The 72089-nt window shown below is 45.7% G+C and overlaps 1 protein-coding gene across 1 annotated transcript; it reads right to left on the bottom strand.

The window, feature by feature from the left end:
- Window positions 1–24643: 24643 nt before the first annotated feature.
- LOC124618883 (vegetative cell wall protein gp1-like) lies at window positions 24644–59604 on the bottom strand. Its single transcript, XM_047145386.1, has 4 exons — window positions 59532–59604; window positions 56000–56413; window positions 29385–29800; window positions 24644–24658 (listed from the first exon to the last, which is right to left on the bottom strand). The coding sequence occupies exons 1-4, from the start codon at window positions 59602–59604 to the stop codon at window positions 24644–24646; spliced, it is 918 nt and encodes a 305-aa protein (XP_047001342.1).
- Window positions 59605–72089: the final 12485 nt, after the last annotated feature.

The following is a 72089-nucleotide window of genomic DNA, read 5'->3' as shown; positions in this document are numbered from 1 at the left end:
AATATAAATTCTTTTGACGATGACCGTTTACAGTCAGACGATGCTGTGCTGAGTATATTTATATGTTTTGACGATGCCATTACGGCCTTATCACTTTAGGGCGTGGTTTAGAAAAGATCTGAGGGCGGTAATTACAGACTGAAACCGGTCATCGTCAAACGAATTGATATTTTCATCAAAGACTGGAATAAAAAGCATTTGTGTTACATGTAAATGGTAGTCGCCGTCGTCACGGAGCTAACATGTGGTGTGGAATAAACTTGTTGATCCTTATAGTTTGGGAAGGATTTTGGATGGACAAATGTATGCGCACATTCTGGAAGACGAATTATCATTGCTATTTGAATATTTTGTTATTCGAAAGCGTGGAATATTAAGGTTCCAGCATGATGGTTGTCCAGTTCATTACTTATGAAAAGAATATAATTATATTACAGTTACAATTTTCGCTGGAACGAAAGAAGTGGCAAAATAGGCTAATTTGCTACAGTATAGCGCTCCGAAGAGAGCGGTGTTCATTTTACTGTTATTTTGTTCGGTGGGCGTATGACTTTTCGCGAAGGAACGAGTCTGAAAATCATCGATTCGAAAATAAAAGGAAAAATATTCATCACAATGCTATAGACTTTTCCTCGTAGAACGCGAACATGAAGTAAAAAATAGTGTGTCCGATTTAAATAAGGGAGTTCTCATTTGGTTAATCAACAACTGCGCCGTTAAGTGGCCAGCTGGTGCTTCCGTCTTGTTCTGTCAGTTGTTCATCCGCATTTGGCCTTCATTGTTTACTCGTAGGCGTCATTGTTTTGAAGACACGTTTGTGTTTCAACTTAAATGACTCATCCTGTGCAGGATCGAACATATATTTCGATTTTCTATTTATTCATTCGCAATGTGGTACATGCTCCTTTTTCCGATGGTTTGTTCAGTGTTGTAAGACAACTGATGCATTTGCTTTTCAGTATCTTGCTTAGACCTCGTCGAAGGTATTGAGCCGGCCGGAGTGGCCGAGCGGTTATAGGCGCTACAGTCTGGAACCGCGCGACCGTTGCGGTCGCAGGTTCTAATCCTGCCTCGGGCGTGGATGTGTGTGATGTCCTTAGTTAGGTTTAAGTAGTTCTAAGTTCTAGGGGACTGAGTTGAGTCCCATAGTGCTCAGAGCCATTTGGACCATTTTGAAGGTATTGAAATTTTAATCACGTAAGTCACAAAATGACAAAACGTGGTCATAAGATGCTTTTAAGTTTTAAACAACACTTGCGATACTTATCTCAGAGGTACTCGCATCAGCTCATTTGTCAAGTATGCACAGAACACAACCCCACCACTCACGTAACGCACATCACATGGAACATCTTGCTGAATATGTCTACAGAAAAAATATTGTCGATAAGGGTATGGTAGTGATACGAATATAATGCGTAAGCTATGAATGCTAAACAGATCGACAGGGTTGGTTCTTCCGCAGAAATTCTCACCGCCACTCGCTTTGCTATTCTGCATACAAGAGTAGCCAGTCTGCGAACGTCTCTGTTATGGTTCTCCAGGCGACTATAAAACGTTTCCCCGCAATGTCTTACGACGCAAGAAATTCGAGTCAGCCAGCTTTCATACAAGACTTCTGGAACTGCGAATAAACAGTGCAGAAACTTCCATTTCCCAAACTATCTCCTGTGTTTTCTTTATAACTCTTTCAGTCGCCCAGTCTGTTGTTTATTTTGAAATTTAATATTTCGCTCTTCATTTCCCCATCATGTTAAAATGGCGGTGGTTTGTTTAAGTGAAAGCTGCAAGACTATGTAATAATAAGAGAAAAAAAACTATATTCCGTTTGGAAAAGCTCGGAGTTTAGTCTGAGGAAGGTCGTTTTTGTCGGTTAGAATGTGAAGCAGGCAAGCACTGACGATAACTGTGTTTATAAATTTAAGCAAGGCAAAATTTCACTGCAGAATATTAGGCCCATTCCTAGCCAAGTGCACCTCCCAAGGCTGACAATGTCCATCTCCAGTATTTCACACTGTATGTGGTTTCTAAACAATTTGTGTCTCTGCTTTGGCCCTGAAACAGCTACATTAGGCAAAATCCTTGCTACTCACTTTTATGAGTGTCTATGTTGTTTGCAGTGTACTCGTCCGCTTACCGACGTCTGATAAACGTCGGGCGCCCTTAAGACTGGTACCACGTTACTCAGTTGCTTGAAGATAATGGAACATTAATTATACTCATATCGACGGTGCTCTCAATTTACTGCTATGGACTTACCGGCCAATGGCTCAAGATTATAGCGGCTGTTATATCTCCTACTTATTAAAAATAGCCAATTTGATAGAACAAAGACGGAATAAATGTTGTACAAGTTGATAGGCTATGTTAACATTCATCTGTTCAGTATCGCTAAATATATCTTTTCTAAATGTCATGCTGGTACAAAGTGCTTTGGCATCTGAAGTTTGGAACCTTAGGGCAGACTATCACGTTGAGTTGTGGAGTGGAGATTACTGAAACACTATGGGTAGAAAAGCGAATACGCTGTATTGACTTGCTGCCACGCGGACCTTATCAGAGAACTGAAATGTAGGACGCCGCTACCTTGTCTAAAGACTACCCACTAACAACACAATTCATCCTCCATGCATCTAGGTCAGGTTCACATTCTTTTCTTTACAGTATTTATATGTCTGCATGTCCAAAATGTTCTGGTTGTTGAGGTGTTCAGCATTATTTCATTCCTTTTAATGCATGTACCTTTGAAACATTTTTCAGAACCAGTTATCCAGTGAGATGATTATTAAAATACACTGCCTCGAAAAAAGTGAAGCACCCAGAAAGCATAGTCGTATGTCAACGTAAATTCGTACACACAGATACCATCGGTGGGTATGTAAACAAAAAATGGTTCAAATGGCTCTATGCACTAATGGTTCAAATGGCACTAAGCACTATGGGACTTAACATCTGAGGTCATCAGTCCCCTAGACTTAGAACTACGTAAACCTAACTAACCTAAGGACATCACACACCTCTATGCCCGAGGCAAGATTCGATTCTGCGACCGTAGCAGCCGCGTGGTTCCGGACTGAAACGCCTAGAACCGCTCGGTCACAGCGGCCGGCCTGGTGGGTATGTAAATAATTAGAGCTGCAATTCTCCATGGTATGTAGAGCAGTCACCAGGACGCATTAGTAAATGGTTCAAATGGCTCTGAGCTCTATGGGACTTAACATCTGAGGTAATCAGTCCCCTAGAATTTAAAACTACTTAAACCTAACTAACCTAAGGACATCATACACATCCATACCCGAGTCAGGATTCGAACCTGTGACCGTAGCGGCAGCGCGGTTCCGGACTGAAGCGCCTAGAACAGCTCGGCCACAGCGGCCGGCAAGCATTAGCTTTGTTCGTATTTAGTGTTGCTATAAAATCTGGTAAGCTATGTATAGGGTGCGTTGTCACTGTGGAGGACAGAGTTGCCGCATACTCGTGTGAGACAGCGTTATCAACTCCTGGCACTGTGTGACAGGGGCCTCATTGTGGGTCGCCATTTGGCCAGCACCTGGTTTGAAAAGGATGAAAGTTGGCCTGCAGCATAGTGGAGGCAGCATTATTTAAAAGGGATTTTGTAATAACATATTAGACGAAAAATTTTGAGGAAATGAGATGATACGAATGCAAGAACGACAAAAGACAATTTTTAAGGTAATCCAGTCTTGTCTACTACATGGACTTGTCTACTAGTTGAAACAAGTGTCAAGAAAAGCAGTGTATACAACAGGGTTATTAAGGAATATTTTTGATAATTTGTCTATGTATGAAAACTTTGTGATCCCGGCGGGGTCAGGGATTTTCTCTGCCTCGTGATGACTGGGTGTTGTGTGCTGTCCTTAGGTTAGTTAGGTTTAAGTAGTTCTAAGTTCTAGGGGACTGATGACCATAGATGTTAAGTCCCATAGTGCTCAGAGCCATTTTTTTGAAAACTTTGTGAAAAGGTGTATTGCTGTTATGGCTTAATGCAGTATAGTTATAATTGGAGTTTTTGTTCTCATTTATCAGTGGTTGAGTTTAGTTCTTCACTTTTAATGCTTTATTTACTTTCGTGACTGTGTTTGCATAGTCGCATTGCAAATAGCGAGTTGTGTACTGAGAAGCATTTTATGAAAAGCGGTAAGATAGCGTCTTGCATTACACATCGCAAGCTCGGTCAGACGAAACTTGATTTTTCACAGTCTCAGTATATTCCTAATAGTGACAGGCGGCAGAGAGGATGGGCGTTCAATGCGCACAGGTAGACCAATAACTTTAATTACTATCAAGGTTCATGTCCACTGTAAGCCACAGTGACTGTCAGAGTGTACTTGTGAAAATAATATCATATCGGTTCAGAGGCTTAATATTAGTAAAAGAAAGTGCTATCTTGTGACTTTTCAAGCAGTTTTATCAGAAAGTCAGATGCGTTAATTTATTTGTTCATTTGGTCTGTAATTACAGTAACAGATTTGGTATGACTAAGACGAAGATAAAAATATTCAGGAACAACATTTTAATAGCAGTCATTTCTTTTGGAGTCGGATGGTACATATAAATTTCGTTGAAAATGGATTGCTTTCTCGCAGGCCAATTGTTTGATTTACTAGCTAGTTGGCTTGCGCATCGTCTAGCGTGAGCTCCATATATTTACGCTCAAATTTTAATTTGCACATACTTCTGTTGCTGGGGACTAAGATTTATGTGTTTCGATAACAAAATCAATTTTATACATTTCTCAGGTGCCAACGAAACACTTACAAACACGACTTTAAATACATACATCGAAAAAGGTTTTGCATCACCCCGGTTGCCAGAACTCCTGAAGATAGACGTTGACTGTGGATATATCACAGACGCAGTTCCTTTGGCTGTTCAGAGATGTCACCAAACCCGCTCAAAGACGTAAACAACCATGCATGAGCAGCGCCTTTTAGTAAGAGGGGGTGCGACAGCCGATCAGTTCCAGTCATCTACCAGGAAGGAGGTACACTACTCGTGTTGTCTGTAGTACAACCATGCCTAGACGGTCAATACCGCGGTTCGATAGCGTCCGCAATGTTACTTTGTGCCAGCAAGTGAAGTATACAGGCGTCTCGGAGTGAACCAAAGCGATGTTGTTGGGACATGGAGGAGATACAGAGAGACAGGAACCGTCGATGGCATGACTCACTCAGGCCGCCCAAGGCCTACTACTGCAGTGGATGACCGCTACCTACGGATTATGGCTCGGAGAAACTATGACAGCGACGCCACCATGTTGAATAATGCTTTTCGTGCAGACACAGGACGTCGTGTTACGATGCATACTGTGCGCAATAGACTGCATGATGCGCAACTTCACTCCCGACGTCCATGGTGAGGTCCATCTTTGCAAGCACGACATCATGCAGCGCGATACAGATGGGCCCAACAACTCGCCGAATGGACCGCTCAGGATTGGCATCACGTTCTCTTCTCTGATAATAACCGTCGGAGACGTGTTTGGAGGCAACCCGGTCAGGCTGAACGCCTTAGAAACACTGTCCAGCGAGTGCAGCAAGGTGGAGCTTCCCTGCAGTTTTGGTGTGGCATTATGTGGGGCCTAGGTACGCCGCTGGTGGTCATTGGAGGCGCTATAACGGCTTTTCGATACGTGAATGCCATCCTCCGACCGATAGTACAACCATATCGGCAGCATGTTGGCGAGGCATTCGTTTTTATGGACGACAATTTCCGCCCCCACCGTGCACACCTTGTGAATGACTACCTTCAAGATAACGACATCGCTCGACTGGAGCGGACAGCATGTTCTCCAGACACGAACCCTATCGAACATGACTGGGAATCATTGAAAAAGTCTGTTTATGGACGACATGACCCACCAATCACTCTGAGGGATCTACGCCGAATCGCCGTTGAGGAGTGGGACAATCTGGATCAACAGTGCCTTGAAGAACTTGTGGATAGTATGCCACGACGAATACAGGCATGCATCAATGCAAGAGGACGTGCTACTGGGTATTAGAGGTACCGGTGTGCAGCAATGTGGAACACTATCTCTGAAGGTCTCGCTGTAACATGGTACAACATGTAATGTGCGGCTTTCATGAGCAATATAAAGGGCGTAAATGTTGTTTATGTTTATCTCTATTTCAATTTTCTGTACAGGTTCCGGAACTCTCAGAACCAAGATGATGCAAAACTCTTTATGGTGTGTGTATTATACATTACTTTCAACTAAAGGGCTTTAAGCGCACAACGGTACGACAAAGACATTCTGTGCCCCAACGTATTACATCTCATGCAGTAATACCGTAGTGCGATTTTTCATCAAGACAATGCTCATCCGCAGATGAACAATATGTGTGATGTTAACCCTTTCATGGATAAAATTCATTTTTTACATATTTTTTAAAATATTAAGGTGATAATGTTTTCTTTTCAGTCCCATTATTATATTTTCACCACCAAAATATTTTTTAAGTTCTCCATTTTTTCACAACAGGAAGTGGGACACATATGTCCCATGAACCAACGCGAGATACCTTTACTGCTGACCGACTGATTTTGTAATTTTATTTTTTTTAGCCATAAACAGGATTTTGTGGAGAATAAAATAACTACAAATTATACATGCATGTAATCTTTTTATTTGTGTAGAGCCAGTGTAAAAAATATTCATTACATTTCAGTTTTCATGATACATGACCAATACTTACAAAACTTTACATTCCATGAAACTTGGAAAAACATGGTGTGGCAGAAAGTGGTGCACCACAAGCAGTGCAAACAACTTTTGTTCTCAGAATGAGATTTTCACTCTGCAGCGGAGTGTGCGCTGATATGAAGCTTCCGGGCAGATTAAACCTGTGTGCCGGACCGAGACTCGAACTCGGGACCTTTGCCCTTCGCGCGCAAGTGCTCTACCAACTGAGCTACCCAAACGCGACTCACGCTCCATCCCCACTGCGTTACTTCTGCCAGTATCTCGTCTCCTACCTTCCAAACTTTACAGGAGCTCTTCTGCGAACCTTGCAGAACTAGCACTCCTGCCTTTCCAATGCAGTCCCGATTTTTTCTCAGGTTCAGTACAGTCGTCCCTAGATGGCAGCACCGTGCAGAGCTGGGTAACATATATCCCGACACTCGAACTGGCGCTCAAAGTTAGTGGGACATATATGACCCATCAACCATGAAAGGGTTAAGGTACCCCGTGACCAGCAACGTCTCTTGATCCGTTCCTGACAGAACATGTTTGAGACCAGCTCAGGCATCAGCTCCGACACGGTTCCAGTATCCAACGCGCAGTTACACCAGTTGCGGGCGATCAAGCTTCAGCAGAGGGTACAACGGCACTATGACACTTACGACACTATTCCCAACCAAATCAGTGCATGTGTCCAGGCCAGAGGGGATTCAGCATCATACTGAAAAGTGGGCTCGTGCTGCCAAATTCTGCGTAAATTTGATTCGATTTTGTAATTTTTGTATCCCGCCTGGGAGGCGGCGCGTGGGTAAGGAACAGGAACAGGAATAGGTACTAATATCGCGGTACTGCAGATACAGTTTAAATCACCTTTACTAGTGTATAAACATATGCTAACATATTACGTAACTTGCAAGGTGGTGAAATGAAATGAAATGTCGTGTGACGAGGGCCTCCCGTCGGGTAGACCATTCGCCGCGTGCAAGTCTTTCGATTTGACGCCACTTCGGCGACTTGCGCGTCGATGGGCATGAAATGATGATGATTAGGACAACACAACACCCAGTCCCTAAGCGGAGAAAATCTCCGACCCAGCCGGGAATCGAACCCGGGCCCTTTGGATTGACAGTCTGTCGCGCTGACCAATTTTTTTTGTTTTTTTTCTTAAATAACAAAATGCGTGTGTAACACAGATGGGCATTTTTTTAATAGCCAGCTATCCTAGCCACTTTTTTTAACAAAAATGAAAAAAAAGGAAAAAGGATTTTGGAAGGTTTGTTTTTCTGCTTTTTTTTATTTTTATTTTATTTTATTTTTATACAAATGGATAAAAGGAAGGCCGTTCCTCTTCGGCTACATAAACAGAATAATAGGAAGTCGTGCCGTTACGACAAAGGATGCTCCATACAATAGCCCGCTGCGAATTTTTCGATGACTGTCTTCTCGTTGCTGTGTTGTTTCCGTTGTTTGTTCAATCTCATAAAAAAAGGAACTGGGAAGAGGTGCTGTGGTTATCTTCTCATGTCATCGGTAATCCAGCTGCGAGGCGGATTATGGAATGCGCTCCAAAGAAAATTAGAAAAATATTGCCTATATTTAGGGTTCCTGACGACCGCACAATGTCGTTCGTTGAGGTAATACCAAAAATCGGGTACTGTCTTTTCGCCATTACCGAAGAGGTAGTGAACAGCGTGGCCGCTGATCCACGTCACAGAGTTAGTTTTTCCTCTTGGGAAATAAATGTGATCGGGGAAAAGAAGTGATCGGGTAGTTATCCTGTCGGGAGTCGTGCGTGTGAGAAAAGCCAAAATCTGTTTTTTTTTTTTTTGTTCGCTTTTGTTCGTTGGAAGGGGGCGGGGCGGACGACGTAAGGCATCCGTGAAAGTTCGTTGCTCATCCATTAACTCAGTTTTTTTATTACAGAGGGCAGCTAACCCTCTGACCAAACACGCTGAGCTACCGTGCTGGCTGGCTGCACCTGAAGAAATGGGACCGAATCTGTAGCGGAGCTCGTAGAGCTGCACAGCACCAGCTAGAGGGCGCTGCCGTCGGTGTCTCGTGGTAGTGCCAACCTTCGGAACTATGTAGCATCGCTACTATCGATACCACAGTAACCACTGAATTAACATCATATACTCTTTCAGCCCCATTTCGTTTCCTCCTCCCGTTCCAGCTGTTTTTTTTCTTTTTTTTTCAGGCAGTGTACTACAAACACATATAAATTACACTGAAGCGCCAAAGAAATTAGTATAGGCATGCGTATTCAAATACAGAGATATGTAAACAGCCAGAATACGGCACTGCGGGTGGCAAAGCCTATATAAGACAAGGAGTGTCTGGTGCACTTGTTAGATCGGTTACTGCTGCTACAATGGCAAGTTATCAAGATTTAAGTGAGTCTGAACGTGGTGTTGAAGTCGGGGCACGAGCGATGAGACACAGCATCTCCGAGGTAGCGGGATTTCCCTTTACGCCCATTTCACGAGTGTATCGTGAATATAAGAAATCCGGTAAAACATCAAATCTCCGACATCACTGCAGCTGGAAAAAGATTCTGCAAGTACGGGATCAACGACAGTTGAAGAGAATCGTTCAGTATGACGGAAGACGAACTCTTCCACAAATTGGTACAGATTTCAATAATGGGCCATCAACAGGTGTCAGCGTGCGAAACATTTCACGGAAATTCATCGACATGGGCCTTTGCAGCCGAAGGCTCACTCGTGTAACCTCGATGACTGCAAGACACAAAGCTTTACTCCTTGCCTGGGCCTGTCAACATCAACATTGGACTGTTGATGACTGGAACCATGTTGCCTGATAGGACGAGTCTTTTTTCAAATGATATCGAGCGGATGGACATGTAGGGGTATGGAGACAACTTCATGAATCCATGGACCCTGCATGTCAGCATAGGACTGTTCAGGTTGATGGAGGGTCTTTAATGTGTGCAGTTGGAGTGATGTGGGACACCTGATACTTCTAGATACGATTCACAGGTGACACATACGTAAGCATCCTTTCTCATCACCTGCATCCATTCATGTCCATTGTGCATGCCGACGGACTTGGACAATTCCACACCCCAAACGTCTAGAATGTCTTGCAATGTGCTGTTTAGAAGAGATCTCCACCCCCTCGCACTCTTACGGATTTATGGACAGCCCTGCAGGATTCGTGGTGTCAATTCCCTCCGGCACTGCTTCAGACAATAGTTGTGTTGTGCCACTTCAGCGTGCTCGCGGGGGCCCTACACGGCATTAAGAAGGTGTACTAGTTTCTTTGGCTCTTCGGTGTAAAGTATAATAGCCTTGTAGAAAACAGAAGCCGTGCTGGTACAGGAATAGTTTACGAGAACCAGAACATGCTCGAAGTCCAGCATAGTTGCTAAGTTTATACTTACATAGGACAAGATAGGAGCCGTACGTAGCTGATTATAAATAGCTTATGGTAACGATAAAAATTTCTTATGTGCATTCGTACTGAAGTGTAAGTTCGTAGTGAAATTGTCTTATCTTGAAGGAGCTATCAATGTGTCCATATTGTGCTTCCATGATGTTAATCAACATTTCAGCGATGGTGGAGAAGTCGAGTATTGTAAGCGAAAATGATAAAATTTCCCATTTTTTTGTTAAGCTGCTGATGATAAAAATTCAGAGACATTTTTGAAATGACTGTGGTGTTTTCCGCTCGCTTATTTAGATTACCATGAATGTGAAATTGGATGCCTATTTCAATATTCACAGGTGGAAGGTCCCAGTCTCAGACACTTTTCATGAAATATTAAAACAATTGAAGCCCTCAGTCCCGAAAATGAAGTCTTTATGACCTAGGTTTCGGCGACTTCTACGATGCCTTCATCAGAAACAAAACATTTGAAACTGGCATGTCACGCATAACGCTTTAGTCACAAAATATTAAAATAGAGCATGTGTGACCAAAGAATCAATATAGCTTTTTTTTGTCTTTGTTGTAGAAGTATGGAAACATTCGTTGAACCTTAAACTTTCAAAGCTGGCTCGTGGCGTGACTGAAATGAAGACAACCATTAAACTGCTCTTTTCAAAAGTTTGTCTTGCGACTGGATCTGTCACACCAACGCACGAAGTGCGGAATTTTCCAATGAATTCATTTTCGAATTTTTGTTCCCTTAAATGGTAGGCGGCTGGGGAATGGATGCTGGTATTTTTAGTATCCACCGCATTGGGAGAAGCGTATGGCCCCGCGGAATTGTTCTTTGTGATGACTGAATGGCAGCCAACCCCACTCTTGGAGACTGCACCGGAACACAGCGTTTAGGTTGTATAAGAAAGTTTTTAGAACAGTACGTCGCGGTCTGACCGTGTGATGAGTAACACATAATGCTCTCGAGTGCACTTAGGATAAAACAGTTTGGTTGGGAATCCAGTTAGTCGTTTCGTTTCGTAAAGCAGGTAATTCTTCGAGTAATTACATTCAGTTAGCAAGGGAGTTACGTAATTTTGTCGCATTTCAACTTAGTTCTTGGATGGGCGACTTTGCTTTTAATTTGGCATCCTCATTAGAATTTATTCATTGTGCTTTACAGATTTTCTTGAGCAGCATGGATGGTCACAAGCTAGGTTTAACAGCAACCACACGCAGTTCGTAGGAATTATTGCTCAACTTATCTTCTAGCGTTTTCATTCCATTGCTTTAGCGAGTGCTTCAGCAGCTAGTGTGTTCATAGGAGCAACAATGTCCCATCTTTCCTATGGCATGACCCTTTTCTAACGGAATAATACCCATAGAATTTGTTAAGAAATCAAGTTTCATAACCATAATATTCCTCTCTTCTCCACCTTCAGTTTACATAACATGTATCACAGCTGCGGATTCCGCGTAGTGTGAGTTCTTTCGGACAAGTTCTAAAGGAGAAATACCACGCATTCATGTAAATAATAGATTATGACGCGGCTGTTTGCTGCAGGACCAGTTGCAGAATGCTACGTACACACAATGGTCACAGGAGACCAGAAGCCCGGGTGATCAAAAAGCCAGTATAAATTTGAAAACTGAATAAATCACAGAATAATGTAGACAGAGAGGTACAAATTGACACACATGCTTGGAATGACATGAGGTTTTATTAGAACCAAAAAAAAAAAATACAAAAGTTTAAAAAACGTCCGACAGATGGCGCTTCATCTGATCAGGATAACAATAATTAGCATAACAAAGTAAGACAAAGCAAAGATGATGTTCTTTACAGGAAATGCTCAATATGTCCACCATCATTCCTCAACAATAGCTGTAATCGAGGAATAATGTTGTGAACAGCACTGTAAAGCATGTCCGGAGTTATGGTGAGGCATTGGCGTCGGATGTTGTCTTTCAGCATCCCTAGAGATGTCAGTCGATCACGATACTCTTGCGACTTCAGGCAACCCCAAAGCCAATAATAGCACGGACTGAGGTCTAGGGACCTGGGAGGCCAAGCATGACGAAAGTGGCGGCTGAGCACGCGACCATCACCAAACGACGCGCGCAAGAGATCTTTCACGCGTCTAGCAATATTGGGTGGAGCGCCATCCTGCATAAACATCGTACGTTCCAGCAGGTGTTTATCAGCCAGGCTGGGGATGATGCGATTCTGTAACATATCGGCGTACCCCTCACTCGTCACGGTAGCAGTTACAAAACCAGAATCACTCACTTTCCTCGAAAAAAAAAAAGGCCCGATAACGGTAGATGTGGTAAATCCAACCCATACCGTGACTTTCTCGTCGTGCAGTGGAGTTTCCACGACAGTTCGATGATTTTCGGCAGCCCAAATTCTGCAGTTGTGGGCGTTGACAGACCCTCGCAGCGTGATATGAGCTTCGTCGGTCCACAACACGTTACTCAACCAATCGTCATCTTTCGACATCTTTCGAAACGCCCACACCGCAAATGCCCTCCGTTTCACTAAATCGCCAGGTAACAGTTCATGATGCCGATGGATTTTATACGGATAGCATCGGAGGGTACGCCTAAGTGCCAACCAAAGAGTAGTGTATGGAATGCTGGTGCGACGTGCGACTGCACGAGCGCTAACTTCCCCGTGCATGGACGAACGCGCTACAGTCTCCATTTCTTCCTGAACTGTCTCAGCAGCATTGCGCCTTGTGCTCGGTCGGCCACTACGGGGTCTATCGTCTAAACAACCCGTGGCTTCGAACTTCGAAATCATTCCCGCCACGGCTGCATTTGTCAACAGACCTTTTTCCGTTCGAATCCCCTTGCTATGGCGATAGGATCGTAACGCTGAACTAGCACATTCCCCATTCTGATAATACAGCTTCACTAAAAGCGCCTTTTCAGGTAACGTCAACATGCTGCTACTGCTGGCGCATCTGATTCTCTCTCTCATTACAGCTCCTTTTATACACGAATGTCATGCGCAGTCACTGACGTTCTGCTGTCCAGCGCCATCTGTCGGACATTTTGTGAACTTGGTTTTTTTTGTTCTAATAAAACCCCATGTCATTCCAAGCATGTGTGTCAATTTCTACCTCTCTATCTACATTAGCCCGTGGCTTATTAAGTTTTCAAGTTTATACTGACTTTTTGATCACCCGGTATGTAGGAGAAGAAATTCTTTACATTTGCTTAAAGTAGCTGAACACGATACTGAACCATTACTTGTGAAGTATGTCAATCAGCAGGAGATAGAATAACCAGTTGGAAGATTCCGTGGGAGAATGCCGTAGCTGGTAACGGAGAGGAGCGCGAAAATTGCACATTGGTAAGGTAGCAGCCGTTGACAAATGTGTCTCATCTGCATATGCATAATTACTAACAAGGTGCGGTCAGTAGGATATCTCGGGTCCCAAATTACCTGGCAATCACTTTAGGTGATTAATCGCCGACTGACGTCATGTAACAGTAACAGTAGAGCACGTAATGCTAGCGGAAATACCCCAAGTTAATTTCCAATAAATAACAACACTCATTAAGATCAAATCCATAACTGAGACAGATGGTTTGCTCTGTGACTTTGTATTACATTATCTATGTGTGATTTTCTGAACAAACAGTGTGTAAACATTTGATCATAGTCATAGTTAACATTCTTGAAAAAGAATCAACGGGAATTCTACATACAAAGTTTCAGACATTGTCCACAGGTATCTGTTAAGTAATTCTTCTTGCTGTACCTCATCCATTCGAAACAAATATTCCAAGCCAATCCCTCACTGCTTAACTGCAATCATACTGAATTCCTGCCTCCTGAATTCGGTCTTTTAAACCTTCCCAACATTAATCCCAGATCCTGTATCAATCAGTCTCCAGTTCCATCTGCATGGCCTAGAAAGTGAGACCAGAATTGCATCGTTCTGTCACTGCTACAGGTTTCAAGATTACACATGTGGCCAACACCCCATCAATCTTAAGATCACTGCTTTTATTCCTAACAGCGAATTCAATAAATATGGAGATCAGTAACGTTCTCGACATCTGATATTAGAAGCAGGATGAAACATATCGCCTAGCTAAAATGTGGGAGAGGTGGAAACGAAATGAAACTTCATGGGTTGAAAGGGTGTGTAATGTTATATCAGTGATCACAAAACGGAGTCAAGTTTACAAAGAACTTGGCGGTATGAACCCACTTATCGTATGACGCTGCATCCCCTAAGGCCTGGATGTGTGCACTGATTCGGTTGGGAAGGGTGTCGTGAAGCCTTTATACTAAGTGTGACTGATGTGAAAAAAAAAGTTGCTTACCGTTTTAGTCAAGTTTAGTGTTGTCTCCTTCAAAGTAGTTCCATTCTGATTGCACACACTTTTTCCAGCGCTTCTGCCATTGATGGTAACATTTCTGGAACTCATCTTCTGTAATATCCTCCATCCTCCAAGACCTTCGTCACAGCTCTTTGGACATCTTGTGTTGTTTCAAAATGGTCTCCCGTGACCGCCGTTTTGACTCTTGGAAATAGAAAAAAGTCGCACGGACCGATATCTGGTGAATAAGGTGGCTGTGGTAGTACTGAAATTTGTTTTGAGGTTAAAAATTGCTGTACTGACAGAGCAGTATGGGATGGCGCATTATCGTGATGCAGAACCCAATTATCAGCAATGTTGGCAGGGACATGAACTCTTTTACGAAGTCTTTCTAAAATTTCTTTGTAGTAATATTGGTTAACTGTTTGTCCAGGAGGCACCCACTCTTTATGAACAATTCCCTTGGAATCAAAGAGGCAAACAAGCATGCATTTCACTTTTGACTGACATGCGAGCTCCTTCTGGTCTGGGTGATCTCTTTGAGCACCATTGCGAACTTTGGCGTTTTGTCTCTGGATCGTACTGGAAAAACCAACTTTCGTCACCAGTGATAACACGGCTCAATAATTCTGGACTGATTTTCGTTTGCTCTAACAGATCGGCTGCCACATTTTTCTGTGTTTCTCGCTGTTGTGGTGGTGTGAGATTTTTGAGGACCATTTTTTGCACAAATCTTTCTCATACCAAGATCTTTATTTATTATTAGATGAACCGTTTCTCGATGGATGTTCAGTTCTTCTGCAATCATTTTCACCGATAATCTTCGATCAGATCCTACGAGTTGACGCACCCTGGCGAAGTTGACATCCGTAAGTGAGGTTGATGGTCGTCCACTGCGGTCTTCATCTTCAACATTCGTTCTGCCTTTACTAAACATTTTATGCCAACGAAAAACTTGAGCTCTTGACATAACCTCCTCTCCAAAAGCCTTCTGAAGCTTACTGTAAGTTGTCGCTTTTTCACCCAATTTAACGCAAAAAGAAATGTCATACCGTTGCGCAATATTATGCGGTTCCATTTCTGTGATGAGAGACACAAATATGTGTTCACTTATTACAGCACAACTCACAACTGAGGAGCTGCATCGATGTGCCGCTTGGACTAGAAGCAGCTTATAGAACAAGGTCAAAGATATTGTGCCTACGCAAGCCTGCAGGGTTGCCACATCTTGCAAAGAAAATCAGTGCCATTACTTTATTGTCGCACCTCATACACCCCTCCTGAGGCAAGATGGGGCACAAGTTATTGTATACTGGTCCCTGATATCCTGGATACTGGTACTGGGACGAGGGCTGACGTCAGAGCTGGTCCCACACATGTTCTACATTTACATCTATAGAGAGACTCCGCAAGTGTGACGGAGAGTATCTTGTACTACTATTAGTCACTTCCTTTCCTGTCGCACTCGCAGACAGAGCAAGGAAAAACGACTGTCTATTGGGGATAGAGCTGGGGATCTTGCTGGCCACGGGGTTACCTCAACATCATGCAGGCAGCGCACAGAGACATATGCCATGTGCAGACAAGCATTGTCCTTTTGACGAATGGCACCATAACACTGTTGCATGAGTGGTGACACATGAGGACGCTGCATGTCCGTGATGTACCATTATGCCGAGTTCCCTCAATCATTATCAGCCACGACCTTGAGTTATACACGATGGCTGGCCACATCATGACGTCAGGACAAAAATCACTGTGCCTTTACAAAACATTGTAAGAATTGGAATATCTCCCCAGGTCGCCGCCTTCCACGTCGACGATGATCATTCGGGATAGTGCAGAATCACGATTTATCACTAGGCGCTATACGACGCCATTCACAGGTTCCAGGTCACGAAACCTATCCAAAGGCAGCAGTCTGGGCTGTGGTGTTAGCGCCAGTTTGCACTTCGGACGGTAATTCCCTACTCCAGCTGCTGCTAGCCACAGACCGATGATGCGGTAGGACACAGCATGTTACATAGTATTCATTACTTGTGCTCGCATGACTGGCGCAAATGCGTAGGGGCTGCGATGTGCTTGGTGCACAATATCTACATCTACATTTATTCTCCGCAAGCCACCCAACGGTGTGTGGCGGAGGGCACTTTACGTGCCACTGTCATTACCTCCCTTTCCTGTTCCAGTCGCGTATGGTTCGCGGGAAGAACGACTGTCTGAAAGCCTCCGTGCGCGCTCGAATGTCTCTGATTTTACATTCGTGATCTCCTCGGGAGGTATAAGTAGGGGGAAGCAATATATTCGATACCTCATCCAGAAACGCACACTCTCGAAACCTGGCGAGCAAGCTACACCGCGATGCAGAGCGCCTCTCTTGCGGAGTCTGCCAATTGAGTTTGTTAAACATCTCCGTAACGCTATCACGGTTACCAAATAACCCTGTGACGAAACGCGCCGCTCTTCTTTGGATCTTCTCTATCTCCTCCGTCAACCCGATCTGGTACGGATCCCACACTGATGAGCAACACTCAAGTATAGGTCGAACGAGTGTTTTGTAAGCCACCTCCTTTGTTGATGGACTACATTTTCTAAGGACTCTCCCAATGAATCTTAACCTGGTACCCGCCTTACCAACAATTAATTTTATATGATCATTCCACTTCAAATCATTCCGCACGCATACTCCCAGATATTTTACAGAAGTAACTGCTACCAGTGTTTGTTCCGCTATCATATAATCATACAATAAACGATCCTTCTTTCTATGTATTCGCAATACATTACATTTGTCTATGTTAAGGGTCAGTTGCCACTCCCTGCACCAAGTGCCTATCCGCTGCAGATCTTCCTGCATTTCGCTACAATTTTCTAATGCTGCAACTTCTCTGTATACTACAGCATCATCCGCGACAAGCCGCATGGAACTTCCGACACTATCTACTAGGTCATTTATAGATATTGTGAAAAGCAATGGTCCCATAACACTACCCTGTGGCACGCCAGAGGTTACTTTAACGTCTGTAGACGTCTCTCCATTGACAACAACATGCTGTGTTCTGTTTGCTAAAAACTCTTCAATCCAGCCACACAGCTGGTCTGATATTCCGTAGGCTCTTACTTTGTTTATCAGGCGACAGTGCGGAACTGTGTCGAACGCCCTCCGGAAGTCAAGAAAAACAGCATCTACCTGGGAGCCTGTATCTAATATTTTCTAGGTCTCATGAACAAACAAAGCGAGCTGGGTCTCACACGATCGCTGTTTCCGGAATCCATGTTGATTCCCACATAGTAGATTCTGGGTTTCCAAAAACGACATGATACTCGAGCAAAAAACATGTTCTAAAATTCTACACCAGATCGACGTCAGAGATATAGGCCTATAGTTTTGCGCATCTGCTCGACGACCCTTCTTGAAGACTGGGACTACCTGTGCTCTTTTCCAATCATTTGGAACCTTCCGTTCCTCTAGAGACTTGCGGTACATGGCTGTTAGAAGGGGGGCAAGTTCTTTCGCGTACTCTGTGTAGAATCGAATTGGTATCCCGTCAGGTCCAGTGGACTTTCCTCTGTTGAGTGATTCCAGGTGCTTTTCTATTCCTTGGACACTTACTTCGATGTCAGCCATTTTTTCGTTTGTGCGAGGATTTAGAGAAGGAACTGCAGTGCGGTCTTGCTCTGTGAAACAGCTTTGGAAAAAGGTGTTTAGTATTCAGCTTTACGCGTGTCATCCTCTGTTTCAATGCCATCATCATCCCGGAGTGTCTGGATATGCTGTTTCGAGCCACTTACTGATTTAACGTAAGACCAGAACTTCCTAGGATTTCCTGTCAAGTCGGTACATAGAATTTTACTTTCGAATTCACTGAACGCTTCTCGCATAGCCCTCCTTACGCTAACTTTGACATCGTTTAGCTTCTGTTTGTCTGAGAGGTTTTGCCTGTGTTTAAACTTGGAGTGAAGCTCTCTTTGCTTTCGCAGTAGTTTCCTAACTTTGTTGTTGTACCACGGTGGGTTTTTCCCGTCCCTCACAGTTTTACTCGGCACGTACCTGTCTAAAACGCATTTTACGATTGCCTTGAACTTTTTCCATAAACACTCAACATTGTCAGTGTCGGAACAGAAATACAGTGAATTTCCCTCGTGGTCACCATGTGTGGTCGACTGGAGTCCTGACGACTAGTTAGCTGGCCCACGTTCAAATGAAGGCCGACAACGGACAGATGTCACATCTGAAAGCCCACAAATCTGGATATTGCACGATTCGACCGGCCGGTGAAATGGAGGTTCACAATGGGACGTCTTTGAAACTCTGTCACTTGCAGATAACGCTGAATCAGAGGAGTACGCAGCGTCTCAGTGCTCACTCAACATCTGACGCCGTATGCGCCCTTTACATATCCTAACAATACCAAACACGAGCATTGCTAATGCAGTCTGGTGACCGTTCTGCCCGTAAGACAATTGCAACCGTAATCATTTACATAGTTAGTTAGCTTGTTTGGAAGGATAATGTAATAGAAATTATGTGGAACGAGTGAGTTTACAGGATGAGTATACACTATTAGCTTCAATTATTAGTGTTAACATTAATGAAAGTATTCCTACTCATGCAACTACGCTTTGTAAGTAGAATGTTTAGGTTTTTATGTTGGCAACGCCACGTAGTGCTCTGTATGAAAATCGCTGACTGCGCTGTGTGCAGTCTGTGGCTGGTTGGACTCATTGTTGGAATATTCGCTATTCGAGTGTTTAGGCAGTTAGATGTGAACAGCGCGTAGCGTTGAGCAGATGGAGGTGAGCCGCCAGCAGTGGTGGATGTGGGGAGAGAGATGCCAGAGTTTTGAGAGGTTACTATGAGCGGACGATCTGGACGTGTGCCCATCAGAAAAAGGAAATACGTTGTTTGCCTATCAGTAGTTAATGCCTTCAGTAGTTAGAATCCTTAGTTGGCAGTATTGGCGCTCGCTGTATTGCAGTAGTTTGAGTAACAAGGATTTTTGTGAGGTAAGTGATTCATGAAAGGTATAAGTTATTGTTAGTCAGGGCTGTTCTTTCGCAGGGATTATTGCAAGTCAGATTGCGTTGCTTTAAAATATTGTATGTCAGTTTAGAAATGATCAGAATAAGTAAAGAGAAAACAGTCTGAGTACATTCGGTTTTACTCAGCTATTTCAGTATCAAATAATGTAAGAGTTTTTCCAGCAGTAGAAATTCGTCAATGGAATAGAAGGAGCTGTCCAGGAGAAATAATTTTAAATTGCATTTAAAACATGCGTCGCTGCTTGTCAGACCTTTATGTTACGAGGCAAATGACTAAAAATTTCTATTGCTCCATATTGAACTCCTCTCTGATAGCTTTAACAATGGGTAACAAAAGTTAATTTTTCCCTCTAGTGTTGTGGATATGTGCATCACTGGTCTTTTCGAATTCTGATGTATTATGTATGACGAATTTCATTAGCAAAAATATGTATTGCCACGGTGCAGTTGAAATGCCTAACTCTTTGTAGCACGACGTCCGTGTGTGAACACTACATATTACTCCTACTACTCGCTTTTCTGCAATCAATACTTCCTTTCTAAGTGATGATTTACCCCAGAAAATCATTCCGTACGACATTATTGTGCGTAAACAAGCAAAATATGTCTCGAATGTGATACATTTGCTTCCAAGATTAGCAATCATACACAGAGCAAAAGTAGCTGAATTTTATTGTCTGAGAAGCTTAGTAATATACGAGGGCCATTCAGAAAGTAACCTCCGGTTGATTTAAAAAAATACACCAAGTTAAATAAAAATATTTTAATATATACATCTTACAACTACATCTTTGCACTATTTTTCTACATAGTCTCCATAGCGATTGAGGCACTTATCGTATCTCTTCACAAGCTTTGAAATTCCTTCTGCATAAAAATCACCCGCTTGTGCCTGGAGCCAGCCTGTGACCGCATCTTTGAGCTCTTCGTCGTCATCAAACCGCTGTGACCCGAGCCATTTCTTCAAATGCATGAAGAGGTGATAATCACTTGGTGCCAGGTCTGGGCTGTAAGGTGGATGGTTGATAACGTCCCACTTGAAGGACTCAAGAAGGGCCGTTGTTCTGCGAGCAGAGTGAGGACGGGTGTTATCGTGCAAAAAAACGATACCTGAAGCCAGCAAACCACGGCGTTTGTTCTGTATAGCCCGTCGTAACTTTTTTATTGTTTCACAGTACATGTCTTGATTAATGGTCGTACCACGTTCCATGAATTCAACCAACACCACCCCTTTGGCATCCCAAAACACCGTTTCCATCAGTTTTCTGGCATAAAAATCTTGCGAGGCTTTTCTTGGTTTGGTAGGCGAATTTGAATGTGCCCACATCTTTGATTGTTCTTTTGTCTCAGGGTTCACGTACTTAATCCAGGTTTCGTCACCGGTCACGATTCTGTTTAACAATGGTTCTCCTTCGTCCTCATAACGTGACAGAAAGTCTAATGCAGAGGCCATTCTTTGAGTTTTGTGGTGGTCGGTAAGAATTTTGGGCACCCATCGTGCACAGAACTTACGGTAACCCAATCTTGCTGTCACTATCTCGTACAAGAGAGTCTTAGAAATCTGTGGAAAACCAGTAGACAACTCCGACATTGAGAAACGTCGATTTTCACGAACTTTTGCATCAACTGTCTGAACGAGTTCGTCAGTCACCAATGATGGTCTACCACTCCTCTCTTCATCATGAACGTTTTCTCGTCCACTTTTAAATAAACGTACCCATTCACGGACAACTCCTTCACTCATAACTCTTGATCCGTACACGGCACAAAGCTCACGATGAATAGCTGCTGCAGAATATCCTTTGGCTGTAAAAAACCTTATGACAGCACGCACTTCACATTTGGCGGGGTTTTCTATTGCAGCACACATTTCAAACTGCCACAAAAACTAAACTAGCGCAGGTACGACGTTCACTCGACCACGGCTTGATGCCGACTGACCTGTTGAGTGCGTGAACGCACAGATGGCGTCGCTACTCCCCCCACAACCCGCACTGTGACCAATCGGAGGTTACTTTCTGAACCGCCCTCGTACTTCTTCCATTTCAAGTTATCATCAGTATGTACACCCAAAAATTTACAGTATCCTATATCCAAATGGAGCGCCCAGTAGCAAACATAGCAGCCTGACGAGCGCCACTTACTACAGTAACCGAGATGATGATGATGTATATGGCAACAAAACGAGCGGTCGCACACCTAAAAAAGTTTTACTGGAAGCAACACAGTGTCTGTCGATGTACGATTTATTACAGTCGCAAGGAATGCAAGAGACCCGGTGAGCGAAGGTGTGTCCAAAAGATTTCATTGTTTTTCAGGGTGTTCAGAAGGGGAAACGAGATTGCTTTCCTATATAATACGCATAAATCGGTCGAACGCTGGCGATAAAAGGAATCAAGTCCACCAGTCTAAAGCCTATCACTGGCAAGTGTGCACGTCACATAAAGAATTCTAGTAATTTTATCAGCCGACTTCAGTCACTACAGCTGCCAAGTAACGACTTATTGGTCAGTCTTGATGTGGTTTCTGTTTCCACAAAGGTGCCTCTTGTGGACTCATTACACCTCATTGGCAATATGTTTGGTGCAGACATTACAGCGTCGTTTGAGCACATTCTCTCCTCCACATATTTTACATTTAACAACGAATTTTACGAACAATCTGACGATGTCCCCTGGTGGCCAACCTTTTTATGGAAGATTTTGAGGAGAGAGCACTCTACTCTGCCACTTTTAAACCGACAGTATTTTGGTGATACGTTGACGACATTTTGATAGTGTGGTCTCATGGTCTGGACCGTCTCCAAGAATTTTTAGGTCACATGAACTCCGTACATGAAAACATAAAGTTTACTATGGAGATAGAGAAGGATAGTTGCTTGCCATTTTTAGACGTCTTGGTGCGACGTAAGAGTGATGGCACACTTGGTCACTCGGTGTACAGAAAGCCCACTCGTACAGAGCTGTATCTACAAGCTACTAGTTGCCACCATCCAGCACAAACAATGGGCGTACTCAAAACCTTGATCCACCGTGCCCATACCATGTCTGACGCCGACAGTCTTCAAGCGGTACAGGAACACCTGCAAAAAGTATTTCTGAAGAATGGTGCTTCAACTAAACAAGTGAACAGAGTGATGTAGACCTACTAACGACGGAACAAGGAAGAGGAAGAGGCCTTCAGGTCGACTGCTTATCTACCATTTATTGGGAATATTTCTTCACAGATAGGCAGAATATTGAGAAAGTATCAAGTGAGAGTCATCTTTCGCCCTCCTTCCAAAATTTCATCACTGGTGGGATCCGTTAAAGATGACCTCGGCCTGCGTAAATCAGGTGTTTACAAGAATCCGTGTGAATGCGGCAAATCATATATAGGGCAAACAACACGAACTGTGCAGGAACACATTGTGGAACACCAACGGCATACTCGCCTTCTCCAACCCACCAAGTCCGCAATCGCCGAACATTGTATTTCTGCAGACCACTCTATGAATTACAACGACACAAAAATTTTGGCCCATACATCAAACTTTCGGAGCTCGATTATCAATGAATCTGTGGAAATCAGATTGTCTGACAACGAGACTCTCATGAATCGAGATAGCAGTTATCAGCTAAACTATGCTTGGAATCCTGTTATAGAGAAACTTCGAAGTCGACGTAGTTATCCGCATAAAGATGAAAATCGATCTGATATCGATACGCCAAGCTTTCACCGTGGAGGGCGCGAGGCGCAGCGCACGGAGTTGTTATGAACGCGCACGCTGAGCGGCACATGCGCTATGTCACCTCAGTACGGCTTTAAATAGCAGAGCTCAGCGCGTACTCGCCGCTGCTGCCAATAAGAAAAGAAAAATAAAGCGTACTCGCCAGTACTACTACAGTGGTACTCACCTGAAGACGGCCAGAAGTCTCTGCGCCGAAATATCGTGGAAGGACGTTACCGGCATCCGGCAGTTCTCCCGTGTTTTTATGGAACAATCAGTACGCCGGGAAAGTTTTAAACATCACAACCTTAGACAAGTCTCAAAATATTCCCAATGGCAGTAATTTATCATTTATAGATTCTAGTATATGATCTGTCTAAGAAAACATAGCCTTTCAGCTAATACCTGTCCTGTTATGATTTCACAAGAGCGACATGGTCCATTCTGCTGGATCCAAACACAAGTATGCACTCAGTCTCACACATATAGATGGACAAGAGCAAACAGAAGCTGTTGCCGCTCTAGAACAACAGCATAATTTCCCAACTACTGAATGTGTAGTATGCAGTCAGCGGTCCTCTCCTTCATAAACAATGGACTCTGTCGATCATTTTCACAGACAAATTCCTTCCTGAGCTACATCTCTCTGACTTCCCCATTGTCAAAACATTTAACAGCAGCCTCCAATAATAGGGATATTTCCAGAGCACTGTGCCATTAATGCTCAAAACTTTCTCAGCCCCTGCAGCAAAGAGAAAGGGAGAGGTAATACCTGTCGAAAGTAAACAGTTCTTCGTAAACACAGTTTTTATCTAGAATATCTCATGAACCATTAAGCATTCTGTCTTTAAAGACATTCCTGAATGCCAAGGAAATGCTTTCTGCAAACTGACACATGATAGCCTTGTGAACATTAGAAAAATACCTGTCTGCTGATCACCTCTTCCTAAATGTATATCCTGCTCCGTATTCATAGTGATGAGGAAACTGCAGCAATCACATGTTTTCGCATCACTTATGTATCATGAAAACCCTGTACAGCAGTATGTCATAGGCTATAATTCCTTTAAGTTTCGTCTCATACAGAAAATAAATCTATTCTTATCTGTTACATTCCACAAGAAAAAAGGCTTCAACTCTAAAATCATATCCATGGCCACTGCCGTCCTCTGTCACGACATATAAGCCGCCTCCGACTATGCCAGCACCACCAGGCAGCAACCCTCACTTATCCCCCTTAGCTGAAGTCCAAAGTGTATGCTGAGTAGTACTAACACTTATTTAAACAAATACCTTGCAGAGGGAGAGCTCCCTATCGCAAACTACACATTCACCAGACATGTCAAGAAGTCCATGACCACCCCATCCATGGTACTTCCACTAAGAGCAAGGCTAGGATAGGAACGTGTTGCAATACTAGGGCATGACTTTCAAAAGACAATGGAAGCCATGGCACCATCCTACAGATGAGGAAACTGCAAAAGGAAACAAAGTCATGTGACTAATAACCACAATGCATTGTCCTACTCAAGAGAAAAAAAATACCCCCATGGTAATAATAATCATGGGAGAAGTTTCGAATAATGTGTCCCCTGATAAAATCATATGGGTTGGGAATATCTGACACTAAAATTGCTATTCTGATGGAGAAGCTGTCTGGAATATCACAGTAGCTACCAGTTCTTACAATTTTTTTCCTGTAGCTTACGCCGATTTTCCTAGAATTTCAAACATCTAGTCACCATTTCATCGGAAATCTACTTTCCTGTGGCGCAGACTCTTCACGCTTCTGTCGGGATGTAGTAGGAAGGTCCCTCCACTAAAACGAATCTGGTTTTTATACTCTGATTGAAAACTAAGGAAATGGACACTTCGAATTTGATCCTGTGTAAATGCTAGTGACGTGGAAGTACATTTAAAAAATCAGCATTGGTGTATATGGTGTGGAAGACTGTAATTTTAATGGAACAGTTATTAATTATGGAAGGGAGTACCTTGCACAGTGTTACTGAAATTGAACGGTCGTTTGTGATCTATGTAACTTGCAACTGATTTTAATGCACCATAGGATTACTGCATATTTTTCTTCATAGGCAAACTACATTTAGAATTAGAATGTAGACTACATGCATGATATGACATAGAAGACTCTAGTTCTAATGGAACATTTGTTAATGGCAGTAAGCTGTACCATACATAGCATCACTGTGCTTAAATAGCCCTGACAGGCCTTTGGTACCTGTGTTACAGATATCTGATTCCATTGCTTCGCTAAGTGGGGTGTATTTTCATCGTACATTTCGAAATCAGGATGGAATATACACTATTGGCCATTAAAATTGCTACACCAAGAAGAAATGCAGATGATAAACGGATGTTCATTGTCAAATATATTATATTAGAACTGACATGTGATAACGTTTTCACGCAATTTGGGCGCATAGATCCTGAGAAATCAGTACCCAGAACCACCACCTCTGGCCGTAATAAAGGCCTTGATACGCCTGGGCATTGAGTCAAACAGAGCTTGGATGGCGGGTACAGGTACAGCTGCCAATGCAGCTTCAACACGATACCACAGTTCATCAAAAGTAGTGACTGGCGCATTGCGACGAGCCAGTTGCTCGACCACCACTGACCAAACGTTTTCAATTGGTGAGAGATCTGGAGAATGTGCTGGCCATGCAGCAGCCGAACATTTTCTGTGTCCAGAAAGGCCCGTACAGGTCCTGCAACATGCAGTCGTGCATTATTCTGCTGAGATGTAGGGTTTCGCAGGGATCAAATGAAGAGTAGAGCCACGGGTCGTAACACATCTGAAATGTAACGTCCACTGTTCAAAGTGCCGTCAATGGGAACAAGAAGTCACCGAGACGGGTAACCAATGGCACCCCATACAATCACGCCGGGTGATAAGCCAGTGTGGCGATGACGAATGCACGCTTCCAATGTGCGTTCACCGCGATGTCGCCAAACACGGATGCGACCATCTTGATGCTGTAAACCGAACCTGGATCCATCCGAAAACATGACGTTTTGCCATTCGTGCACCCAGCTTCGTCGTTGAGTACACCGTCGCAGGCGCTCCTGTCTCTGATGCAGCGTCAAGGGTAATCGCAGCCATGGTATCCGAGCTGATAGTCCATGCTGCTGCAAACGTCGTCGAACTGTTGTGCTGATGGTTGTGGTGTTGCAAACGTCCCCATCTGTTGACTCAGGTATCGAGACGTGGCTGCACGATCCGTTACAGCCATGGGGATAAGATGCCTGTCATCTCGACTCCTAGTGATACGAGGCCTTTGGGATCCAGCACGGCGTTCCGTATTACCCCCTGAACCGACCGACTCTATATTCTGCTAGAGGTGATTGCATCTCGACCAACGCGAGCAGCAATGTCACGATACGATAAACGGCAGTTGTGATACGTTACAATCCGACCTTTATCAAAGTCGGAAACATGATGGTACGCATTTCTCCTCCTTACACGAGGCATCACAACAACGTTTCACCGCCGGCTGGGGTGGCCGAGCGGTTCTATGCGCTACGGTCTGGAACCGCGCGACCGCTACGGTAACAGGTTCGAATCCTGCCTCGGGCATGGATGTGTGTGATGTCCTTAGGTTAGTTAGGTTTAAGTAGTTCTAAGTTCTAGGGGACTGATGACCCCAGCTGTTAAGTCCCGTAGTGCTCAGACCCATTTTTGAACGTTTCACCAGGCAAAGCCGGTGAACTGCTGTTTGTGTATGAGAAATCGGTTGGAAACTTTCCTCATATCAGCACGTTGTATGTGTCGCCACCGGCGCCAACCTTGTGTGAATGCTCTGAAAAGCGAATCATTTGCATATTACAGCATCTTCTTCTTGTCAGTTATATTTCGCGTCTGTAGCACGTCATCTTCGTGGCGTAGTAATTTTAATGGCCAGTGGTGTATATGCACTTATGGCATACATGTCACCCCTGTACTTAAATAGCCGACAGACGTTACTGATGGAGCAGAGATATGCAATCTTGGAATGAACTTTTGTTGATCTTAGTATGACTGAGTGCTCAATGCTCCCACTGTCTGAAGCAAAACAATACCACAGATGTACTCTCGCTCCACCCCAGCTCATACCACTACCTGCAGACCGTGTGTGTTCATTGCACTCTGTTACTTTAGAAATACGTCCTGTGACGCCTCTCAATCTGCTAATAATGTAGCAACACAAAGCACAGCGAGCAATTTCTGCACTAACACTGCTACTGTTGAAGACATGAATGGCAGGAGTGAATGTGTCTACATAGCCATCAGTTGCCCCTCGATATATACATCAGTTTTCCGCATGCTTCCGCCCACTCTGTTTGAATGAGCCCCACCTTTGTACCTCACTATACATTCTCAATTTCCCGTATAACTTTGAGGTAACTGTCAGCCGCTATCTCGACATTAGCATGCACAGAACTATTTATGGTCAAATGCAACAATGAACAGTAACAGTGATAAGACAGCTCGGCACTACGTAGTCGCTCTCTACCAATCCTGTGAGCCCACATCTGTTCATGTTACATGACTGGTCTATGAAGCAAAAGCATCATATGGATGCTGCTAGCATCGTATAGATTGGCGTAATCCATTCGAATATGTGACAGAAAAAAAAAATCTCTGGCAAAGACGACCGATTTCTCCCAGATAAGGTTGGGTTAGGATATTAATGGCAGTATATAGGCAGTTTTTTACTTGATCAGCGTTGTTGTTGTTGTTGTGGTCTTCAGTCCTGAGACTGGTTTGATGCAGCTCTCCATGCTACTCTATCCTGTGCAAGCTTTTTCATCTCCCAGTACCTACTGCAACCTACATCCTTCTGAATCTGCTTAGTGTATTCATCTCTTGGTCTCCCCCAACGATTTTTACCCTCCACGCTGCCCTCCAATACTAAATTGGTGATCCCTTGATGTCTCGGAACATGTCCTACCAACCGATCCCTTCTTCTGGTCAAGTTGTGCCACAAACTTCTCTTCTCCCCAATCCTATTCAATACTTCCTCATTAGTTATGTGATCTACCCATCTAATCTTCAGCATTCTTCTGTAGCACCACATTTCGAAAGCTTCTATTCTCTTCTTGTCCAAACTATTTATCGTCCATGTTTCACTTCCATACATGGCTACACTCCATACGAATACTTTCAGAAATGACTTCCTGTCACTTAAATCAATACTGGATGTTAACAAATTTCTCTTCTTCAGAAACGCGTATTGATCAGCGTATGAGATTATAATAGAAGATTAATCGATAATACTAGTGTGATGTGTCCTCAAGCACGCACCGTACCGCCTCTTGCAGTGTATTTGCTTTAGATGTGGGATGTTCGTAGATAATCGAGTTGTCTGCAAGTAGGCGGGAAGACTTTGGGCGGAGTTGGTTGTTGACTTGAATGTAACTAAATCTTTTGTGGCGGTGTTCGTAGCGACAAACACTTGGCTGTAGAAATGGCTTACGAAGTCACCGCCACACTTCTAATAGCGGGCCGACCGGTCCGCTGGAACAGTGAACAGAAAGATGAAAAACCAAACACTCTGATTAAATAAAAGTCGGTACTTATCTTTATTGATGAAGATACAGTAACACAATAGTGAACTCCGTGTCTACAGAGATCTGTCTAGTTCGAGTCGGAGCGGCTAGGTCAGCGTCGGCTGACGACAAACAACAACTCTGCTGCGATGAACACACAACTGACTAACAAGTACACAATTCGGTGGCGAGTATACAACTGAGCGGCGAATACAGAACTGTCCTAGCAAGTACACAATTCGGTGGCGAGTATACAACTGAGCGGCGAATCCAGAACTGTCCTAGCGCTCGCGACTCCAGCGCTTAAGAACCCAGAAGCCAGCGGGGGCGCGCGCAGACTTGCGGCGATTTCCTGTCTCGCTGGCGCTGCTTATGCGGACGGCGTCCGGACTTTGATGCTGCCAACCTTTTGGCAGCGGGCTCGGGTGGCATTACTGGCTAGGACATAACACTCCTCCCCCCCCCAAATCGCCGCACCGTCGTTGAATAATGACGTGGCGAGCGTCGACGGCGGGGGAGGGGTTTGGTCGCAGGCGTAGCAGAAGAGACCGGGGCGGAGACTGTTGTCGGTGGCAGTCCCCGGTCCGCACCCCAGCATTGGCTGCGCGGGGCCTCGGGAAACACCGACTGAAAACCGAGGTCAGGGCGCACGCCTGTGACCACGGGCGCAGCTTCTGGTACTGGACGCGACGGGGCGTCGGGACCCACGAAGAGAGGCAGCGTCTCCTGACGCTGCGTCGACGGCTGCTGAGTGGGCGCCGGACAAGGCGCTGCGGTGTCAGACTCCTTGGGGGTGCCCAAGGAAAGCGGCTGCAGGACAGGCTGCACAGCCACCGCTTGGGAAGGCGGCCCGGCTGAGGGGTCGACGTCCATCAGCTCCGAAGGCGGTGGCGACTGAAGAGGGACCGCAGGCGCCGGAGCGACCACCTGGGGCGCTCCCGGATGAAGCTGCGCGGGAGGCATCAACGGGACGGGCTGTCGGCGTGGTAGCGGCGACAGCTGCTGCTGCTGCCCTGGAGGCGGCAGCGAAGTCGGAAGGCGCGGCTGGAACCCGCCGCGGACCAAATCTGTGGACAAAGAACGAGCGGCAGAATCCGGGCGGCCAGCGCGGCGCAACTGGTTCTGATGCCTCCTGTGCACCCCAGTAGCACCTTGAACAGTATAAAAACCGCGACCCTGGACACTTATCACGGTACCACGTTCCCAACGACGGCGACCGTGATAAACTCTGAAAAAAACGGCGTCGTTGCGCTGAAAACGCGTGCGATGCTCAGAAGCGGCGGGTCGATCCGGGGGGTGCAACAACCGTAGTAGGGTGCGATGACGACGGCCGTGGAGAAGCTCCGCAGGCGAAGGGCCGTCGCGTGGCGTGGTCCGGTACGACGACAGGAACGTGATGAGGGCCTGCTGACGAGAGTGCGTAGCACGAAGGCGGTCCATATGATCCTTGAATGTGCGTACAAAACGTTCCGCTGCACCATTCGATTGAGGGTGGAACGGCGGAGTAAGAAAATGGCGAATGCCATTGGCAGAACAAAAACTTTCAAATTCAGCAGAGGTAAATTGTGGACCATTGTCAGACACTAAAACTTCTGGAAGACCCTCAATACAAAAAATTGAAGTCAACGCCTGTATAGTTTGTGCAGACGTTGTAGACTGCATGGGCACAACAAACGGAAAATTACTAAATGCATCTATCACGATGAGCCAACGAGAATTCCAATATGGACCAGCGAAATCAATATGTACTCGCTGCCAGGGACCGGCAGGGCGTGCCAACTCAAAATAGCGTTGAGGCGGAGCAGCTTAGTGTTCGGCACACGTCGAACAATCTGTAGACATCTGCGTAATCTGCTTATCAATACCGATCCATGTTCAATGACGGCGGGCAAGCTGCTTGGTGCGGACCACTCCCCAATGACCTTGATGCAGCAAGTCGAGGACCTTGGATTGGAGCACTTGGGGAACCACTACACGAAGCTGGTCATTCTCGGTGCGTAACAGCAAAACTCCGTGCGAAACAGACAACAGATGACGTTGCGGATAATAGCGACGAACCACAGGATCCGATATGTCCTTTGCCTTGGACGGCCAACCACGTTGAACAAAACGTAATAGTAAACTCAGATGAGGATCCGTAGCTGTCTCACGTGCCACCTGACGATAATCAATCGGAAAATTCCGGAGGGATTGATGCTCATCGGCGTCAATCTGATGGCAAGAGTCTTCGGAGGAATAGAAGACATCATCCGCAGCAATCGGCAATCTAGAAAGCGCGTCAGCGTTTGCATGCTGAGCTGTAGGGCGATACAGTATCTCATACTGGTATTGTGATAACAAAAGAGCCCAACGTTGTAGTCTTTGAGCTGTCCGCTGAGGAACTGGTTTAGACGGATGAAACAGTGACGTCAGGGGCTTGTGATCTGTTACTAAATAGAATGGTCTACCATAGAGGTAGTGATGGAATTTTGTGACACCGAACACAATAGCCAACGCTTCCTTGTCCAATTGGCTATAATTACACTGAGCTTTGTTGAGCAATTTAGATGCGAACGCAATAGGACGTTCGGTGTTACCGACTCGGTGAGACAACACAGCACCGAGGCCGAAAGAAGAGGCATCACAAGCTAACACCAGAGGCTTGTTAGGGTCGTAATGGACCAGAGAACGATCATTCAATAAAGCCTCTTTAAGCTGCTGAAAGGCTGATTGGCAATCAGCTGACCACACAAACGGAACATTCTTACGGCGGAGACGATGCAACGGTGCAGCAATCTGTGATGCATTAGGTATAAACCTAATATAATACGTCAATTTGCCAAGAACTGCTTGCAATTCATTCAGATTGCGAGGGGCGGGCAAATCACGAATAGCTGCTAAATGTGACTGGGAGGGATGAATGCCTTGAGCATTAATAACATGTCCCAGATACTCCATCTCCGTAAGGAAAAATGAACATTTATCGATGTTGCAACGTAGGCCTGCCTGAGACAACACTTTAAACAAACACTCCAAATTACGGAAATGTTCAGCAGGCGTCCGACCGGACACAACAATATCGTCTAAATAGTTGCAACACGATGGCACATTAGCCAGAAGTTGAGACAAAAAACGCTGAAAAACAGCTGGAGCTGACGCACAACCAAAAGGCAAACGCAGAAAACGGAACAACCCCAACGACGTGTTTATGACAAAATACTGTTGTGATTGCTCGTCGAGGGGCAATTGCAAATATGCTTCACGGAGATCAATTTTGGAAAAGAAACGAGCTTCCCCTAACTTATCCATCAGCTCGTCCGGTCTAGGCAAAGGAAAAGAATCAATGACAGTCTGAGGATTCACTGTCGACTTAAAATCAGCACACAAACGTAACTTGCCAGATGGTTTCTTTATAATAACTAAGGGAGAAGCCCACTGGCTCGCTGAAACGGGTTGAATAACACCGTTGTTTTGCCAACGACGAAGTTCATCTTCTACAGGTGCCCGGAGGGCGTGAGGCACTGGAGGAGCACGACAAAATCGAGGCTGAGCATTATCTTTTAACGTAATATGAGCGGCAAAGTTCGCAGCACAACCCAGTTCGTCTTTAAATATGTCACTGTATCGTTTACACAAATCGGTTATGCTGTCTTGAGGAACAACAACAGAATTAAGTTGCAACACATTGTCTTGGATAGACAGGCCAAACAAGTCAAAACAGTCTAATCCGAAAATTTTTACACTGTCTGTAGCGCGGAGCACTGTCAATGAAACTGTTTTTGTATTGCCACGGAATGTGGCTGGCACGCTACATACACCTAACACAGGAATTTGTTCGCCACTATAAGTAGCCAAAGAATGTTTTGCCGCTGAAAGTTTAGGGCGGCCGATAGCCGCATACGTAGCACTATTTATGAGAGTCACAGAAGCACCAGTGTCTAATTGAAAATTGAAGGTCTTATCCTGGATGCGTAGCTTCACAAATAGTTTATTACACTGTCTCTGGATCGGTGCAGTGGAGGCGGAAGACACAAAATCAGCGCGTTTAGCGCGTGGTCGCTGCTTACGACAACTCGTGGGTTGGGGCGGTGGAACAACAACTCCCGCTTCACTTGCAGTCTGTACATTACTGTTTACAGCGTTTGAATTACGCTTGGGTCGCATAGCAGAGGGCTGGGTGGGTGGCTTATTGCGAACAAGTTTATTACCCACACGAACCGTGGAAGAGTCTTTAAACGAGACCTTCTGGGCGGGCTGGCTTTGAAGAACATGAACATCCATGGGCTGGGCAGCACTAGAATTGTTCTTGCGTTTACGCAAACAAACAGTCTGGATGTGTCCTTTCCTTTGACAAAAGTGACAAACCGCGTTTCTTAACGGGCAACGTTCACGAGGATGAGCCAGAACACACTTAGGGCAAGACTTAACTCTATCATTTTGCACACGCGGCTGACGAATGTGTTTAACATGACGCGGCCGGCTAGTGTTTACAGTCTGACTCTGCCGGTGGGGCCGCGGGCGTGACATAACTTGCTTAGCACAGGCAATTTGAGAAATACATGGCTGATCTAACTCACACTCAGCATAGTCAAAAGTATCTTGGGCTTCAATGATGTTCATCACAGTCTCTAATGACGGGTCAGGCAACTTTAAGATAGCAGCACGAATACGAGAATCTGCAATGTTTTGAGTAATAGCGTCTCGTAGCATGACATCACTGTAGGAAGCTCCACACACACAATTAAATCGGCACTGACGGGTGAGGCCCCGTAAATCTGTTAACCACTGTTTATGAGATTGATGTGGCAGTTTCTTTAATCTGAAGAACTTGAATCTGGCTGCTGCCACATGAACTCGCGACTCGAAATACTCAGCAAGCTTGTTAACAACAACGTCATAGTCTAAAGCTTCTGGCTGGGATTCCGGGAACAACTTACAAAGTAGTCGATAGATTTCCACGCCTGCAGTGGAAATTAAATAAAGCTGCCGCTCAGTACCTGTGATTTTGTAGACTGTCATGTGCGCCTGCAACTGCGCGAAATATTCTCGCCATTCTTCTCTGGATTCCTCAAAAGCCCGGAACTGTGGTGCTGCCTGTGCTTGTTCCTTTTGTGTTGGTGGATTAGCCGCTTGTTTGGCGATTGCTTCCACCAGACTTTGTATTTGCTGACTCTGTAACAAGATCAACTGTTGTAATTCGGCAGACATAGTGAACACAAATTAAACCAGCCCCCAAAATTCTATCGCTACAATTAGGAAAACCAGAAACAAGTTGAACCAGCCCTGCACACGAGTTCGGAAGTCCTCGTCGCCAGTTTTGTGGCGGTGTTCGTAGCGACAAACACTTGGCTGTAGAAATGGCTTACGAAGTCACCGCCACACTTTTAATAGCGGGCCGACCGGTCCGCTGGAACAGTGAACAGAAAGATGAAAAACCAAACACTCTGATTAAATAAAAGTCGGTACTTATCTTTATTGATGAAGATACAGTAACACAATAGTGAACTCCGTGTCTACAGAGATCTGTCTAGTTCGAGTCGGAGCGGCTAGGTCAGCGTCGGCTGACGACAAACAACAACTCTGCTGCGATGAACACACAACTGACTAACAAGTACACAATTCGGTGGCGAGTATACAACTGAGCGGCGAATACAGAACTGTCCTAGCAAGTACACAATTCGGTGGCGAGTATACAACTGAGCGGCGAATCCAGAACTGTCCTAGCGCTCGCGACTCCAGCGCTTAAGAACCCAGAAGCCAGCGGTGGCGCGCGCAGACTTGCGGCGATTTGCTGTCTCACTGGCGCTGCTTATGCGGACGGCGTCCGGACTTTGATGCTGCCAACGTTTTGGCAGCGGGCTCGGGTGGCATTACTGGCTAGGACATAACAAAATCTATTGCCTATTAGTACGACAATAAATCATGTACACTGTCATCACAAGAATTAACTGCCTAAAATGCCTAGCAGTAAGCATATGGAGTGAACTGAAGCAGAATGCATATGTCGTCTTCGGATTCATATGCTGGAATCTTAAGGAAAGCAGCCCAAGCACTAAGAACTGACGGCATGAGCGGATAATGATTTAATATTCTAGGTTCTCTGGTGCAGAACCTAACAAATATTAAGCTGATGAGAACAGATATTTTTTTCATTTTTAACAGGTGAGAGAAAGAGGAAATATGCAGTATAGCCTATGACATGCTGCTGTATGGGATTTCCACAATACTTCAGCGATGTGTGTTTGCTCAGTGACAATGAACATGTGGCAGTGATATATGTTTAGGAAAGGGTGGTCAGCAGACAGGTATTTTGCTATTGTTCAAGGTCAGCAGGTTTCGGTTTGCAGAAAGCAATTCCTCTCAGCACTCAGGAATGTCTTTGAAGACAGAATGCCTATTAACACATGTGATATTGTAGGCAGGAATTCGTTTTTTCGAAGAACTACTTGGTTCCGCCGGCCACGTACCAGACACACAGGTAGAAATACGCTATTAATCTAGAGCGGTATAACCGCCAGAATGTTGAATGCGCGCATGCAGACGTGCATACATTGTGTTGTACAGGTGCCGGATGTCGGTTTGTGGGATGGAGGTCCATGCCTGCTGCACTTTGTCGGTCAGTACAGGGACGGTGAATGCTGTTTGTGGAGCTGTTGTCGTCCGATGATGTCCTATATTTGCTCGACTGGAAACAGGGCTGGTGGTCGAGCAGGCCGAGGCGACGTATCGGATCCTTCAGAGGATGTTGCGTTGTAACAGCGGACCGTGGGCGCGCGTTATGCTTTGGAAAAACACACCCGAGAATGCTGTTTATGAACGGCAGCACAACAGGTCGAACCACCAGACTGACACGTGGAATCACCACGAAACTGCTCCTGTTGTCATACACTACTGGCCATTAAAATTGCTACACAACGAAGATGACGTGCTACAGACGCGAAATTTAACCGACCGGAAGAAGATGCTGTGATATGCAAATGATTGGCTTTTCAGAGCATTCGCACAAGGTTGGCGCCGGTGGCGACACCTGCAACGGGCTGACATGAGGAAAGTTTCCAACCGATTTCTCATACACAAACAGCAGTTGACCGGCGTTGCCTGGTGAAACGTTGTTGTGATGCCTCGTGTAAGGGGGAGAAATACGGACCATCACGTTTCCGACTTTGATAAAGGTCGGATTGTAGCCTATCGCGATTGCGGTTTATCGTATCACGACATTGCTGCTCGCGTTGGTCGAGATCAAATGACTGTTAGCAGAATATGGAATCGGTGGTTTCAGGAGGGTAATACGGAACGCCGTGCTCGATCCCAACGGCCACGTATCACTAGCAGTCGAGATGACAGCCATCTTATCCGCATGGCTGTAACGGATCGTGCAGCCACGTCTCGATCCATGAGTCAACAGATGGGGACGTTTGCAAGACAACAACCATCAGCACGAACAGTTCGACGACGTTTGCAGCAGCATGGACTATCAGCTCGGAGATCATGGCTGCGGTTACCCTTGACGCTGTATCACAGACAGGAGCGACTGAGATGGTGTACTCAACGACCAACCTGGGTACACGAATGGCAAAACGTCATTTTTTTCGAATGACTGCCCGTTCTGTTTACGGCATCATGATGGTCGCATCCGTGTTTGGCGACATCGCGGTGAACGCAGATTGGAAGCCTGTATTCGTCATCGCCATACTGGCGTATCACTCCGCATGGTGGTATGGGGTGCCATTGGTTACACGTCTCGGTCACCTCTTGTTCGCATTGACGGCACTTTGAACAGTGAACGTTACATTTCAGATGTGTTACGACCCGCGGATCTACCCTTCATTCGATCCCTGCGAAACCCTACATTTCAGCAGGATAATGCAAGACCGCATGTTGCAGGTCCTGTACGGGCCTTTCTGGATACAGAAAATGTTCGACTGCTGCCCTGGCCAGAATATCTTCCAGATCTCTCACCAACTGAAAACGTCAGGTCAATGGTGGCCGAGCAACTGGCTCGTCACAATACGCCAGTCACTACTCTTGATGAACTGTGGTATCGTGTTGAAGCTGCATGGGCAGCTGTACCGGTACACGCCATCCAAGCTCTGTTTGACTCAATGCCCAGGCGCATCTAGGCCGTTGTTCTGGGTACTCATTTCTCAGGTTCTATGCACCCAAATTGCGTGAAAATGTAATCACATGTCAGTTCTAGTATAATATATTTGTCCAATGAATATCCGTTTATCATCTGCATTTCTTCTTGCTGTAGCAATTTTAATGGCCAGCAGTGCATGAAATCCAACCCCTGACCATAACTCCTGGCAGTTTGCCTGCAAGCCGTTATCTAGCCTCCTTTTAACCAACCCACGGACATCACTGACACCGAGGCAGAACCATCATTAATCAGAAAACAGAACTCCACCCTGCTGTCCAATGAGCTCTCGCTTGACACCATTGAAGTCGCAAATGGCGGTGGTTTGGGGTCAGCGGAAAGCACACTACAGGGAATGTGGCTCGAAGCTGTCCTTGATGTAACAATTTGTAACAGTTCGTTATGTCACTGTCCTACCAACTACAGCTCAAACTGCCTCCGCAGATGCAATACGATGCGCCAGAGCCATAAGCCGAACACGATGGTCTTCCCTTTCGGTAGAGCCACGTGGTCGCCCGGTGCCCAGTCTTCTTGTGACCGTACATTCGCGCGCCCACCGCTGTCAGCAGCCACGTACAGTGGCTACAATGCTCCCAGGTCCTTCTGCAATATCGCAGAAGGAACATCCAGGTTCTCGTAGCCCTGTTCGAACTCCGTGAGGTACTGATAATGGCGTCTTTGTCGCCTTAAATATGTTTTTGACTAACATCAACTCACCTCATTCAGTCTCATAGGTAACAAATGGTCCCTACCGTTACAGTGTGTATTTGAAGCAGACCTGATTTGCAACCTGGTGCTGCTCTTACGCAGCTAGAGCGAAATTTGGAAAGACACCGTGGCTTCAGATGCAGAAACACACTTAGCAGCTCTCGTTTATGTCGCACAACTCCATCTTGGTCTTGCGATTTCTTTTCCGTCACTGTAGATAGAACCCGTAATATTTACTAACGCTGCACAGAGCATAACCTTATGGCTCACGGCAACATGAACAGTAGAAAAGCCGAAAACTGCTTATGGCGTTTCATTGTACCCATTCCTTCATTTGATTCTAAAATCAGCTACTAGATTCAAAGACGACAGAAAACATTGTGTGTTACTAGGTACTCTATGCTCCCGGTACAGCACTCTCCTCTGTTACATGCGTCCTCACAAGCGACTATTAATCAAATTGCGTGCATATGGAGTATCGTCTCAGTTGTGTGACTGGATTCGTGATTTTCTCTCAGAGAGGTCACAGTTCGTAGTGATAGACGGTAAATCATCTAGCAGAACAGAAGTGATATCTCACCTTCGGCGAGGTAGTGTCATAGGTTCTAATTAACATAAACGATCTAGGTCACAATCTGAGCAGCCCCCCTAGATTGTTTGCAGATGACGCTGTGATTTGCCGTCTAGTAAAATCATCAGACGATCAATTCCAATTACAAAATGATCTAGAGAGAATTTCTGTATGGTGCGAAAAGTGGCAATTGGCACTAAACACAGAAAAGTGCAAGGCCATCCACATGGGTACTAAAAGAAATCCGATAAATTTTGGGTATACGATAAATCGCACAAATCTAAGGGCTGTCAATTCAACTAAACACCTAGGAATTACAATTACGAGCAACTTAAATTGGAAAGACCGCATAGATGATATTGTGGGGAAGGCGAAACAAAGACAGCGCTTTGTTGGCAGAACACTTAGAAGATGCGACAAACCCACTAAAGAGACAGCCTACATTACTTGTCCGTCCTCTGCTGGAATATTGCTGCGCCGTGTGAGATCCTTACCAGGTAGGATTGACGGAGGACATCGAAAAGGTGCAAAGAAGGGCAGCTCTTTTCGTGTTATCGCGCTATGGGGGTGAGAGAGTCACTGATATGATACGCGAGTTGGGATGGCAGTCACTGAAAGAAAGGCGGTTTTCTTCGCAGCGAGATCCATTTACGAAATTTCAGTCACCAACTTTCCCTTCAAAATGAGAAAATACACTCCTGGAAATTGAAATAAGAACACCGTGAATTCATTGTCCCAGGAAGGGGAAACTTTATTGACACATTCCTGGGGTCAGATACATCACATGATCACACTGACAGAACCACAGGCACATAGACACAGGCAACAGAGCATGCGCAATGTCGGCACTAGTACAGTGTATATCCACCTTTCGCAGCAATGCAGGCTGCTATTCTCCCATGGAGACGATCGTAGAGATGCTGGATGTAGTCCTGTGGAACGGCTTGCCATGCCATTTCCACCTGGCGCCTCAGTTGGACCAGCGTTCGTGCTGGACGTGCAGACCGCGTGAGACGACGCTTCATCCAGTCCCAAACATGCTCAATGGGGGACAGATCCGGAGATCTTGCTGGCCAGGGTAGTTGACTTACACCTTCTAGAGCACGTTGGGTGGCACGGGATACATGCGGACCTGCATTGTCCTGTTGGAACAGCAAGTTCCCTTGCCGGTCTAGGAATGGTAGAACGATGGGTTCGATGACGGTTTGGATGTACCGTGCACTATTCAGTGTCCCCTCGACGATCGCCAGTGGTGTACGGCCAGTGTAGGAGATCGCTCCCCACACCATGATGCCGGGTGTTGGCCCTGTGTGCCTCGGTCGTATGCAGTCCTGATTGTGGCGCTCACCTGCACGGTGCCAAACACGCATACGACCATCATTGGCACCAAGGCAGAAGCGACTCTCATCGCTGAAGACGACACGTCTCCATTCGTCCCTCCATTCACGCTTGTCGCGACACCACTGGAGGCGGGCTGCACGATGTTGGGGCGTGAGCGGAAGACGGCCTAACGGTGTGCGGGACCGTAGCCCAGCTTCATGGAGACGGTTGCGAATGGTCCTCGCCGATACCCCAGGAGCAACAGTGTCCCTAATTTGCTGGGAAGTGGCGGTGCGGTCCCCTACGGCAGTGCGTAGGATCCTACGGTCTTGGCGTGCATCCGTGCGTCGCTGCGGTCCGGTCCCAGGTCGACGGGCACGTGCACCTTCCGCCGACCACTGGCGACAACATCGATGTACTGTGGAGACCTCACGCCCCACGTGTTGAGCAATTCGGCGGTACGTCCACCCGGCCTCCCACATGCCCACTATACGCCCTCGCTCAAAGTCCGTCAACTGCACATAGGGTTCACGTCCGCGCTGTCGCGGCATGCTACCAGTGTTAAAGACTGCGATGGAGCTCCGTATGCCACGGCAAACTGGCTGACACTGACGGCGGCGGTGCACAAATGCTGCGCAGCTAGCGCCATTCGACGGCCAACACCGCGGTTCCTGGTGTGTCCGCTGTGCCGTGCGTGTGATCATTGCTTGTACAGCCCTCTCGCAGTGTCCGGAGCAAGTATGGTGGGTCTGACACACCGGTGTCAATGTGTTCTTTTTTCCATTTCCAGGAGTGTATGTTGTTGACACCCGCATGCGTAGGGAGAAGTGATCATCATAATAAAATAAGAGAAATCAGAGCTGGAACGGAAAGATTTAGGTGTTCCTTTTTCCCACGCCATTCGTGAGTGGAATGGTAGAGAAGTGGTATGCAAATGGCTCGATGAACCCTCTGGCAGGCACTTAAGTGTGAATTGCAGAGTAACCATGTAGATGTAGATGTAGGTGTAGATGTGCTGTTCCTGTGTTTATTAACCTTATCGCTATCTCACCTCCAGAGTATCTCGAAATTACTGATGTGGTGTCACCGCCAGACACCACACTTGCTAGGTGGTAGCCTTTAAATCGGCCGCGGTCCGGTAGTATACGTCGGACTCGCGTGTCGCCCCTGTCAAGTGATTGCAGACCGAGCGCCGCCACACGGCAGGTCTAGAGAGACTTCCTAGCACTCGCCCCAGTTGTACAGCCGACTTTGCTAGCGAGGGTTCACTGACAAATTACGCTCTCATTTGCCGAGACGATAGTTAGCATAGCTTTCAGCTACGTCATTTGCTACGACCTAGCAAGGCGCCATTATCAACTGCTATTTATCTTGTGATGCATGTACCGTCAGACCGATGTTCACCAATTATGGATTAAAGTTAAGTATTCCAACAGATACGTACTATTTTTGCTAGTCTCATATCCCTGACCTGTTCCAGACCTCACGCCAACCTGCGTGAGCTTAAACGCGTGGCTTTCGGCTTCCTCTCATAGTGACTTGGCTGTCTTGCCAAACCACAACAACTGATGTGCCGTAATTGTACACGCTATTACAATGGCGTGGTTTCTCATCGAAGGAAAACATTGTTATTTCCATTCATTGTCATTTCAAAAGAGTTGTTAATATCTTTGTAAGAGTCAGCAATTATTTATAATTTAATAACTACACTGTTAACGAAAGTGCATATGCACCGGCGGCCGTTTATTAAAACTGTCACAATTAACGTGAGCAGTTTTGTGCTACCGGGTTTATCAACTATACGCTGGTACTGTTCCTTCTACATAGCAATATTACGCATTACGTCGTTTTAAGAGCACTGTGACAATAAACGGAACCGCATTGGTATCTATTTATTTCAAAATCTACTGAAAGAAGTGCTATAATTTACCCTTAATTTAGGAGACGCTAAGACGGTCAAAATACGTGCAAAATCATCGAAATCGAAAGGTATAGTTTTAATTAGAAGTCACACGATTAGTATTATGACCGTATTCCTCGCTAGCGGACGTTGTAATCGGAAAATTCAAACCAGTAGTATTCAATGTTGAATGTGTGTCACTGAACCGGTTCATTTGATCGAGGCGGTCGGCATTAGGAACAATTACTGTAAAGAAACGTGTACTGCAAAAGAACACCTACTGAATAGCACTATAAGGACGGTAAAAGTGATTTGCTTGAGGGTTGTCCAAAATTTCATAATCCATTTGTCAACAGCAGTTCTGCCACATTAACAAGACAGTCGTTAAGGAGTCATTGGAGACCATACATTCCTGACATCAAAGTACTCGCCAAAATCCGTAAATATTTGCAGGATCTTTGTCAGAAATGTTTATTACCAGTCCTTGAACATTTTATGAACAAGGTACTTATTTTTTAATTATGTACATAAGCCACTGCTTCGAAATAGTTCTAAAGTGCTGCTGGTATTTTATTTTTCTCTGTAGAAGCTCATCTGAAGATTTAATGGGTACATTACAAAGACTACTCCATTAGTGTCCTACATATACTTGCTTACACCTAATTTTTAGCGTTTTACTTTACTTAAAATTTTTATTAAACACAGCTCACTTATTAAAAACATTATCTACTTGTTACTGAACTTCTATCAACCACATTTCTGTTATCGTTCTGTATGAATGGCTGCATAAGATTAATAATATTTCGTTATTAACGTAAGTAAATGTCACATTTCGTTGTGCTTGTTTCTGTACCTTAAACTAGAACACCATCGCCGCAGCCAACAGCTTCATTAGAGAACTGTATTTCACCTACGAACGTACGTAACGAGGGACATTTCAGTGAAGTGGGCATTCCCTGGGGTGGGCGGTCGCCATTTTGGTCGTCCTCTCGATCGACTGCGGTCTGAGTTAATTAGAGCATTTAGATGGCTGTTGGGACCACTGCAGAGAAAGGGTGCTCTGGGAACGCAATGAATCTCCATGCTACGACGAACCACAACAGGCAGAGTTAAACAGTTAAATACGATTCCTGTTGACGGGCGAACTTGTGTAACGTGGTAAAGGTCTACCTCCATGCTGAAACTCTTACATTGCTTTTTTCAGCTTTGGATCACAGAAATAGTTTCATTGGCAGCTCAGACTTCTTACCAGGCCATCATCAGATAAGCTGTTTATAAATAAAGACAAGAAGGCAGTAGTAAAATACTAACAAAGTAAATTACAAATTATACTAACTTCTATACACGAGTATGCGCTCTGCATACGTTACCTAGTAATAACCCAAAGATCATGCCAAAAGAAGCGTTCACACTGCCAACATACCTGTGCACTTAGCTCGCTTGCCTTTTTTTTTTTTTTCTAACAGGTCATCTGATCGCGTTGTCAGCAGTCGAAAATGGAAACAAAACGATTTTTGTGAAATGCGATAAAAGAATTTCGTTACAAGATGTTCGCTGTGTTTACCTTGGGCAGGACGTCTAGTCTGCGCTATTTTCGCAGATTCGATTATACTTTCCGGGAGAAAAGCGACAGATATTCAGTTTCGCTCAGTTTGCACTTTAGCGGTGCTACCGCTGATGTGTTTCAAGAGTCACTGTCAACTGCAGTTGAGTCAAAAACGAAAGAAGAAATTGGCGAGTTAAGTATGTTGTAAGTGACCTCTGTATTAGACTCAACTGCAATTTTATATTGCTTAGTCACTATCAAGGATGTCATGGAATAACAAACACGAATATACCAAATCTCACCGAATAAATTAATTAGGTCAAAAGTCTGTTAATACAGTGCTTCCCCATCTTTCTTCACCTTATTGCGTTCGCGTTGCTACGACCAGATATAATCCAAAATTACAAGCTACATCTTTTGTGGATGGGCGACAGTTGGGCACTTCCCGACGGCTCTTCAAATTACTTGGCTTTCCTAAGACTAGTTTTGTATTTTCTTCTCACTATACATTGAGGTGACACAAATCGTGCGATACCTCCTAACACCGTGATGGAACTCCTATTGTCCGGAGCAGTGCAGCAACTCACGTGGCAAAGACTCAACTAGTCGCTGAAAGTCCCGTGCAGAAATATTGAGCCATGCTGCCTCTACAGCCGTCCACAATTGCAGAAGTCTGACCGGTGCACGAACTGACCTCTCGATTGTGTTCCATAAATGTTCGATGGGATTCATGTCGGGTGGTCTGAGTGGCCAAGTCGTTTGCTCGAACTGACCAGTCGCGAACAATTGTGGCCCGGTGGCGTGGCGCGTTTCATCCATAAAATTTCCATCGTTGTTTGGGAACGTTAAGTCCGTAAATGGTTGAAAAAGGTCTGCAAGCAGCCGACCGTAAACATATCTAGTCAATGATCGCTTCAGTTGGGCCAGAGGATCCTGCCCACATCATTATTGAGCCACCACCATCTCGCACAGTTTCTTCTCGACAGCTTGCGTCCATGGTTTCGTGGGGTCTGCACCACACTCGAACCCTCATCAGCTTTTACCAACTGCAATTGGACTCATCTGACAAGGCCACGGTATTCCAACCGTGTGGGGCCCACCAGTATGGTCACAAGCCTAGAGGCGAAGCGCTGCATGCGATGTCGTCCTCTCAGCAAAGGCACTCGCGTCGGTCGTCTGCTTCCACAGCCGATTAGCTCTAAATTTCGCCGCACTGTTGTCGTACGTTCCACATTCATTTCTGCTGTTATTTGACGCAGAGTTGCTTGTCTGTTAGTGATGACAACACTACAGAAACGTCACTACTCTCGATCACCGGGTCCGCAGCTCGTGGTCTCGCGGTCGCGTTCTCGCTTCCCGAGCACGGGGCCCCGGGTTCGATTCCAGGCGGGGTCGGGGATTTTCACTTGTCTCGAGATAACTGGGTTGTCCTCATCATTTCATCCTCATTCATGAACGTGGTGAGATTGGACTACGCAGAGGTTGGGAATTTGTACGAGCGCTGATAGCCGCGCAGTTGAGCACCCCACAAGCCAAACGCCGTCTCGATCACCGGCCGGTGACCACTGCGTTGTCCGCGGTGAGAGGATATGCCTGAAATTTGGTATTTTCGGCACACTCGTGACACTGTGGATCTAGGAATAATGAATTCAGTAAATATTTCCAAAATAGAATGTGCCATGTGGCTAGCTCCAGCTGCCATTCCGCGTTCAAAATCTGTTAAGTCCCTCCGTGCTGCCACAATCTGTTCGGAACCCTTTTCACATGAATCACCCGAGTACAGATGACAGCACTGCCAGTGCACTGCCCTTTTATACATTGTGCATGCGACACTACCCCCGTCTGTATATATGCGTATCGCTATCCCATGACTTCGTTACCTAAGTGTAAATCTCTCCGTAAGCCTACTTCCAGGTATTAAATGGATACGATTGCTTCCAGTCAATGTTCGGCAGTCGTATAATAAAAGAATAATGATTTTCTCACCTAGACATGCGTAATAAGTCACATTATTTTGATGTTGAGGGTCAACAGCCAATCCGAGCAGTAGGCGTCGACTCTCTGCGGATCTTCCTGCATTTTTCTACAATTTTCTAACGCTGCACGTTATACACTTACTCCGAACATACACATTCAGATTATTTTTCATCTATGTTTGTGGAGCTTAAGTGCTTAGGGAGGTCCTACATCTACATCTACATCTACATCTACATAGATCCTCCGCAGAGGACAGTACGGTTCGTCGCAGATGGTACCCTGTACCACTACCAGTAATTGCCTTTCCTGTTCCACTCGCAAACAGAGCGAGGGGAAATCGGCTGTCTATAAGCCTCCGTATGAGCCCTAATTTCTCGCATCTTCACTTCGTGGTCCTTAGGGACGATGTACGTTGTATGTACAAATGCAATAAATGTAATTTTGGTTTTATACAGCCTACCTTCTAAATACTATAGTCAGTATTGCCTCGCATGTTCCTATATTTCTACGGAATCTCAGTTAACCTTGCCCGAGGTAGGCGTCTACGAATTGTTTTGTTTCTCTGTAGATAAGTCATATTACCATTCTGTAGCCATTAATCTGATTGCTCAGTAATACAATTGTCAGCACCTGCCCTCTTTGGTATTTCGATTCTTAGATTTTTCTAGAAGTCTAAGGTTATTTTCTACATATACTGCCCCACAACTCTGAAATTCTTCCAAAAATACATACTAAAATTGTCAAAAGCTGTTATATTAATTTTTATTATTCTTGAGTGGTTTCGATTTTAAATCTTCATCATGTTGACAAACTTTATCAACATAACATAGGACGATGGATGCTCGACATCTAAAGTAAAGGCAGAACACATGAGTCCACCGTATCAAGCATTATGGTATTCGAGAATGGTTTATACTGTCGACATTATGTGAATAAGTTATTAGTGCTAGAGTTTTGTGAATTCATTATGGTGTGGAGATGGAATATAATTTCCTTTCACGTTTAGTGTTCAGTGATGAAGCTTCGTCCAATATAAGTGAAAAAGTGAGCCGTCACGACTCACGAATATGGGGACGCAGTAACCACGTAGCGCAGTCGAGGACGACGAACACCCTGTGAAGTTTCGTCTGTTTTGCACCGTTTCTCTAGAAAATATTTATGACACTTTCTTTTTTGCGGAAATAATATTCACAAGCGTCACGTACCTCGACCTTTTGCACGTCTGTCGTTTTCCACAACTACGGGAACAAGCCGAATTTTCATATTTTATTAGGACGGAGACCCCCACGAACCATGGACCTTGCCGTTGGTGGGGAGACTTGCATGCCTCAGAGATACAGATAGCTGTACAGTACGTGGAACCACAACGGAGGGGTATCTGTTGAGAGGTAAGAAAAATGTGTGGTTCCTGAAGAGGGGCAGCAGCCTTTTCAGTAGTTGCAGGGGCAACAGTCTGGATGATTGACTGATCTGGCCTTGTAACACTAACCAAAACGGCCTTGCTGTGCTGGTACTGAGAACGGCTGAAAGCAGGGGGAAACTACAGCCGCAATTTTTCCCGAGGGCATGCCGCCTTACTGTATGGTTAAATGATGATGGCGTCCTTTTGGGTAAAATATTCCGGAGGTAAAATAGTCTCCCATTCGGATCTTCGGGCGGGGACTACTCAGGAGGATGTCGTTATCAGGAGAAACAAAACTGGCGTTCTACATATCGGAGCGTGGAATGTCAGATCCCTTAATAGGACTGGTACGTTAAAAAATTTTAAAAGGGAAATGGATAGGTTAAAATTAGATATAATGAGAATTAGTGAAGTTCGGTGCCAGGAGGAACAATAACAGGTGAATACAGCGTTATAAGTAAAAAATCAAATAAAGGTAATGCAGGAGTGGGTTTAAAAATGAATAAAAAAATTGGAACGCGGATAAGTTACTACGAACAGCACAGTGAACGCATTATTGTAGCCAAGATAGACACTAAGCCAACGCCTACCACAGTAGTACAAGTTTATATGCCAACTAGCTACGCAGACGATGAAGAGATCGAAGAAATGTATCATGCGATAAAAGAAATTATTCAGACAGTTAAGGAAGACGAAAATTTAATAGTCATAGGGGACTGGAACGCAATTGTAGGAGAAGGAAGTGAAAGAAAAGTAGTAGGTGAATATGGACTGGGGGTAAGGCATGAAAGGGGAAGACGCCTGGTACAATATTGCACAGAGCATAACTTATCACAGTTAACACTTGGTTTAAGAATCATGAAATAAGTTTTTATACATGGAAGAGGTCTGGAGACACTGGAAGGTTTCAGATAGATTATATAATGGTAAGACAGAGATTTAGGAACCAGGTTTTAAATATTAAGACATTTCCAGGGGCAGATGTTGCTCTGACCATAATTTATTGCTTATTAACTGTAGACTAAAACTGAAGAAACTGCAGAAAGGTAGAAATTTAAGGAGGTGGGACCTGGATAAACTAAAAGAACCAGAGGTTACAGAGAGTTTCAGAGAAAGTATTAGGGTACGATTGACAAGCACAGGGAAAAGAAATACAGTAGAAGAAGAATGGCTAGCTTTGAGAGATGGAATACTGAAGGCAGCAGAAGGTCAAGTAGGTAAAAAGACGTGGGCTATTAGAAATCCCTGTGTAACAGAAGATATACTGAATTTAATTGATGAAAGGAGAAAATATAAAAACGCAGTAAATGAAGTAGGCAAAAAGGGATACAAACGACTCAAAAATGAGATCGTCAGGAAGTGCAAAATGGCTAAGCAGGGATGGATAGAGGACAAATGTAGGGATGTAGAAGTATGTATCACTAGGGGTAAGATAGATACTGCCTACAGGAAAATTAAAGAGACCTTTCGAGAAAATAGAACCACCTGTATAAATATTAAGAGCTCAGATGGAAAACCTGTCCTAAGCAAAAATGGGACAGCAGAAAGGTGGAAGGAGTATATAGAGGATCTATACAAGGGTGATGTACTTGACTGCAATATTATGGAAATGGAAGAGGACGTCGATGAAGATGAAATGGGAGATACGATATTGCGTGGAGAATTTGACCGAGCACTAAAAGACCTAATTCGAAGCAAGGCCCCGGGAGTAGAACTACTGATAACGTTCCAGTAGAACTACTAAAAGCCTTGGGGAGACATCCCTGACAAAAGTCTTCTATCTGGTGAGCAAGATGTGTGAGACAGCCGAAAACCCCTCAGACTTAAAAAAAATATATAATAATTCCAATCCTAAAAAAGAATGTGTCGATAGGTGAGAAAATTACCGAACTATTAGGGTAATAAGTCACGGCTGCAAAATACTAACGCGAATTCTTTACAGACGAATGGAAAAACTGGTAGAAGCCGATCTCGGGGAGGATCAGTTTGGGTTCCGTAGAAATTTTGGAACACGAGAGGGAATACTGACCCTACAACTTATCTCATACGATAGATTAAGGAATGGCAAGCCTACGTTTCTAGCATTTGTAGCCTTATAGAAGGCTTTGGACACTGTTGACTGGAATACTCTTTCAAATTCTGAAGGTGGCAGGGGTCAAATACAGGGAACGAAAGGCTATTTACAATTTGTACTGAAGCCAGATGGCAGTTATAAGAGTCGACGGGCATGAAAGGGAAGCAGTGGTTGGGAAGGGAGTGAGACAGGGTTGTAGCCTATTCCCGATGTTATTCAATCTGTATATTGAGCAAGCAGTAAAGGAAACAAGGAAAAATTTGGAGTAGGAATTAAAATCCATGGAGAAGAAATAAAAACTTTGCAGTTTGCCGGTGACATTTTAATCTTGTCAGAGACAGCAAAGGAGCTGGAAGAGCAGTTAAACAGAATAGACAGTGTCTTGAAAGGAGGATATAAGATAAACATCAACAAAAGCTAGACGAGGATAATGAAATGCAGTCAAATTAAATCAGGTGATGCTGAGGGAATTAGATTAGGAAATGAGACACTTAAAGTAGTATATGAATTTTGCTTTTTGGGGAGCAAAATGACTGATGATGCTCGAAGTAGAGAGGATATAAAATGTAGACTGGTGATGGCAAGGAAAGCGTTTCTGAATAAGAGAAATTTGTTAACATCGAGTATAGATTTAAGTGTCAGGAAGTCTTTTCTGATAGTATCTATATAGAGTGTAGCCATGTATGGAAGTGAACCATAGACGATAAACAGTTTAGAATTGGAGAGAAGAGGAATTTGTGGCACAATTTGACTAGAAGAAGAGATCGATTGATAGGGCACGTTCTGAGGTATCAAGGGATCACCAATTTACTACTGGAGGGAAGTGGGATGGGTAAAAATCGTAGAGAGAGACCAAGAGATGAATACGCTAAGCAGATTCAGAAGGATGTAGGTTGTAGTAGTTATTCGGACATGAAGAGACTTGCACAGTATAGAACAGAACTGCATCAAACCAGCCTCTGGACTGAAGATCTTAACATCAACAACGTGAGGACGGAGGGCCACCGTACTGGCACCTGCATCTAGAGCATTTCTTATCAATGAACTGCCTCAGTGATGCATCAGCCGTAAGGGGCGTACAGAGCTCGTATTGATACAGTAGCTTCAGAGGTCTCCTGATCGCACGAACCTGTTAGTGTGTGTATGGAATGGCTCGGGATGAGGGGGGGATAGATCGGATGCTATGTGCCTACCCTTCCAGACAGTTTGGGTGAACTGGAACGCAACGTAGTAATATCAATGAATGCAGTAACAGCAGACAAGATCGCAGAAGAATGGCACGAGTTTCAGTATCATCTATACGTTGAGTTGTGTTTCTGGTGGAGAGTACAGTGATCCAGTGATCATTTGTAAAAAATTTGATCGTTTTGTAAAAAATTGTGCTAAAGAGAGATGTAAAAGGAAGACTCTGGTAACATTCGGAGTGTCCTTCTGAAAGTAAAATCTTTGTAGTGCTTCGTTGAGAATGGAAAGATTCGGAGGAGGCGACATCAGAGAATATCAGTCTAGGTTCAGAAGATAAGAAGGCACACTAGAGGTAATAATAACCCAGTTATTTACTTTAGAAGATATATTGTGAAAAGTGAAACCAACGTTAGTAGCATTATTATATTTAGAAAAGCGTTTGACAAACTGAGTTGTAAACACTCTTCGAAATCATGAAGATTGCAGGGAAAATGTATGGAGAATAAACGGTCCTCCACTCTTCGTACAGAAACTACACTGTTGTTAAAAGAGTCTAAGAACATGAAAGGGAAGCAATAGTTGAGAAATGAGTGAGGCAGTTTTGAAGCCTGTCGCCGGTGTTGTTCAGTCTGCACGTTCGGTAAACGACGAAGGAAACCAAGAAGGGACATGGAAAGGGAATTCGTGGAGAAGATATTAAAAGACTGATGTTTCTTGATGATACAGCAATTCTGGCAGAGACGGCTGAGGACTTCAGTTGTAGGCAATGGACGGTGTTTTGAAAACAAATTGTAAGAGCTGTATCAACAGAAATAAATCAATGGTAATGAAATGATGTCGAATTAAACCACACGATACTGAGGGACCTAGATTAGGAAATGAGACATTGAAGTTAGATGAAGAGTTTTGTTAACTGGGCAGCAACATAACTGACGATGGTCGAAGTGGAGACGACGTACAATGCAGACTATCATAGCACGAAAGGAATTTCCGAAAAATAAAATGTGACTTGTGACGCTACAGAAGAGTGCTGAAGCTTAGACGGGTATGTCGAATAACAAATGAGGAGCTACAAAATCGAACTGGGGAGAAAAATAAATTTATCGCAGAACTTGACTAAAACAAAAAATTGGTTGAAGGATGGATCAATAGGCAGGCATCAAGGAATAGTGAGTTTGACATGGTAGGAAAGTTGCGGAGGTAAAAAGTATAGAGGGAAACCAATACTTGACTACAGTACACAGGATCCAATGGATGTAGGTTGCAGTATTTTTTCGTAATTGCATTTCGACCCCCCCCCCCCTCGAGGGTGATAAAACGGTGACATTGTAAAAAACTGTAAAACGGCGGTAAGTTCTGCAATTTAAAATACAAAAACACGTCGTTGACGATCCGGATGAAGGCACACTGTAAGTAGACAGGCACAATTAAAAAAAAAAAAAGACAACACAGCGACAGTCTGGTTTCTGCTTGCACTAGATAAAAAATACAACTAGCGACAGTATGGTAGCTGTTCGCAACACTGACAGGGGACGCACAATACTGAACATTCACTTTAAACAGCACTATAGAGGCGACACGGCGGCAGAGGGCGGGCGGGGGGAGGACCTGGACTGATAAGGGGGAAAAGGGGGGAGGTGAGGAAAAGGGAGGGAGCCGATGGAGGGAGAGGACATAGAAAAAAGGGGGGCAGGGTGGACACAGAAGAAGTGGGGGAGGCAGTGGAGTGGAAAGCAAAAGGACTCGGTGGAGAGAAGGAAGTCGCAGAGGAAAATGGTTCAAATGGCTCTGAGCACTATGGGACTTAACTGCTGTGGTCATCAGTCCCCTAGAACTTAGAACTACTTAAACCTAACTAACCTAAGGACATCACACACATCCATGCCCGAGGCAGGATTCGAACCTGCGACCGTAGCGGTCGCGCGGTTCCAGACTGTAGCGCCTAGAACCGCTCGGCCACTCTGGCTGGCGAAGTCGCAGAGAGGGTTGGTGGGGAAAAACAGGATGGAAGGGGGGAGAGGAAGCCCAGGAAAAGGACAGAGTGAGGGAGGAGGAGGTGAGGATAAGAGTTGATAGGAGGGATAAACAGAGGGAGAGAGGACATCATCTTGGAGGGGGAGGTGATGAAAGCCACCTAGGGAAAGTAGATGCAGGGTGCTGAGGTGGAGGGTAGAGGGGACACAACGGTGAAGGTTCGGCAGAGGGTGGGGGTTGGAGAAGAGAGGAACAACCAGGGGATGAGGGGGATCAAGTAAGTTGGAGGTGTAGAGGACGCAGATATGTTAGAGGAAAAGGATCAGATGGGGGAAAGGTATCAGGTCATAGAGGATCTGCATGGGGGACAGGAGGCGTATACGGAAGGCGAGGCTGAGTGCATGGTGCTCGAGGATCTGGAGGGACTTATAGAATTGGTAGGGGGGGGGGGGATATCCAGGTGGGACTGGCATAAGAGAGGATGAGATAGATTAAGGATTTGTAGGTGTGGCGGATGGTAGACGGGTTCAACCCCCATGTCTGGCTAGAGAGGAGTTCAAGGAGACAGAGGCAGTTGTGGGCTTTGGATTGGATAGAGCAGAGACGGCGGACCCAGGTGAGGTGATGGTCAGTGGTGAGTCCAAGGTAGGTGAGAGTGGGGAAGAGGTGGACAGGACGAGTGGAGATGGTAAGGGAAGAATCCAGCAGCCAGAAGGAGTGAGTGGTAAGACATACAATGATTGCCTGGGTGTTGGAAGGTTTGATTTGGAGGAGCCACTGGTTACACCATGCGACTGAAAGGTCAAGGTGATTCTGGAGAAGGCATTGGGACTGTTGAAGGGTAGGAGCGAGGGCAAGAAAGGCGGTGTCATTGGTACACTGCAGGAGGTGGACTGGAGGGGGGTTTGGGGCATATCTGCTGTGTACAGGAGGTAAAGGAGAGGGGAGAGGACAGAGTCCGCAGAGGGGTAGAAGGTACGGGAATAGGCGTTATGGATGGTGATGTAGGAGGAGCGGCAGTAGGGGAAGGAGGCAATCAGACGGACATAGCTGATAGGAAGGGCATAGGTCTAAACAGGAGAGACTGGGATGCCATACACGGTCGTAGGCCTTTTCAAGGTCGAGCGAGACAAAAATGGTGGAGCGACGGGAGTTCAGCTGGAGGGAGAGGAGATGAGTGAGGCATAGGAGTTGGTCACTGGCAGAGAAGGAAGGTCGAAAGTCACATTGGGTGTTGGGGAGGAGGTGGTTCGGTGGAAGTGGTGATGGCTGTGCATGGGAAGGATGGATTCCAAGAGCTTGCTGAACACTGAGGTGAGACATATAGAGCAGTAGGAAGAGGCATCAGATGGAGGTTTGTTGGGTTTGTAGAACATCAGGATACGGAAGGTTTTCCACAGGTCGGGGTAGAAGCCAGTGGCAAGGATTCCGTTGTAGAAGGCAGCAAGGACGGCAGGGAAGGAGGGAGGGCAGTGTTTGAGATGGCGGTAGGTAATGCGGTCGTGGCTGGGAGTGGTGTTGCGTTTAGTGTGGGGTGTGAGGCTGATGTCCTGTGTAGTGATGGGAGTGTTAATTTCAGAAGGTAGTGTGTGGGCCAAGTACTGGAAACTAGGAGCAAGGGGAGGAGCGATGATATCTGTACATTCGATGACGTCGGGGAAGAGGGAATAATCAAATTGGGGATTATCTGGAATGGGTAGGTTGCAGTTGTCAGGCAGAGACGAAGACATAATAGCGTGAATGACTGCATCAAATCAGTCTTCGAAGTGAAGATCACAGCAGTCCTATACGTTGTTGAAAACTCACCCCATTTCTGTGTCCATTCGTGTAGAATGCCTTGGGAAATCGGATGAACCTTTTGGAAAAACGATGTATTTTTCTAGCTTTTGTATTCTTTTGGAGCATACACTGTCTGATCGAAAGTATCCGAACAGCCCTCCGTAATGCGGAGTCGACCGCTAGATGTCACGAGAGGCGGACCCGCCAATATAAAAACAGGCGTGGATTACTGTGAAGCAGTAATAGCAGACTGAGTGAGTCGGGAGAGCTCAGTGATTCCTGCCGTAGACTAGCCACTGAATGTCACGTGACTAACATACCCATGAGGGACATTCATCCTTGTGACGCTGCCCTACTCTACTCATGTTAACGTCCGCTAATAGGTGTCCGGATGCTTTTGATAAGATAGCGCATGTCTGTATCATACCACACCAAGAAGTACAGGTCGTGCTGGAGACGAGAGGTCCTAGCAGAGCAAGGTGAGAAAATGCACCTGGTGTGCAGGGGTAATCACAATGTGTACGCGGCTCATTACTTCCCCGGCATTACGCAGTGTGGACAGGGCCTCCACCGGCGCATCGCCTCCCGCCCACAGCCCGAGGGCCTCCCAGAGATCATTTGTCTCGGCGCGGCTCCGCCGGGCGCCCCTTATATATAAATCAGCGTCTGTCCCAGATGAAGAGAAATGCCGCGCCGGCTTCGCGCGGCCCCGCCGGCAGTCGCTCTTTCATAACGCAGCAAAATACGTCCTCGCCTTATTTATAAGCCCCTCCGTCGCCAGTAGGAACGGGACGGGACTGTTTCTCAAAAGAAATGCCCAGTTTCACAAAGCAGATGTATTACTGTGATCTGAATTGAAAAGTTAACAAGCAGCGGAGAATTCTCTATCCTTTGCAAGGAACTGCTTCATCCGAGAGAATCACGTAGCAGTACCTGCGTTCGTCCGTCGCATGGGTGCCGAAATAACAGGAATACAGAGTGAATCCCAACTCCACTGAAAAAATTTCGCCGCGCGGGATTAGCCGAGCAGTCTTGGGCGCTGCAGTCATGGACTGTGCGGCTGATCCCGGCGGAGGTTCGAGTCCTCCCTCGGGCATGTGTGTGTGTGTTTGTCCATAGGATCATTTAGGTTAAGTAGTGTGTATGCTTAGGGACTGATGACCTTATCAGTTAAGTCCCATAAGATTTCACACACATTTGAAAATTTTTCAAAAAATTTCGAAGGCTATTCGCGTAAATTTTCCGAGCATTTTGGAATAAAAGATCCGTGGATTCTAGTAGCTTGTAACAGGGTAGTTGCAGTTCGTTCGATTCCTTACCACCGTTTATTAATTTGCCTGTGTTACAATGAAAATGCCTATACTATAGTGCAAATGTGGGCGGTATGTACTATGTGTCTTGTTTCTAAACAATTTTGTTCTATTCAGTTACTCTTTTCCCCCAAGCTTGCATTGAGTATCGTTCAGTTCTGTCTAGAGTGTCTTTCTGGCAGTATTAGATGTACATTAACTGCTGCACACGTCAGTAAGAATATGTTTGCTACGAGGATTTGGCCAATGTGCACCTCATGTACTGGTTTACTGAATATTATGGAACAAGGGCAGACAGCTGTGAGACGCCCAGCTTAACCAGCAGGACAGGACGGGTAGTTTAAATTGTAGAAAGAGGCCAAAATAAGGAGCTATCAGTTACACTCGAACATACAACTTTATTATTTGATCAAACATTACAAGAGGCCAAAAAAAATTTTTTTTTTTAAACACACAGCTTTAATCTTTGGGACTTGATTACCAGCTGAAAGCCACTTTAATTTAAAAACTGCTGAAGGCCAATAACTTAAATCGCAAGCATAATCAGAAATTTAAAAGGCAAGCCTTATCTTAAAACAGTTCTTTAGTTAGGCTGAAGGCCCAAAGAATCAGACAGTTCAAGAGCAAACAAGTTTAATTCAAATCGGCTGAAGGTTTAACACTTAAAACTCCATAACATTAATTTTTTTTAAAATACCAAAGGCCTTCTTTTGTGGCGGCGTTCGTAGCGACAAACAATTCGCTGTAGAAACGGCTTACGAAGTCACCGCCACACTTTTAATAGCGGGCCGACCGGTCCGCTGGAACAGTGAACAGAAAGATGAAAACCCAAACACTCTGATTAAATAAAGTCGGTACTTATCTTTATTAACGAAGATACAGAAACACCGTAGTGAACTCCGTGTCTACAGAGATCTGTCTAGTTCGAGTCGGAGCGGCTAGGTCAGCGTCGGCTGACGACAAACAACAACTCTGCTGCGATGAACACACAACTGACTAGCAAGTACACAATTCGGTGGCGAGTATACAACTGAGCGGCGAATACAGAACTGTCCTAGCGCTCGCGACTCCAGCGCTTAAGAAACCAGAAGCCAGCGATGGCGCGCGCAGACTTGCGGCGATTTCCTGTCTCGCTGGCGCTGCTTATGCGGACGGCGTCCGGACTTTGATGCTGCCAACCTTTTGGCAGCGGGCTCGGGTGGCATTACTGGCTAGGATATAACACTCCTCCCCCCAAATCGCCGCACCGTCGTTGAATAATGACGTGGCGAGCGTCGACGGCGGGGGAGGGGTCTGGCCGCAGGCGTAGCAGAAGAGACCGGGGCGGAGACTGTTGTCGGTGGCAGTCCCCGGTCCGCGGGGCCTCGGGAAACACCGACTGAAAACCGAGGTCAGGGTGCACGCCTGTGACCACGGGCGCAGCTTCTGGTACTGGACGCGACGGGGCGTCGGGACCCACGAAGAGAGGCAGCGTCTCCTGACGCTGCGTCGACGGCTGCTGAGTGGGCGCCGGACAAGGCGCTGCGGTGTCAGACTCCTTGGGGGTGCCCAAGGAAAGCGGCTGCCGGACAGGCTGCACAGCCACCGCTTGGGAAGGCGGCCCGGCTGAGGGGTCGACGTCCATCAGCTCCGAAGGCGGTGGCGACTGAAGAGGGACCGCAGGCGCCGGAGCGACCACCTGGGGCGCTCCCGGATGAAGCTGCGCGGGAGGCATCAACGGGACGGGCTGTCGGCGTGGTAGCGGCGACGGCTGCTGCTGCTGCCCTGGGGGCGGCAGCGAAGTCGGAAGGCGCGGCTGGAACCCGCCGCGGACCAAATCTGTGGACAAAGAACGAGCGGCAGAATCCGGGCGGCCAGCTCGGCGCAACTGGTTCTGATGCCTCCTGTGCACCCCAGTAGCACCTTGAACAGTATAAAAACCGCGACCCTGGACACTTATCACGGTACCACGTTCCCAACGACGGCGACCGTGATAAACTCTGAAAAAAACGGCGTCGTTGCGCTGAAAACGCGTGCAATGCTCAGAAGCGGCGGGTCGATCCGGGGGGTGCAACAACCGTAGTAGGGTGCGATGATGACGGCCGTGGAGAAGCTCCGCAGGCGAAGGGCCGTCGCGTGGCGTGGTCCGGTACGACGACAGGAACGTGATGAGGGCCTGCTGACGAGAGTGCGTAGCACGAAGGCGGTCCATATGATCCTTGAATGTGCGTACAAAACGTTCCGCTGCACCAATCGATTGAGGGTGGAACGGCGGAGTAAGAACATGGCGAATGCCATTGGCAGAACAAAAACTTTCAAATTCAGCAGAGGTAAATTGTGGACCATTGTCAGACACTAAAACTTCTGGAAGACCCTCAATACAAAAAATTGAAGTCAACGCCTGTATAGTTTGTGCAGACGTTGTAGACTGCATGGGCACAACAAACGGAAAATTACTAAATGCATCTATCACGATGAGCCAACGAGAATTCCAATATGGACCAGCGAAATCAATATGTACTCGCTGCCAGGGACCGGCAGGGCGTGCCCACTCAAAATAGCGTTGAGGCGGAGCAGCTTGGTGTTCGGCACACGTCGAACAATCTGTAGACATCTGCGTAATCTGCTTATCAATGCCGATCCATGTACAATGACGGCGGGCAAGCTGCTTGGTGCGGACCACTCCCCAATGACCTTGATGCAACAGGTCGATGACCTTGGATTGGAGGACTTGGGGAACCACTACACGAAGCTGGTCATTCTCGGTGCGTAACAGCAAAACTCCGTGCGAAACAGACAACAGATGACGTTGCGGGTAATAGCGACGAACCACAGGATCCGATATGTCCTTTGCCTTGGACGGCCAACCACGTTGAACAAAACGTAATAGTAAACTCAGATGAGGATCCGTAGCTGTCTCACGTGCCACCTGACGATAATCAATCGGAAAATCCCGGAGGGATTGATGCTCATCGGCGTCAATCTGATGGCAAGAGTCGTCAGAGGAATCGAAGACATCATCCGCAGCAATCGACAATCTAGAAAGCGCATCAGCGTTTGCATGCTGAGCTGTAGGGCGATACAGTATCTCATACTGGTATTGTGATAACAAAAGAGCCCAACGTTGTAGTCTCTGAGCTGTCCGCTGAGGAACTGGTTTAGACGGATGAAACAGTGACGTCAGGGGCTTGTGATCTGTTACTAAATAGAATGGTCTACCATAGAGGTAGTGATGGAATTTTGTGACACCGAACACAATAGCCAACGCTTCCTTGTCCAATTGGCTATAATTACACTGAGCTTTGTTGAGCAATTTAGATGCGAACGCAATAGGACGTTCGGTGTTACCGACTCGGTGAGACAACACAGCACCGAGGCTGAAAGAAGAGGCATCACAAGCTAACACCAGAGGCTTGTTAGGGTCGTAATGGACCAGACAACGATCATTCAATAAAGCCTCTTTAAGCTGCTGAAAGGCTGATTGGCAATCAGCTGACCACACAAACGGAACATTCTTACGGCGGAGACGATGCAACGGTGCAGCAATTTGTGATGCATTAGGTATAAACCTAATATAATATGTCAATTTGCCAAGAACTGCTTGCAATTCATTCAGATTGCGAGGGGCGGGCAAATCACGAATAGCTGCTAAATGTGACTGGGAGGGATGAATGCCTTGAGCATTAATAACATGTCCCAGATACTCCATCTCCGTAAGGAAAAATGAACATTTATCGATGTTGCAACGTAGGCCTGCCTGAGACAACACTTTAAACAAACACTCCAAATTACGTAAATGTTCAGCAGGCGTCCGACCGGACACAACAATATCGTCTAAATAGTTGCAACACGATGGCACATTAGCCAGAAGTTGTGACAAGAAACGCTGAAAAACAGCTGGAGCTGACGCACAACCAAAAGGCAAACGCAGAAAACGGAACAACCCCAACGACGTGTTTATGACAAAATACTGTTGTGATTGCTCGTCGAGGGGCAATTGCAAATATGCTTCACGGAGATCAATTTTGGAAAAGAAACGAGCTTCCCCTAACTTATCCATCAGCTCGTCCGGTCTAGGCAAAGGAAAAGAATCAATGACAGTCTGAGGATTAACTGTCGACTTAAAATCAGCACACAAACGTAACTTGCCAGACGGTTTCTTTATAATAACTAAGGGAGAAGCCCACTGGCTCGCTGAAACGGGTTGAATAACACCGTTGTTTTGCCAACGACGAAGTTCATCTTCTACAGGTGCCCGGAGGGCGTGAGGCACTGGACGAGCACGACAAAATCGAGGCTGAGCATTATCTTTTAACGTAATATGAGCGGCAAAGTTCGCAGCACAACCTAGTTCGTCTTTAAATATGTCACTATCATTTACACAAATCGGTTATGCTGTCTTGAGGAACAACAACAGAATTAATTTGCAACACATTGTCTTGGATAGACAGGCCAAACAAGTCAAAACAGTCTAATCCGAAAATGTTTACACTGTCTGTAGCGCGGAGCACTGTGAATGAAACTGTTTTTGTATTGCCACGGAATGTGGCTGGCACGCTACATACACCTAACACAGGAATTTGTTCTCCACTATAAGTAGCCAAAGAATGTTTTGCCGCTGAAAGTTTAGGGCGGCTGATAGCCGCATACGTAGCACTATTTATGAGAGTCACTGACGCACCAGTGTCTAATTGAAAATTGAAGGTCTTATCCTGGATGCGTAGCTTCACAAATAGTTTATTACACTGTCTCTGGATCGGTGCAGTGGAGGCGGAAGACACAAAATCAGCGCGTGTAGCGCGTGTTCGCTGCTTACGACAACTCGTGGGTTGGGCGGGTGGAACAACAACTCCCGCTTCACTTGCAGTCTGTACATTACTTTTTACAGCGTTTGAATTACGCTTGGGTCGCATAGAAGAGGGCTGGGTGGGTGGCTTATTGCGAACAAGTTTATTACCCACACGAACCGTGGAAGAGTCTTTAAACGCGACCTTCTGGGCGGGCTGGCTTTGAAGAACATGAATATCCATGGGCTGGGCAGCACTAGAATTGTTCTTGCGTTTACGCAAACAAACAGTCTGGATGTGTCCTTTCCTTTGACAAAAGTGACAAACTGCGTTTCGTAACGGGCAACGTTCACGAGGATGAGCAAGAACACACTTAGGGCAAGACTTAACTCTATCATTTTGCACACGCGGCTGACGAATGTGTTTAACATGACGCGGCCGGCTAGTGTTTACAGTCTGACTCTGCCGGTTGGGCCGCGGGCGTGACATAACTTGCTTAGCACAGGCAATTTGAGAAATACATGGCTGATCTAACTCACACTCAGCATAGTCAAAAGTATCTTGGGCTTCAATGATGTTCATCACAGTCTCTAATGACGGGTCAGGCAACTTTAAGATAGCAGCACGAATACGAGAATCTGCAATGTTTTGAGTAATAGCGTCTCGTAACATGACATCACTGTAGGAAGCTCCACACACACAATTAAATCGGCAATTAAATCTGTTAACCACTGTTTATTAGATTGATGTGGCAGTTTCTTTAATCTGAAGAACTTGAATCTGGCTGCTGCCACATGAACTCGCGACTCGAAATACTCAGCAAGCTTGTTAACAACAACGTCATAGTCTAAAGCTTCTGGCTGGGATTCCGGGAACAACTTACAAAGTAGTCGATAGACTTCCACGCCTGCAGTGGAAATTAAATAAAGCTGCCGCTCAGTACCTGTGATTTTGTAGACTGTCATGTGCGCCTGCAACTGCGCGAAATATTCTCGCCATTCTTCTCTTGATGCATCAAAAGCACGGAAAGGTGGTGCTGCCTGTGCTTGTTCCTTTTGTGTTGGAGGATTAGCCGCTTGTTTGGCGATTGCTTCCACCAGACTTTGTATTTGCTGACTCTGTAACATGATCAACTGTTGTAATTCGGCAGACATAGTGAACACAAATTAAACCAGCCCCCAAAATGTTATCACTATAATTAGTATAACCAGAAACAAGTTGAACCAGCCCTGCACACGAGTTCGGAAGTCCTCGTCGCCAGTTTTGTGGCGGCGTTCGTAGCGACAAACAATTCGCTGTAGAAACGGCTTACGAAGTCACCGCCACACTTTTAATAGCGGGCCGACCGGTCCGCTGGAACAGTGAACAGAAAGATGAAAACCCAAACACTCTGATTAAATAAAGTCGGTACTTATCTTTATTAACGAAGATACAGAAACACCGTAGTGAACTCCGTGTCTACAGAGATCTGTCTAGTTCGAGTCGGAGCGGCTAGGTCAGCGTCGGCTGACGACAAACAACAACTCTGCTGCGATGAACACACAACTGACTAGCAAGTACACAATTCGGTGGCGGTATACAACTGAGCGGCGAATACAGAACTGTCCTAGCGCTCGCGACTCCAGCGCTTAAGAAACCAGAAGCCAGCGGTGGCGCGCGCAGACTTGCGGCGATTTCCTGTCTCGCTGGCGCTGCTTATGCGGACGGCGTCCGGACTTTGATGCTGCCAACCTTTTGGCAGCGGGCTCGGGGGCATTACTGGCTAGGATATAACACCTTACATGAAACAGTTCTTTAATTTAGGCTGAAGGCCTTAAGAGCAAAACAACTCAAACTCATGAAGGCCAAACACTTACAATTGAACAACATTAAAACCTTTAAAATGCCAAAGGTCTTACGTGAAACACTTCTTTAAATTAGGCTGAAGGCTTAAAGAATCTTACGCTTTAAGGGCAAAACAACCTTAATTTTTTTTAAAAAAAGGCCAAAAGCCATACAAGTACAAGCAACAAGAACAAATAAAAAAAAGGCAATACACCAAGGGCGCTCAGCTGTTCGAGAGTCGGCCTGGAATTCAAACACTAACGTTCGCTTAGGTGAGACAGGCAGTCGGCCCAACTATTCACGATCCGACGACAACCCAATCGACCGACAGTCAATGGGCCCACCAACAAGATAATTTCCACTTCTCCCTGTCGCGTCCCAAGCGTGGGTATTGCGAGGGATTGAGCGACACGGTTCGTGGATGGGATTTAGCCGGTTGACCTTAGTGAGAGGGAGACTTTTTGATCTGGCTAAGATGTAGAAATCCCTGGTGTGAAGGTACAAGGCTAGGAAGCGGGTAGAATTAAAGTCTTGATAACTTTAACAAATTGCAGTTTATTCTGAATGAATACAGCTCACCCTAACTACGCGGTGGTTGCATTCACAGGAAGGTCAAGTCTAATACAGAGACGGTGACTGAATCCACCGTTCCGACTGCCTACTAGAAGCTCTGCAATATTTCTTAGCGCCCTACGTTAGAGTCCCGCGGCTACGCCCTAACGCTCTCCAGCGACCATCTCCGGCTGCCTGCCTACAGCCCGTCCCTCAGCCCAAGTCGGCTGCTGCTATCACTCTCTAACTACTCGACAAGAAGAACCGCAAGACGAGACCCGACAAGACCCTCAGAGCGGCGTGCTCTCGGGTTTTGTTAGCGTTTCCCCTTCGACCCCGCCAGCGCTTGGCATGACGTAGCGTCGAAGGCAACTTGTCCTTATTTGGTATCGTTAAAACATTGTTGCTGCTATTGTTCTTCAGAGGCTGAGTGGAGGGATAGGGGCGCCTCTCCCTATATGGTCACGCACTGCGTCCTGAGCCCTTCATTGGCTCCTCATGACGTAGCGCTGTCCCCACCAAGGGCCCTCTTTCTTTCTCTCTCCACTCCCACACCCCTCTCTCTAGCCAGGAATGCTTACTGTTGATACTTCTTAATTGATTGCTTATCATGAGTCCCTACACAGACCTTCGTTTGTATCTGCTGGCTGTTTGCTTTCTTATCAAGCGCCGCTGCCCCGCAGTTTGACTGCCGCCTCGGCTGACCCCTCGGCCACGCCTGGCGTCCAGCGATACAACCTTAACTTCTTCCTACGTACTATTCTCAAGGTACTGCAATTAGACTTGGCTTGTTCCTGCGGTTACAACAACCCGACCGGGGCACAAAAGGGAGTTCAACGGAACAACGTAGAAGGTATTGGCGCTCATAACCAATCATACATGGAGCTGTCAAACTACACACTGTGCTGGACAGCAACAACACGATGAGGAAACTACACTGTCTGAAATTTACGTCAACTACCAGGGCAGGCAACCGGAACGTTAACGGCCATAAGGCAGAAGATTCCGCTGGTGCACTTCAACACAAATAACCAAGTACAGTGAATCTCCACCGGAGGGTGGCTAGAATTTTGCGACTTGAAAACCTCGTTGTTGCTCGCGGGAATATCCCAACAGCCGACAACGAACTCCAAACGACACAACGTGAACAGTCTTGGCTTGCTGGTAGATTAAATCAGAACTCAACTTTCGTGTCCAGGGTCGGTGAGCCACGGACCTCGTAGCAATGGGAACAGGCCCACACACTCCAGACACCGCGTAGAGACCGCCAGTGGCCCCGGCCAAACCACGTCCCGCGGAGAATTCCTCGCTGCTCCACGCCAACCGACCGACTGCTCCGGCCCGGAATCGGTGAAAGGATCAAGTATACGTTGCCTGATGAGACGACCAACCTAACGACAAACCAACGGTCGTCCCGCTCCAATCTCCTTCCGTCAGACAGTTCATGTGTGTCGCCAGCGGTCGGCGAGCACTGGCTGTCCGCACCTCACTGTCGCTCCGTCCCCGACTTCACTGCTGCTGCGTCCCGACTGCATTGCTGGTCCATCCCGAACTGACTGCCAGACACACAATGACCCGGAAATACTATCGGTCGCTTATCGATACGCGCTGCTGCTGCCGCTCACGGGCAAGTAAGGCAGAAAATCAGTGACGCCAGTAAATGGAATTTAAAAAAAAAACGAGGCGGCAGTACCGCCCGACATTGAAAATAGGTACAACATACTTCATTATTTTTGTCAGAACAACACATTTTTTTGTAAAATAACTCAATTTCAATTAATACAGCGAAGCCGGATACCAGTGTGGGAAAGAATGACAATTTATTTATTTAATTGATCACATGTGCACTCCCACAAAATAAATCCCTGCATCCAGTTTGGTGAGATCTGTGAAATAAATGAATGTATGGTCGTCTGCTAACCGCAGATAGTGAATGTGAATATATGATCATCTTTGAGACGGTACTTGGGTCACCTTTGGTGGGACCAAGGAGATGAACTTTACCTGAGCTTTGAGCGCCTGAAATGTGGCTGACCAATACGGTAGCAAGGTGCTCCCCCACTTCGACAGAGGTGCGAGATGACCTGAAGAACGGCCATGTTTCAGCACTCTGCCGCTGGACCTTGTGCCGTTAGGACCTGTCTTAGGCGTGCTCCGTAAGGACAAAAGAGTGGAGACATGGTATGCATGTGGAATACTTAAGAGTAGTTTGAAATAATAATTTCTCTATTTCAGGAACTTTTGTGGGGAGAATTAAACGTCAGGCAGGTAATATTAATGGGATCGTAGTAATCTTCGGAAGTGACCAACGGTCACAATGAAACCACGTGTAGCAATAAGTTGAAATACTTCCGTGTGCTAAAGTTAAGCTGAATTACTAGCGTGTGTACTATAAGTTGAAATATTTAAGAAATAGCGTGTGTGGGACTTGAAATTAGAGGCGAGTACTTCCACGTGGTGAGTACTGTGTGAGTCTCAATCTGTGTATGAGACAAAGGATAAAGAGAAGTACTCGTCCATGGTATCAGTTGAGGACTCGTGCGTGTGATGAATATGTTCTTAATATTACTTTGCGTGATATGGTTCCGTGTGACACTGGATTCAAACTATAATACTCTGAGAGAGAAACAAGGTGAGTCAGCCGTCTATCCAGCAACGCCACTTGGCTTGCATTGCCCAGGAAGACGTGCATATATCTCCAGAGTTCATAGTAGGAAAGTAGAATTACGAAGTGGGGCAGTGTCGTGTGAAACTGGGATAAATATTAATTGAAGTGGGAAAGCTGAAAGTGATAATGTTGTGACTATTCCCTGTGTTGTATTTCATGTTGTAGTGCGGTGTATGTCATGTAATTTGAGTATGTGTGGTTTGCATGGGAGAGTAGCAAGGTAGTTTCAGAGGTAGTGGGTTATGCGTGTTCCTTTTGTACCGCTCGGTCTTGAGGAAAGTTTCGTGATGATGGTTGTGAGAGTCGAAGTGTGAGATATAGCAAAAGATCCACCATACTATCCAGAAAGTGCACTGTAGCGTTAAATAATTACGAGACCATAAAATAGAGAATCACCAATGTAAAGCCATGCCCACTGGGCGGAATTTCTCATGTGTTATTGTTGTAGGTTATAGAATTTGTGTGTTTAGGTTATAGAATTTAGCGGAATAAATAAGATAGTGAAAAGAAAAAGATTGGTGGCCTTTTCCTTCGAATAGTATGTTGTCATGATACCCAGAATTTACAATGTGTGCGCCATTCATATTCAGTGCGATGGCCACGTGTTGTTCAAAGCCGTTAAATAAGAAAGAAAATGTGGTATTGCCAGTGAGTAGTGAACAGTCAGAGTTCTGTAAATTACTAATGGTCAGATGTGCGTTTCCGTTGCGTAATATCCAAGCAGGAGTATAACTTTTAACTTAATTGTGAGTACTAGAGTTCATGTTACTTGATAAATAAAAAATGAATCCACTCGCTTGGCAGGCCACTCATCTTGCAGGCCTGACTGCTTGATGCCACAGTATGAGCGAGGCATGTGGGTGCCTCTCACGGTAATAGAAGCTGACAAACAATTAATGGCATGAACACGAGCCGTGCACGGCTCAACCTGTTCCAGTAGCGACAGCAAACACTTTGCATCTGAACGTGGGCGCTTTTGACTGACCAAATCCCTCTACATTGAAACCTCAAAGAAACTGGTATAGGTAAGCGTATTCAAATATGAGATATGTAAATAGGCAGAATACGGAGCCGCGGTCAGCAACTCCTATATAAGATAATAAGTGTTTGGCGCAGTTGTTAGATTGGTTACTGTTACTACAATGGCAGATTATCAAAATTTAAGTGAGTTTGAACATGGTTTTAAAGTCTGCACCCGAGAAATGGGACACAATATCTCCGAGGTAGCGATGAAGTGGGGATTTTCCAGTACGACCATTTTACGAGTGTACCGTGAATTTAGGAGTCCTGCAAAACGTCAGATCTCGACACTGCTGCGGCCGGAGAAAGATCCTGCAAGAAAGTAAACGACGACGACTGAAGATAATCGTTCAACGTGACAGAAATACAATCCTTTCGCAAATTGCAGCAGATTTCAATGGTGGGCCATCAACAAGTGTCAGCTTGTGAACCATTCAACGAAACATCATCGATATCGGCTTTCAGAGCAGAAAGCCCACTCGTGTACCGTTGACGATTGCGCGACGCAAGGATTTACGTCTCGCCTGGTCCCGTCAACACCGAGATTGGACTGTTGATGACTCGAAACATGTTGCCTGGTCGGACGAGTCTCGTTTCAAATTGTATCGAGCGGATGAACGTGTACGGGTATGGAGATAACCTCATGAACCCATGGACCCTGCATGTCAGCAGTAGAGTGCTCAAGCTGGTGGAGCCTCTGTAATGGTATGGGGCGCGTGCAGTTGGAGTGATATAGGACCCCTGATACGTCTAGATGCGATTCTGACAGGTGACAAGTACGTAAGCATCCTCTCCGATCATCTGCATCCGTTTATCTCCATTGTGCATTCCGACAGACTTGGGCAATTCCAACAGGACAATGCGACAGCCCACACGTCTAGAATTGCTACAGAGTGGCTCCAGGAACACTCTTCTGAGTTTAAACACTTCCGCTGGCCACCAGACTCCCTACACACGTACATTATTGAGCATATCTGGGATGCCTTGCAACGTGCTGTTCAGAAATCCCCACCTCCTCGTACCCTTACGGATTTATGGACAGCCCTGCAGGTTTCATGCTGTCAGTTCCCTCCAGCAGTACTTCAGACGTTAGTCGAATCCATGCCACGTCGTGTTGCACCACTTCTGCGTGCTCGTGGAGGCCCTACACGATATTAGGCAGGTGTGCCAGTTACTTTGGCTCTTCAGTGTATGTTAGAATGATTCCGTGTGATAAGCTTCCACCTCGTGAATGTTTGTAATTGCGGTAACTAACCAAATAGGTCACAATTACATTATTACTCTGTAGCGAGCCACCGGAGGCTTCGGGTGCCTCAAACGTGGAGACTATACCAGATTGAGCAGAGTTTTCATCCTATCTATGTCTGCGTCAGGAGGGTCCATTATGACTTATGACTTTCTCCTCTCCCCCGCCCTCTGTCCTCTCCTTGTAGGTCAACTGTCCTACGTATACAGTGTGTCTCATAAAAACACCGACGAACTTTAGGGACAAGTTCCTCACAACAAACCAAGAAGAAAAGTCCAGTCAATATGGACTCTGAAATACATACCTTAAGAGCTGAGAGCACTTGTGCGTCTTCGATACTATGAAATACTCCGAGCACTATGCTCTACGTATTTTGGGAGGTGGTAGTAAGGACGGAAACAAGAAAAATAGTAAACATATGTTGTAAAATGCATATCTTAAGAGCTGTGAGCACTTTTTTTCAGTAAAAGAGACGTGTTTCACATTAGCGAAAATGAACAAGTCCTCATAGCCCTTAAAGTATGCATTTTAGACGCCATGTTTACTGGATATTTTTTCTTGGTATGGTCGTTACTACCTCCTCCCAAAATACCCAAAGTAATGTCGTTGCAGTAGAACAGATGTGTTTCAAGTATCGGAGGTGAAAAAGTGCTCATAGCTGTTAAGGCATGCATTGTAGAGCCCATGTTTATCAGAAATTTTTTCCTTGCATTGGTGTAAGCTTTTTTTTTTTTTTTTTTTTTTTTTTTTTTTTTTTTTTTTTTTTTTTTTTTTTACATGGTGCGCTGATAGTATATTGGTTGGGTTGCTGACGCTGAATATCTAGACGCTTCCTCCTCCTCCCCCTCCTCACCTCACCCTCTATTTATTAGCATCAAATTTATCACCGCAGTTATGGCGGGCTGTGGATGTTGTTTTAGGCTTCGTATCGCTGATATTTATTACTCAATTTATTATCCTTACTGCTATGATTTATGACCCAATTAGTGTGGTGGCTATCCTGCTGGATAGGAAGGGTGTTTACTTAGGATCCAATTTATTACCCTTACCTCTATAATTTATTATCCTGTTAGGAGGGCTGTGATTGTATATTTAGGAACTTTATCGCTGTAATTTACGAACCAGTTTGCTCTTATCGCTATAATTTATTCGTCAGTATGGCCGTGCCATATGACCAACACTATGACGTCTCAGTGGACATAAGCCAGAGTAAAAAGGCAGGAAATTAAAAAGAAAGAAACAAGTGAGATAGCCTGTTTCACGGTTGCTTATTGTTTTGTCTGTTTATTGAAATATCTAGGAACTTTGCAACTCATCGAACGGTATCTGTGTAGCAGCATATAATTATTGGGACGTTTGTAGGTCGCAGAGTTCTCGCAATCACGTTTTTATGCGGTCGCACCTGCGTGATCCTTATGCCCGCGTATCACTACGAGCAAGGTTAGGCCTGGCAACACAGAACGTCGTTTATAGGTACGGCGTGCGCCGTTGATTCAGAACGGCTAGATCGCATCGTTGAAATGCTATTACAAAATGGCTCTGAGCGCTATGGGACTTAACATCTGAGGTCATCAGTCCCCTAGAACTTAAAACTACTTACACCTAACTAACGTAAGGACATCATACACGTCCATGCCCAATGCAGGATTCGAACCTGCCACCGTAGGAGCAGCGCGGTTCCGGACTGAAACGCCTAGAACCGTTCGGCCACAACGGCCGGATAAATGTCATCACACTCGGGCCACACGAGAGAAGTGTTTCCGCAACGAAGTAGTACTGCGACGAGACGCATAATTCTGTAGACATGCGGCTAACTGCAGAAAGAAATGCGGAATGAAGTGCGGCGAGCCAAATATGGAGGCGTCTATCGTGCTTCTGAAGAAATTACGAGGGTAAGTCAATTATTATCCGTAATTTAGTTATATTTTTGTTTATTTTGGTAGTACTGTCCTTTTACGTTGATGACGCATCCGTTGTTTTTTTGTTGGTATGTGTTTGCGATTTTCAACCTGCTAGGTTAGTTTCGTTATCGGTGCCGTGCTGGCAATCATGGCTGCTCCGCTGTCTATTTGCACCAAAGAAGAGCAACGTTCAGTGATCCATTTTTCGTGTTCAGAAGGCGTATCAGGGGCCGAAATTCATCGAAGACTTTCGGTATAGTACGGGAACAGTGTTTTACCACAACGGAGAGTCTACGAATGAGTTAAAAAATTCCGAAATGGTCGCACAAGTGTTACGCACGATGAAGGAGCCGGACGACCGTTTACTGCCACAAATGATCATCCACAACAGACTTGGGTTTCATAATGTTTGTGCAAGATGGGTCCCAAAACAACTAACACAGTTGCATAAATAAACACGCTTGGACATCTGCAAAAACATCTGGATCACTGTGGTAGCGAAGGGAGCAGCTTCTTAGACAGGATCATTACTGGTGACGAAACATGGATCCATCATTACGAGCCACAGGGTAAACGGCAGAGTATGGAATGGAAACATCCAAATTCGCCGTGCAAGAAAAAGTTCAAGACCCAACCGTCCGCAGGAAAACTGATGCTTACGGTTCTTTGGGACGCACAAGGTCCAATACTGGAACATTACGAGAAAAGGGGCACAACAGTGTACGTTACAATGAGATGCTTACCGCCAGGCTAAATCCTGCAATTCGAAGCAAACGCCGAGGATTGCTGTCAAAAGGTGTTGGGTTGTTGCACGACAATGCCCGTCCGCACTCTGCTGCCCACACTGCAGAAATGCTCCAGAAACTCATATTTGAAGTACTGGTTAATCCTCCATATAGTCCCGATCTTGCCCCTTCTATCACTTGTTTGGTCCTCTCAAACAGGCTTTAAGGGGCCGTCGATTTGCCTCGGACGAAGCAGTGAAAGAAGCGGTGCATTCCTGGCTCGCAGCTGAACCAAGAACCTACTTTTATGAGGGCATCAGGAAGTTTGTACAAGGATGGACCAAGTGCGTTGAAACACAGGTATACTATGTCGAAAAATGACATTCTTGTCAGTTTCGTATTTGATTACAATAAAATTTTATAACTACTTTGCGGATAATAATTGACTTACCCCCGTATCTTGTGTGCAGATGAAGCAAAACTACATTCTTCCAGTTAGTTAGTTTCCCATTAAAACTTTTACTTTTCGCGTAAAAAATTAAAAACCAAAGTACTCAGATTCGTGTTTGTTCGTCATTAAGGTAAGGTAAGTATGTAAGTGGATGAAAGACGCATGGAGAATCATTCTAGGGACGATAAGGGGGAAATCCAATGACATAAGCGACTTTGACACAGGGCAGATTATTATTACCCGCAGACTGTGAACGAGTATCTCGAAAACTGTGAAGCTGGCCGAATGTTCCCATGCCTAGTCGTGAGCATCTATGGATAGTGGTAGAACGACAATGATACCACCACTAGGTGCTAAATGGTTGCACGTCCACGAATCATCACAGAACGTGGGGCTCGGAGGTTTCTCTGTTCTGTAAGTGAGGATATCTAGCCCCACTAGCGGAAAGTCACAATTATGGTGCACGCACATGTGTTTCGGAGCGCACATTCAGCGGACATTGTTGAACACTGGGCTGTGCAGGAAACGACCCCTACGCGTTCATAGTGGATGAAAGACGCATGGAGAATCATTCTGGGGACGATATGGGGAAATCCAATGACATAACCGACTTTGACACTGGGCAGGTTACTATTACCCGGAGCCTGCTAACGAGTATCTCGAAAACTGTGAAGCTGGCCGAATGTTCACGTGCTACAGTCGTGAGCATCTACGGATGGTGGTAGAACGACAATGATACTACCACTAGGTGCTAAATGGTTGCACGTCCACGAATCATCACAGAACGTGGGGTTCGGAGGTTTCTCTGTTCTGTAAGTGAGGATATCTAGCCCCACTAGCGGAAAGTCACAATTATGGTGCACGCACATGTGTTTCGGAGCGCACATTGTTGAACACTGGGCTGTGCAGGAAACGACCCCTACGCGTTCATAGTGGATGAAAGACGCATGGAGAATCATTCTGGGGACGATATGGGGAAATCCAATGACATAAGCGACTTTGACACAGGCCAGGTTATTATTACCCGGAGCCTGTGAACGAGTATCTCGAAAACTGTGAAGCTGGCCGAATGTTCACGTGCTACAGTCGTGAGCATCTACGGATGGTGGTAGAACGACAATGATACTACCACTAGGTGCTAAATGGTTGCACGTCCACGAATCATCACAGAACGTGGGGTTCGGAGGTTTCTCTGTTCTGTAAGTCAGGATATCTAGCCCCACTAGCGGAAAGTCACAATTATGGTGCACGCACATGTGTTTCGGAGCGCACATTCAGCGCACATTGTTGAACACTGGGTTGTGCTGGAAACGACCCCTACGCGTTCATAGTGGATGAAAGACGCATGGAGAATCATTCTGGGGACGATATGGGGAAATCCAATGACATAAGCGACTTTGACACAGGGCAGGTTATTATTACCCGGAGCCTGTGAACGAGTATCTCGAAAACTGTGAAGCTGGCCGAATGTTCACGTGCCTAGTCGTGAGCATCTATGGATAGTGGTAGAACGACAATGATACCACCATTAGGTGCTAAATGGTTGCACGCCCACGAATCATCACAAAACGTGGGGCTCGGAGGTTTCTCTGTTCTGTAAGTGAGGATATCTAGCCCCACTAGCGGAAAGTCACAATTATGGTGCACGCACATGTGTTTCGGAACGCACATTCAGCGCACATTGTTGGACACTGGGCTGTGCAGGAAACGACCCCTACGCGTTCATAGTGGATGAAAGACGCATGGAGAATCATTCTAGGGACGATATGGGGAAATCCAATGACATAACCGACTTTGACAAAAGGCAGGTTATTATTACCCGCAGCCTGTGAACGAGTATCTCGAAAACTGTGAAGCTGGCCGAATGTTCACGTGCCTAGTCGTGAGCATCTATGGATAGTGGTAGAACGATAATGATACCACCATTAGGTGCTGAATGGTTGCACGCCCACGAATCATCACAGAACGTGGGGTTCGGAGGTTTCTCTGTTCTGTAAGTGAGAATGTCTAGCCCCACTAGCGGAATGTCACAATTATGGTGCACGCACATGTGTTTCGGAGCGCACATGTGCACATTGTTGATCATTGGGCTCTGCAGGAAACGACCGGTACCCGTTAATATGCTGACCCAACGTCGTCGTCATTTACGACTGCAATGGGCACGGGATCAGCGGGTTTGGACTGTGGATCTAGGGAAACGTGTCACCTGGACAGATGAATCACTTTTCCTGCTAGACCAGGTCTCCACAATCTCCCTCATCCAGGCGAAAGGCGGCTCGAAACGTGCTCCGCACTACGGATGCACTCTCGTGGGAGTAGTGTTATAGTATGAGTTTGCATG

This window comes from Schistocerca americana, chromosome 1, assembly GCF_021461395.2.
Source record: "Schistocerca americana isolate TAMUIC-IGC-003095 chromosome 1, iqSchAmer2.1, whole genome shotgun sequence".
Taxonomy (NCBI): domain Eukaryota; kingdom Metazoa; phylum Arthropoda; class Insecta; order Orthoptera; family Acrididae; genus Schistocerca; species Schistocerca americana.
Note: the sequence above shows the minus strand (reverse complement) of the source record. Positions and strands in the feature narration are given on the sequence as shown.

Excerpts from the sequence above, each read along its gene's own strand:
- LOC124618883 (XM_047145386.1), bottom strand. The coding sequence starts at position 59,604 with ATGGATATTCATGTTCTTCAAAGCCAGCCCGCCCAGAAGGTCGCGTTT. Across the intron at positions 56,414-59,531 it reads CTCTTCCACGGTTCGTGTGG|ATTTGGTCCGCGGCGGGTTC; the intron begins GTAATAAACTTG and ends CTTTGTCCACAG. Across the intron at positions 29,801-55,999 it reads AGCTGCGCCCGTGGTCACAG|ATTTGGTCCGCGGCGGGTTC; the intron begins GCGTGCACCCTG and ends CTTTGTCCACAG.